Raw genomic sequence first — 60,948 nt, 5'->3', positions numbered from 1 at the left:
TTTGTGAGGTGAGTTGAATCCTAAACAACATCGCATTAAACATAATAAACAGAAGTAAATGGCGAAGACAGCTGCATGAATGCATTATGAATGGTTAATTCATCACATAAAAAAAAATCATAATTCCTCTATCGTTCCGCGAGCTATAGAAATGTATGCTATTCTCGTTTTACTACAGTAGTATTTGACTAAAATAAACCCTAGGTTTAAAATATTACTATTTAAATGACTATTTTTGATTTGGTATGGTATGGACCAGACGTAACATAGCCTGAATCGGTTCTATAAAATGAATCGATCAACCGAATCGACTCGTTAAATGAATCCTCTCAGCGCTAGAGAGATACATCAGGGTGTGTGATCACAGCAGAAGCGGAATTATTGTATTAAACAGCCATCGTTTCAGTGTCATAACCATAGAGACACTGCAGCCTCGACTGACTTTCATAAAGGCATAATGTATTTTCAATAAAACGAGGAGAATCATGTTCGTCAACGCGGCGTTAGTCGTTATTTCTTTATTGATGGGATTTCACGTCACAGGTGAGGCTAAAAACAATATAGATATCGATGTTTGTTTTAATTCTTGCTGTAATAAATCCATAATTTGCTACTGTAAGAGTGAATTCGGCGTTTATTTGGCAAATGAATATGGTGTTTGTGTTTAATAATATGGGTAATTGGATCATTTGAAGGCTAGAAGGAGTAAATAAAACCAATTTCATGTCATGGAAATAGTGAAATATGCGAACCTTTATTAGACAGGGAAATGTTTATCTAGTCAACAGTTCTAGTCAATGCTAAAATGAATAAGAATATCACCTAGGCACAGTCATTTCTAAAGCTCAGATCAGGTACAGAAGCAGATAACGCAGATATTCATTACTTTTTTCTTTTTTTTACTGTAGCCGTGTCATGTCATACAATATTTCTTTTGATGTTGCATGATACAATATATTACAAAACAGGCTTAAATTACTGCACTTTTTAGCACTTAAACAAAATCATTCTTGTTTATTCTTGGATAATTTGCAATAATAATTTATTAAGGCTGACTTGAGTGTTGAGTTTTCTTTCTTGTATTATACTGTTCTAGTAGATAGATAGATAGATAGATAGATAGATAGATAGATAGATAGAGTTTGGAAGAACATGCTGATTAGTAAATTATTAAAAACTTTACATTTTGTAGTGAATTATACCAAAAGGAAAAATAAATAAATAAAATGCATTTACTGTCATCTTCGGGTTCATCAACACTCTTAAAGATATTTATAATATATATTAAAAGTACTTCATAGAACCATAGATGCCAATAATGAACCTTCATTTTTAAGAGTGAATGCCATTTATTTTAATTGTATTCTCAGGTTTTCTTGGCTCCAAGTTTCATTTGTATTGGACATCAAAATCGTTTCCTTTACGATCACTAGATATTTTACATTCTTACATCCAGTCAGTCAGATTTCATTACAATGTTGAGTTATTGAAGTTATTCACTTGTGTTTTCATGTGCATATTTACAAAACAAGACCTGTTTTGAAATTGGTTTAATACAGTATTCCAGTCATTATAGTAACAGCTATGACGTGAAACTCTTGTTTCAGGGGGCATCTCTGAGGACAGAGAAGTTTATCAGAGACCGCATCGACGCATAGCTAATGGATTGACTGGCCCCGTGCATCAGCACACGGGTGTCCTCAGCCAGAGAAAGGCTTTGGGAGTTCATGGGGAATTGCTTCAGACTCAGTCCCGTGGTCGGTTGGCCAAGCTGATGCCTGCAGTGTTTCTCGAATCCCATTTCCAAAGAGCTCCACAGAGGCAGTCAGACCTCAACTTCCTGCAAAACATCGACCGTGTGGAGAACAAGCCTGTGTCTGCCCACCACACGGTCACAATGGTGAGACCCTACTCGCATTGAGATTTTTTAGTTACTTTTAAATGTTTAAAAAAATGTATCGGTGTCGAATTAAAGGGATAGTTCACCCGAAAATTTAAATTCTGTCATCTTTTGCTCATCCTCATGTCATTCCAAACCCGTAAGACTTTCGTTCATCTTCAGAACTCAAATGAAGATCTTTTTGAGGAAGTCTGAGAGTTTTCTGTCCCTTCATTGACAATACCCAACTACCACTTTGTCACCTTAAAAAGTTCATAAAGAGATCGTAAAACCAATCCATATGAATTGAGCGGTCTAGTCCAAATTTTCTGAAGAGACACGATCGCTTTATATGATGAACAGATTAAATGTAGGTTTTTATTCACATGTAAACATTGATCAGCAAAACATAAACAGAAGCTCAAACCTGCTTGACGCACGAGAACAAACCTCTTGCTGAAGCTCAAACTGCTGAGAATGAACCTCATTGGTTCTCGCACACGTCAAGCGAATATGCTTCAGCTTCCGTTCATCACAGCTGATGTGTGAGTTAATTAATTTATATGTGAATAAAAGCCTAAATTCAATCTGTTCTTCATTGATCTTTTCGACTTCTATGAAGAGTCAATGTGGTAGTTGCGTAGCTGTGGGGGGGACAGAAAGCTTTAAGAGTTCATCAATGCTCGGGCAGTTCCTACATACATCGACAGGTAAAAAAAAGGCGCCATTTGAGGCGTTATAGTGTCTTCCTGACAACTACAGACAGATTGGAAGAATAAGTGCTAACAGACTCGATTTCAAAGCCGCAATCCCCTGTTCTAGTGCAAATATAAATGTATAAACGCAGAATGGTGCACACTAGCAGCGAGTGTTAAGGCCGTTTCACAAGGGACGCAGCAGTTGAGAGTGTAGTTCATTTCCACAGAGAATTGCATTCCTGTTTCTCCATTGGTTTTCTCTGTAAACAGACATGTTTGACCGTCGCGCTGCTTTTGCAGCATCTCATAACACATGTGGCGCTCAAGTTAAAAGAAGTTAAACTTTTAAAAAACACACCTCTAGAAAAATAGTTTTAGCAGCAGATATGGCAAGTTGAGACATCTGTGCCTTTTGTTCATACGGACATCTGACTGCTAAGTAGGGATTGTGTTTTCAGCAATAGTGCGCACCCTTACTTTGCTGAGAAAAGAAGGTCAGGGAAATAAGTATCCTACCTTTTGTGCATTTGCAAGTGTGTTTTTTTCTACTTGTTACTTTGCACTTTTTTTTAAAGAAAATGTTTATTTACTATTTATTAAAGTTTTTAATTTTATTTAGGATAATATATTTTTGACCCTTAAATTTCATGATCTAAAGAATGAAAAGGTTGTCATTTGAAAGTGTGTTGGCCTACTTGCATTATTATGCCGTTATATTAGGATTATATATTCAGTGGCATAAAATGGTCTTAAAATGACAATAATATCGTTTATCGCAATTTATTTCTGGGACGATATATCGCCAAAAAAAAGTAGTTATCGTGACAGGCCTAGTGATTAATGACAGAATTGTAATTTTTGGATGAACTAACCCTTTCATTTGAAAAGAGTGAGATGAGATAATTGAAATGTTTGCCGCATATTTATTTTAAAGACGTACACACATCTGCACATGCCTTTTATATAGTGTGTTTGGTGGTCTCTCAATCAGCTTTCTCTGTTTGAATGAGAGTCGGTTTATTTTCCCCCCTTAAGATTTAATTTGAAGTAAAAAAAAAAGAAAAGCATTTGGTATCAATATTTTTGATTTGCAATTTGCAAGTGTTCATCCTTAATTCCGAACATAGACCTGCGTGTCTTAATCACTGAAACAAGCATGTTACTGACTGGATCAAAACAAGTTGCCAGATGTGGCTAGGCAAGGTGCCAGGTGTTGCTAGGGTGTTCTGAGTGTTTGCTAGGGGGTTATTGTGGGATGCGTTTGATGTACAATGACAATGCACAGTGAATTCTGCTTAAGTACCATAGTGCAATATAGCCTGGGAAAACCCAGACCACTCTCAGTTGTAACTGAGTTAGGGTCTGGCAAAGCTCCATAGACAATTCATTTCCACAGGGGCGTCACCAACGGACGTCGGATAGATCTAAAACCAATCAGAGCGACGAATGTCATGACGTATGCAGAGCGACGGAGGAACATCTCGAGACTCTCAGCAATTCTCTGTTTGTGTTTAATGAAAATGACAATTTTAAATCGCTTGAAACAGACGCGATAGCTGATTCGAACGAGTGAAGTTGTGATGTTCCACGGCGGCATCCATCTCTGTAATGTACAAAATCTGCGTCACCATCTCTGCTCTGTCGTCATCGTGTAAAGCCCGCCCCAACGTTTCTGATTGGTGTCGCGATTTCGACGGATTGGAAATGGGTTTCAATGGCCTCTTTGCCAGACCCACTTGCAGAGCAAATCTAAATTTGCCAGAAGTGGTCTAGGTTTTCCCAGGCTAAGTGCAATACATTTGGAGATATTAACTAGCTAGTCAAAACTTCCCATTCGACTTTTTTCTCTAAACTGTAGTGACTTTGTAACATCCATTGTTTGAACCATGTTGGTTCAAAAATATAGAATCGTCTTTAATGACGTCGTCATGAAGGAGTAACTTCTGCCCCGTCACACCGGCTCCCCCTTGGTCAGTCCACTTACGCCACGGACATACAGGCGATCCGCTACGTCCCATTACCCCTATGGCTGCAGCGGGCTCCTTTCTCCCTTCAGTATCGCCTCTGTCCTCGGTCTCACCGCCGTCACCTCAGTCCTCCATCTGGCTCCACCTACGACGCTCGTCGCCACGACATCGTCTGGGTCACCAGCACCAGCGATGTCGCTCAGCACCATCGACTCTCCGCCTGCAGCGTCAGATCCTGGGCCCTCGTCTCCGTTGGTCGTCCACCAGATGTCGGCAGCCACCTTCTACATCTAGGGCTCCTCCCGCATTCGTCTCCGCCGTGGGCTGTCGTCTCTGGGGAGCTCTGGGTCTCGTCGTCCCACCATCACCAGCCCTTCACCACATCCTGCCTCCATCCCTTCCCTTCAGCCTCCCTGCATCTCCTCGTCCTCCTCCAAAGCCCCCTCCGGCCCTCCCTCTGTTCTGCCACGGTGCGAGGTCACGCCTTGCCACAGGGAGGCGACATGTCACCATTATCATCATGGACTTTTAGTTTGTTTTCATTCTAATCATGTGTTCCTTTGTTCAGTTTTCCCGCTTCTCATTTGTGTTCATTGGTGTCAGCTGTGTCCTATTAATTATCCTCGTTTGTGTTCGCTTTATATGTTGATCCCTCACATTCATTCTCTGTTCGGTCTGTGTTGCATTTTGTGTGTGTTGCCCTTCCTGTCTGTTTATGCGGTCTATTATATCGTCATCTTCGTCTACCTTCCTGCAACCACCCTTGACAGTAAATAACATTTATTGTTGTAAATAACAAACTTGTCATCTGATGTCTACTTTACTATATTTGTTCTCCATTGTTTTGCTTTGTGTAAAGATGTTTGATTCAATCACGGACACTTGCATCGTACTCCCGTGTTTCATTGGGTGCTAGAGCACATTCACACATGCACAAAAACAATACTTTCATTCTCTCGACAAACTACGGGTACGTTTACTCGACAGCGATATGCTTAAAATGGAGAAGTTTTTCCTTTGAGTCGTCCACGTACACACGACAACATTGTCAAAACTATCCCCATTCACACGGATCCACGAAAACGACTAAAAATGCTGTATTCTGCTGCCAGGCCATTAGATGGCGATGAAACGCTATAGATTGAAAACGTATTACGCATGAGCATGACATCATCGTCATCAGAGATTCGCTTTTTGTGGTTTACATGGAGTTTTCAAAAACTTGGACTTTGCAACCCGTTTTTTAAAGTTTGCGCTTTCAGGCACACAAAACGCCTTTGTCGTGTAAATGAATGGCCATAAAAAGTTTTACGTTTTTAGTTGAAAACGGTGTCGTGTAAATAGCCTCTATATTGGCCACAACCATTTCATATTTAAAACAGTAATATCCTATACTAAACCTAAACTAATCTTGACAAACTATATATCATTTGAAAGCTTGCAATCTCTAGTTTACATGTTTGGTGACTGATTTTCAAAATAAATTACAGAGGAGCCGTAATTTATCAATTTGCAACAAGAATATTTTCATACTCCTTAAGGCGTGTGCAGACCTTTATTTTGAAATAGTGATGACCATGAAAAATCATGAAAGAATGGTAGAAACCTCAGTTTGTTTTCATGCCAAGAGTTCAAAAGATATCATCCATTCAATTCGTTTAGAAAAAAAGGTCTAAACAATTTTTAAATATAAAGAAAAAAATAAAAGATTTACCATTTGTGATGTGGCAGCGAGCTATAATGCACATACGGTTTCTTTTTGTGTTTCTTAGAGGTTGAATTCATTTCAAAATCTGCCAAACTTTTGCCAAACCATCCTATACTTCTGAATAGGATGTCTACTTCATAAATTGTATGAAAATTGTAAAAATAATGGTTCAGATCACTCAAACAACATATGGAAATGGAGGCGCCCTTTGGGCAGTAATGTCAACTAGTGGAAAAGTTTGGTACTGCGCCCAAACAAAATCTCACTGAAAGCTTATTTTTTTAGATATCCACCTAAAACATCAAATTTGACTATTTTACTAATTTGTCACCATCAGTGTTGGGGAAACGCATTACAAGTGATATGTGTTACATAGCATATTACTTTTATCAAGTAACTCTACTCAACTCAACTTTTATTTATAAAGCACTTTCAAAACCATTAAAATGGACCAAAGTGCTGTCCATAAGTATTAGACAACTCTAAAATTACACAGAAATTACAATAATTCTAAAATAAACAAAAAGACATCAACACATGACACTAAAAATCAAGCAAATAATCACTCACAGTTCTTAGACCCAATCAGACGTCAAAAGCTTGATGAAATAAATGAGTCTTTAAGTCCTTTTTAAAAGTATTCATGCTTGACAAGGATTTCAAAGATAGCGGCAACTCGTTCCAAAGTGCAGGAACCGCAACAGAAAAGGTGCGATCTCCACTACGCCTCAAGCGAGATCGTGGAACGGTTAAGAGCATGTTCTGAGACGAACGTAGATGACGTTGAGGCTGATATGGGATTAACGTGTCCTTTATACTCAGGAGCTTGATCATGTAATGCTTTAAAAACAAACATTAACACCTTGTATTGTATTCTAAATTTAACAGGTAGCCAATGAAGGGTTATCAATACCGGTGTTATGTGATCTCGTTTTCTGGTATTTGTTAAACATCTCGCTGCAGCATTTTGGACGTACTGAAGACGAGTAACCAGTGATTCACTTATGCCTAGATAAAGAGCATTACAATAGTCTAACCGGGTTGAAATAAAGGCATGCAGAACAATCTCCGAATCCTTGTATAAAAGGATGGGTTTCAGTTTAGCCAATTTTCTCAACTGAAAAAAAGATGATTTCACAACGCTGTTAACTTGACGATCAAAGCGCATTTCAGAATCGAAAAATACTCAGAGGTTCTTCACATAACTATCAATATTCTTGGACGATACTCCACAATTTCCAGCCAGACTATTCCCAAGCTGTTAGTTCCTTTGTCTTATCTTCATTTAATTGTAAAAAATGATTAGCTAGCCATCCCTTTACCTCAGTCAAGCACTTACAAAAATGAGTGAAAGATGAACAGCCATCACACTCCAAAGGAAAGTACAATTGTAAATCATCAGCATATAAGTGATAATTAATATTATGCTCTTTTAAGATGGACACAAGGGGTAACATGTATAATGAAAACAGAGTCGGACCAAGGATTGATCCCTGAGGAACCCCCCATGAAATAGTTGCGGATGTGGAGACATGATTTCCAATTTTAACAGAGCATGTCCTGTCGTGCAAATAAGAGGAAAACCACTTAAGAGCCACGCCACTGATCCATACATAATCTCTGAGGCGTTCTATTAAAATTGTGTGGTCTAGAGTATCGAAGGCTGCACTTAAATCTAACATTATTAAGGCAACATTTTTCATAAGTCAATACTTAATAAAATATAATTTGTCACCTTTAATAATGCTGATTCTGTGCTATGTTTGGTCCTAAATCCAGACTGAAAAATATCCATTATGTTATTTTCCATCAAAAAATCTGTAAGTTGATTATGGACAACTTTCTCTAAGATCTTGTTCATAAAAGGCAATTTCGAAATAGGTCTAAAAGTTTTAAAATCCTGTGGATGCAAACTCATTTTCTTTAAAGGTGCATTAAGCAACTTTTCATGTTAATAATACCCGTTTTCTAACCCACACATGCTTAAAAAATTGCCTGATGGGCTGAATGAGCCCTTCTCTGATCACTGAGATTGTCTCTATAATCCTGTAAAGTAAAATAAATAAGAAGGATTCGGGCCGGAATTTTAGACTGGGCGTGACGGCACGCTCACATAGATGTCTGGCAGGTTTGTGTATTCACCGGCATTCTCCGTAGAAGATGGATTGAAAGAGACCTGCTTGTAGTTCATTTCAAACACTAACGCAAACTCCACGTAAGATAAAAAAAGGAAAACTTTTGTCTAGTAGTGCGTGCACATCTCTGGCTGCAGTTTCGCTTGCCGCCAGAGGTGGCATAGTTCTGCAAAAACTCAGAATATTTCGCTATGCACCTTTAAGACTGGCTCAATAACAGCATGCTTAAACTCTGATGGTACAGTTCCATGAAATAAACTACTATTGATAATCAATAGTATACTGGGACCAATAATGTCTACAACCTCTTTAAACAATTGCGACGGGAGAACGTCATTAAGTGAGGTAGTCGGTTTTAAGTGCAGTATTATCTATCCCAACTGAGCTAATGTTATCGATTTAAATTTACTTAAACAATTACATGGATTAATTCTATGGACTATAACATTGCCTACAGGTATAATATTAGATAGAATGAGAGCAACTTTATCAATAAAATGTTTTTAAAAACTCTCACACAGATCCTTAGACTGGGTAGGGAAAACATTTAAAGACGGATTCAGTACCTTATCTATGGTTGAAAATAATACCTTCGGGTTATTTGCATTATGTGATATAATTCACGCAAAATATGAAGATCTAGCGGCTCTAACAGCATTTTGGTAATTTGATAGAGACTCTCCAAGAATATCATAAGATACTTGCAATTTATCTTTTAGCCACTTACGCTCTGCGTGCCGACACACCCGCCTCACTCCGCGTTACATCATTTACCCACGGTTCTTTTAGTAAAGTGACTAGGCTACTAGTAAAGTAACACATTACTTTTAGATTCACAATTAAATATCTGAGTTGCTTTTTCCAAATAAGTAACGTAATTTACTTTGTTTTCCCATCTATTGTCTGACACCTCTCCTGTCCCCATGATGAGAGAAATCAGGAGTAAGTGCAGAGGCGTTGTGTGTGTGCTGGGTAAACATGATGGCTATTGGAGATCTAGACTAAATGTGAGCATGCATGTACTCATCTCACTTGCACAGATTCAGTGTCAATCCTCAAAATGAATAAATACAGTCAAATGCAAACTCAGAATATTACGCAAACCTGCAATAATGAAATATGTTAAATTACACAAATACACGTTATTTATTTAATCTCACTTTATTAACCAATGTCTTCATGACTGACCTTTGATGATCTAATTCAACCCTGAAAAAATAAGCAAAAATGACTTGAGATAAACATACATTTTTTTTTGTTATTATTGCTGAAGTAAGAGTGTTGAACTTTCTTCTTCCGTGTCAGCTGGACAGCTGAACGGTTTGTACAGGCGTGAATTTGCATTTACTTCAGCCTGAGGCTTATTCATTTCATGAATGTGAGCTTGCAGGGGCAGATTAAAGTGGACTTAAATGATTGGAGAAAAATCTGTTGTTTTCACTGCAAGATCCAGTTATTAAGATATTTTGATTAAACATTAAAATAAAAACATATTCAAAGGTGAAATTTCACAATAGGATCTACAATATGCATTTAGAAAATATTTTAATTTCATGTTGACTTTAAAGAAACAACACACCTCTCCTCAGTGATTTGCATGATAAGGTGTTTTATTTTATATGGTAGTTTATATAAGAGTAACATTAATAGATATACTTGCCGTAGCAACACCTCTCATAAAGATGAATAAGTTTGACATTGAGTTTGGCGCTGAACATTTGGCAACTGTCTATACGTACCAGATGAAATGATGTGTTTATGCGAGCATTACAGTGAGGAGGATGTGTTTTATGGTGGAGTGAGATGAACTCTTTCACCCTCAGAGCCAATTACACTAATGCACCTGATGCGAGACCTCTGGAAGCTTCCCCACTCCCACGAGGTGTCCAAAAAAATCAATCACACCTCGCATATATCACCACTTCAGCGCACAGCACTGCCTGTGAGAGTCACACATTTATATATTTATTTGCTTTAATGCCGGCGGAGCTTAATATGGGATGTGCTCAGTACACAAAAGGTCATTGCAATTTGCCTGTCAAAATGAATGCAGGTTTGAGAACTACTTCAGTGTGGGTGGTAATTAAAGTCAACATGAAATCAACATCGACCCTGCTTATGTCATGATTGCCCTGTTTTCTGTGCTCGTCATGTGGACTTTTAGTTTCTCCACATTAGTCCCTCATGGTTTGTACCTGTGTCCTAGCCTTTGTACATGGTATAACTCTTGTCCGAAATCGCCCCCTGTACACTTATATAGTGCACTATTTGAGAAGACAGCCATTTTTAGTGGCGTCCAAAAAAGATTGAGTTCACTTAAAAAGATTGAGTTCCCATAATGGACATCTGCAGAACTTTTTATTCACTCCCTCAGTGGACTATATTAGTGGAGTTATGTAGGGAATAGTAAATGAGGGTATAGAGGGTTTCGGATACAGCTGTTGCATTTCCTATAAGGAGGTTTGATTCCAGGGGTTTCAGGGTTCACTCCAACTCCCACCGTAGGAATTAATGGAATCGACTCCACGACTACATTTGCTTTAAATCAAAACAGGGTCAAGAATAAAAATACAAGATTGTAGTTGTAATAAAACACTAAATGTATTATTTTTTCTAACATGAGGAATTGCACTGTTTTTATTAAAGAAAACACACATTACACTGGTTGCAAACGAATCATGTGGCGTGACAAAAGCAAATAGAACCCATTAGTTCTGATTCCCCCACAGGAGCTGCACCTGTAAGTTCTGTTTTTGTGATGTTTGAGTTGGGGTTGCGCGAAAAGGGTTGTTTGAAAATATGCTTTATTTTTGTAATTCCACTAGTGTCGCAAAAACTACATACTTCACCTTTAACAAAACAAAGAAGGTAATCCGCACGTGAGTAAACAACTTGGCAACTCTACAAACTTAACAAAGACGATTACCAACAACTCAAGGTAGAAACACAGGGCAATATATACAAGAGAAAATGAGCAACTAAATAAGGCACAGGTGAAGAACATAATCAGTAACCATAGAAACAATCAGTAACTAAGGCCTGGGACACACTAGACGATTTTAAAATCTTAACCAATTTTAATGACAGTTTCAACCGATTTTTAGAATTATAATCCTCTGAACGCACACACTAGAAGATTCAGCCGGACCGCGAGACCACACACTTGTTGCTTGTAGGAACGATTTCACCGTGAGACGAGATCCCATGGAGACTCGCGAGATCCAACGTGATTTAAGAAGAAAAACAAATGGAGGACAATCGACGTCGCCATCCGTTCTCTTTTACAGTTGTAGAAAAAAAAGTTGGGTGATCTTATTTCTCAATACTCCACTTTCGTGGCATGTTTGTGGCTGCCAAATTTCAGTTATAGAAGCATGCAACATCCGGTAGGTGTTGCATGTTTCAACCACTGTTGATAGAGACATTTTAAATGAATTTAAATATAATTTTAAAAAATCAATTGATGTCACACAATGCAGTATTTCTCCTGTACCTTCACACTACAGCTTTTTTATGCTTTATATTCTCATAATCAGACATATTTTGATTGTATAGTTTACATGTAGAATGGGAGGTATATTTTAATCATATATTTATATTGTTATTATTGTTACACTCATTATATGTAAAATTATTTATATATTTTTATATATTTAATCTTTAAAGTGTTTTATGCCTAAAACAGTGATAATTAAATAACATATAATTTATTTAATTTTCAATGACCATTTTACTCACACTCTCTCACCCTTATTAATAACCAATCTGATTGTTTACATTGAATGCTAATTTTATTTTGATAGTTGTTCTGCTGTTACGAATAAAAAGCATCTATTCTACTGCCTACCGTGAAGTTACTTATCATCCAGTAGGCGTTATTGACATACAAATGTGGTCATGTGTTGATGTTCATCTCTGAGATCTGAAAGCTGCAGAAGTTGTCACCGCTCAGTTTCAATGAAAGCTCTTTTTAACTGAGGAGGAAGTTTTGACTTTCATTTCATTAGTTTTCACTGTGCAATAATCCTTTCTCAAAAGATCAAGGAAATTGTTATTTCTTATTATATGAGGCCTCAAGTGTTGCAAACGTTTAATCTTTCATTGCATCACACAGGGTTGTCCCTGTTCTTCTGCCTCTCTCAGTTCTCATTGTGGTTTGGGAGAGAGTCAATGAAAGATTTGTCTTAAAAGTTATTTCCTGATCTTTGATGTCAGTGTTCCTCTGTCAGGAAGATCTGAGGCTATAGCTTCTGTTCCCACCAGCAGAGGGCACAATCCCCAATCACTCCAGGCCCATATTTCCTGATTATTTCCTAGTTTATAATGTTGATACAAAGCTCTAGTCAAGTCAAGTCATCTTCATTTATATAGCGCTTTTAACAATGTAGATTGTTTCAAAGCTGCTTTACAGAGATAAACGTATAATTTAAGGTAACAGATTGTTTTGGCTTTATAGCGGTTCTTGAATAATGTTATCTCTATCAACAAATAAAATAAAAACATAATTCTTTTTCGAAAATATGACCATTATCTAAAATCTTCATGTTATTAACTGTATAATGGATATAGGATAACTTCATTTAGTACTATATATTTTTGCATGGGATTTTAAACCGTTCTGTTGATTCTAAATATATTATAAAGGATATTGTTCATACACCATTCTTCATGTTTTTAGGAGGAAAATGATGACATAGAACTGTATGTGTCATCTGTTGGAGTATCGGAACCAATGGCCCATGAGGAAATGATCCAGTTGCTCAACATCAACACCCTTCACCACAGCTCTGGGCCGCTTGCAACCACTGAGGCGTCCACTGAGGTTTGTGGCCTAACTGCCTAACTACAACTCTTGGTATAGTTATAGTATGTTAAAGGATTAGTTAACTTTCAAAAAATGTTTTGCTGATAATTTACTCACCCCGATGTCATCCAAGATGTCCATGTCTTTCTTTCTTCAGTCGAAAAGAAATTTAGGTTTTTGAGGAAAACATTTCAGAATTTTTCTGAAAATAAAAATGTATATACTAACAACAATTGTTTGTCTTGTGCTAGTCTGCAACGCGCCACGTATTACGTCATCACGTTGGAAAGGTCACGAATAATAATAATTACAATAAATTCAAATAAAGATGTCGGACGATTTTGAAGTTGGAGGAGAAAATGAGATGGAGTTTTTCGCCCTTCCCTACTTTTTTGAACCGGAGTACACAGACAAATAACTTAGATAGATGACGTGAACGTGAACTTTCCAACGTGATTACGTAATGCGTGGTGCGTCGCAGACCAGCACAAGACGAACAATTGTGGTTAAAAAGTGTATAAATTGTAATTTTTTAAAATAAAATGACTGATCGTTTCGCTAGATAAGACCCTTATTTCTCAACTGGGATCGTGTAGAGACTTTGAAGCTGCATTGAGATGGACATTTGAACCTTCTTTTGAACATTGGGATAGATGGTTGCCATTGAAGTCCATTCTGTGTAGAAAAAGCCTGGAATGTTTTCCTCAAAAACCTTAATTTATTTTCGACTGGAGAAAGAAAGACATGGATATCTTGGATGACCTCGGGGTGAGTAAATTATCAGCAAACATTTTTTTGATAGTGAACTAATCCTTTAATGGATATGACAATGTTAAATTAATGAATTTTGTCTTGGTGGACTAAATCTACAAATGCTGCTTCAGAGCAAGTATGGATTGTGAGTTGCTGTGAGCATATATGTTATATACAGAGGTGTGAGTGAGTGAGTGAGTGAGTGAGTGAGTGAGTGAGTGAGTGACTGTGTGCGTGCGTGCGTGTGTGTGTGTGTGTGTGTGTGATTATTTTTAGTTCAACATGCTTTTACTCCTTTATCATCATGTACTGACATACTAAGTGATGTTTGAAATCAGAGACTCGTGTGCAGCAGTGTTTCTGACCTCTTGTGATCGGATGATAAATATTTATTTATTTATTTATTTTTACCGTATGGGATCTTTTCAAATATATATTTAAATGTTTAACTAAAATATGTTTCAAAATATATTTACATATGTTTTTGGCCATTATTTTATATTTTTGAAAACATATTTGAAAATATAAATACATATTTTAAAAGCATTTAAAAATACATTTTGCCCTATGTATTTTAATCTAAGAAAATACAGTCACATGTCACATTTAAAGAAAAATTTCTCAGGGTACATCTGTAACCATGGTTCCCTGAGAAGGGGAATGAGATTGGGGAACCCTCTATGGGGAACCGGTGTTGACAGCGTGACCGGTGTCTGAAGCACGTGTCTAAACACGACAATAACATTGGCCGGTGACAGCCTATGACATCACTGTCATAGGTGTGAATTTAAAAGGGTACATTTAGTACACATCAACAACTTCTTTGTCTGAAGGAGATGTGGGCAGCCATACCCGAAACATGGCAACAAGAAGCAGTGTCTTGTTCCCCTTCACAGGGAATCATGGTTACATCCCTAACCTGAGGCGTTCCCTATCGAATTTAAACTCTCACTACACTATGAGGACGCTATGAGGAAGAAATACCCACTCCAACCTGCTGAAAGAATGAAGAGGGAATGTGAGAGCTAACATAAAGTCAATGACTTCTTAGTTAGACATGGAGCTAGGTGACTCTCTTCCCTAGGGCCAAAAATCCTGGCTATACATACTTCATGGGCAGAGCTCAGGGCCTGGTATTCTGGCCATTCAGGGGACACTATACCCCTGACGAATGGAGGTCTCAGGAAAACCACTCTCAAAACGAGAGGAGACCTAGCACCACTCTAAAACAATATCATCAAAGAGGCTAGCAGAGAGCCAATGACCTGATATAGTATCTGAGGGGAGCTCTAAGAACAGAAGCCTCAGCAGGACGACTATCTTAAGCGAGAGGAGGCCTGCTACGTTCTACACTAAGGATTGCTTACCAAGGAGGCTCAAAAAAGAGCCTGACAACTCCATACTGCTATCCAAGCTGAGCTCTGGGCAGTGGAGGCCTCAGCAGGATGACTCTCTAGAATGAGATGAAGCCTAGCAACTCCCACTCAGACGACAGTTGAACAAGGAGGCTTAAAAAAGAGCCTACAACCTAGTCCACTGACTAAACAGAGCTCTGAGAAAGGAGGCTTCAGCATGACGACCCTCTATTACTTAACTACGCTCTACGATAAAGACCACCTCACCAAGGATTCTCACAGGGAGTTGTACGACTTAGTCTTATTTTTTATGCGGAGCTGTAGGGAGTGAACGTCTCAGCATGACGACTCTCTAAATCAAGAGGAAACCTAACAACGCTTCCCTAATGGTGGTTTCGCCAAGGAGGCTCACAGAAAGCCATTCAACCTGGCGTGACCACCCAGAAGGAGCTCTAAAATGAGAAGAGGCCTAACTACGTTCTAAGCTTACAACTGCTTAACAAGGAGGCTCAACAAGAGCTCTACAAGTTGATACTGCTATCCAAGCGGAGCTCTGGGGAGCGGAGGTCTCAGCAGGACGGCTCTCTCTTTACTCCACCAAAGACAGTTCCACCAAGGAGGCTCACAGAGAGCCATACCACTCAATGTCACTGTCTATAGCAGAATGATACTGAAGTCAGAACAAGCTCATTACAGGGAGCAGAGGACCTTGCCCGTAACTGGGAAGGTTCTACTCCATGCTCATCCTAAATGACCAATGGGAGCTAACAGCTACAACCATTGTAAAACCTGTCATATGATTTGGTCTCTAGACTCCAGCACTCTCAGCCGTACAACAGGAAAGGTTCACCCAAGACGAACAGACCACTTTCTGTTGGGGTCCAGAGACCAGAAGAGCTCCGGGCCTTCCTTGGTTGGCAGATCACAAGGAAGTATAAGGGGGCAAGGCAAAGTGCTAGCCGCACCATTATAAATGCTCAACTGAGACTCCAGCATTAAACCGAGCTCTCAACTATTAAGTATTCCACTTACACTCGACCAGAAAGACATTGCCATCAAGGGGGGCCTACTGAGTGCTAGCTGCGATCACTGAGAAACAAATGTCTTTGTTGGATTTCAAAACTCCAGACACTCCCAAAGGTGCCTTTCGACAAAAAAGGGTCCTCGAACTGGGGCAAAAAGAAAACTTCCTGTTGGGTTCTTGAGGTCGAAAGAGCTCATCCCAGGGACTGGAGAACCTGACTCAGGGGGAGGGTTCTGCACTGCAGTCAAACCCGAGGAAAATGGGCTCTCTAGACTCCAACACTCTTAAAGGTGCCTAATTACCAGCTTCCGGAGGGCTTCCAGAGATACCCAGCGGAAGGAGCAGATCTAATATTAACACCTGCCTGAAATCTCTCCACATCTAATTCCTCAGAATGTAGAGCAGCTACGGAAGCATAAAATAGGAGCAACGACAGTGAAGGACGAGAGAGGACCAGGCCTGGACTTTTCGTTGTGTTTGGTTTATGTATGTGCAGGAGTTGTCTATGAGATGTTTAGTTTCTTTAGTTTCGTTTTGTGTTTATTTCTATATTAAGGTTTTTGAAACGTTTGCCCGATCCTTCTTCCCATAACAGCATGCCTTGCTACAGTGCATGTTCAAAAAATGATGGTAATACCATGGCATCATAACCAAAATATATGGTAATATAATAATTTTATTATTACACCTTCTGACAAAATTCAAATGTTTTAAAAATGTTTTGGAAATATGTTTTTGTATTAAATTGTAATTAAAATCCACTGAGGCGACTTGCAATGAGTGTTACATGTCAGTTTGTTTCTGGACTTCTCTGATCTTCATTGTGTTCAGTTTCCCGCCACTCCTGTATCCATCACCACCATTCTCATTAGTTCATTTAGTTCAGCTGTGTCTTGTTAATTATCTCATTAGTTCTCTTTGATTTCCACTTGTATATATACTAGGGCTGGCTATTGACACAAATTTCACAATTCGATTAGATTTTGATTCAATATTGATTATTTTGGATATCAGGTACAATACATGCCAAATTTTCTCAAGGAAAACAAATCTCTTAACTAATGCTGTAAAGTTTGTAAACTATGGGAGTCAGTTGTAGCCCACTAGGCTTCATTAGCCTATTATTGAAGGTAAAAATTAACTGATTTAATTTTTTTAATAATAATAAAGTTACATGAAATATAAACATTTAAATGGGTGCTGTCATAAAAACTTTTTTTTTTTTTTTTTACTTGGCTGACTAACGAGTTCATGGTCGGTTTTTCGGAGGTCAATGTGAAGTTACATGACTTTGTTTACAAGCTGTTTACTGACGTCTTTCCACAGTTGAAACACTGATTGAGCGATTCCATGTGACATGATACAGATTTCGATGAGTTTCAGATGCTCATGTTTATTTCGCGCTGTAACTGGTATTATTAAGGAAGAAGAGAAGCTAATTTATGTTTTTGAATTTCGTAAGAAAATGGACGTAATTTGAAATCTGAGACTTTGTTTCATATCAATAGTAACAAAGCACAAAGATTATTGCGATTTATTGGATGGGATGTGTGCTAAAATGTTCCATTCATTCATCAACTGAAAACAGGATGACTAATCGATTCATGGGATTTAAGAATCGATATCGGTTCGTAAAAATGAGAATCGCTTTTTAAATATATTTTTTAGGAATCAATATTTTTTACCCAGCCCTAATATGTACCCTGTGTTGTCCCTCTGTCATTGTCGGTTCTCGTCAACGCTTGGTTGTGTTTCTCCTGCGTGATTCCTTGTTCCAGTGTATTTGATAATTAAAGTCTTCCTTCCAACGTTCCTTCCTAGTCGTGAGTTTTTTTAACACTACCATCCGTGAGAACCCATGTGCAGATTTATTCAAATAATCAAAATAAAAAATAGACAGACTTGAACTTGAACACATCAGCAACAGTTATTGTGAATAAAGCTAAACAAAGGAAAAATGAAACATGAGACTAATTATTGACAAGAAACTCCTGAGCATGAGCATGATCAAGACAATGAACCAATGACAAAACATAACTGAACACATGACAAGAGCAACCAACCAGCACAAGACACATACGACTAGGGAAGCACTAGGGATGACATGATCACATTAGGAGCAAGTGAAACACATGACTAACAGGAAACATGACTATAAAAATAGGTGTGTTTGACTTAAAGCAGCGCTGTGCAGGACCGATCCGTGTATGGCTCTAAAGGGTATGTCTGTGGTTCTCATTACCCTGCTTGTTCAGTCCTTGAGAGCCTGGCTAGAGCTTCCCAACCTGTCCTTCCCAACCTCTGAGTCGCGAGAACTACCAGGCTCGGCTATGCGATTCAGTTCGCACGATCTCCTCCCCGCTTCCGGGGAGTCCGCTACACTATGGCCGGTGGCAATGCCCCTGTCATGCGTGCGGAGGTCACCACCCTACTGGCGAAGGGTGTGACCGAGATTGTCCCTCCAACCAGTTCACGCTGGTGAGCTGACGAGCTCTCACGGCTTCAGCCTCAGCCTCTTCCTGGAGAATGGAAACTCCATCCCAAGTCGGTTCAGCTGATTTGGGAATCGCGCCCTCCATGCTTACGTAGACAGAACGCAGTGTTTCAGGACCTCAGACCAGCTCTTTGTCTGTTATGGTGAAGCTGAAGGGAAAGGCTCTCTCCAAGCAAAGGTTGTCTCACTGGATAGTGGTCGCCATTGCTTTGGCATACCAGCAGCAAGGTCAACCGTGTCGAGGTGTCCATGAGCAAGACACGTAATACCAGCTGCTCACAACGAGCTGGATGGCACCTTGCATGGCTGACACCGCCGTCGGTGTATGAATGGGTGAATGTGAGGCAACATGTAAAGCGCTTTGGTGGCCATTGGGTCTGTGAAAGCGCTATATAAATGCAGTCCATTTACCATTTACCATATGTGTATTCTGTAAGGCAGGCACTAATAGCATATTTCCTCTGAGATATGCTTCCCAGTGTACCTTGGTATTCCTGTGTTAAATATGAGTCCTTCGTCCATGCTAGTCTCACGACAGGGAGCTCAGACTTACGCAGGGCACTGGAAGACAGCTGAGGTGGCGTGATTAGACTGGGAACCCCATTCGTCGTCACAACGTAACTCGTAGTGACTACGAAAGGGAACGTCTCGGTTACGTATGTAACCCTCGTTCCCTGAGTAGGGAATGGAGACGTTACGTCTCCCTGCCACTTCCGCTGTACCACTGGCACGATCTGAGTTCAGTCTCGGCTCCTAAGTGAAGAAACATATCTGCATGTTGCCAGCGTTCTTCCTTATAAACAAGGTAAGGCGGAGTTACGCTATGCAAATCACTCGTTTTATTTCTCGAAGATGAGAGGCTTTCTAAGCGAAACCCCATTCGTGGTCATGACGTAACATCTCCGTTCCCTGCTCCCTACCAAGATGTTACTTTCCCTGGTAATTAGTTACTTTTGTAATGATGTAACTCAGATACTAACTTTTTGTGAGAAGTTAGTAGTAACTATAACTAATTACTTTTTTAAAGTAACTTACCCAACACTGCTAATATGTACATGAACAAGAACAAAACCTAAACGAATGTATTTATATATATATATAAATAAAATACAATAACAGGGTAATCTTTGACACCAATGTTATTTAAAGATATTTTTATTAGCATCAAAGTACCTAAGTAAGTGCAAGGTTTCATTTACAGTTTCAAATTTAATTTGTACTACATATTTTGTAGACCTTTAATATACAAGTTCACTTCACCTCTGGGAAAGCATGTTTTTAATGCGTCATATAGCACATCATATTTGATGTTGATGATGTTTTGTAATACATTATTGTCTTAATATAATATAAAATAATATAAATTATTTATTATAATATAATTATTGTACTGATTTTTCACTATTATTTGCAGTATGACAAGTGCATTTTTAAACAGTTGTTTCATATAAACTCTCCACTAATATGAGATTATTATTAATGACAACAAGAAAGATTAATGTTTAAAATATTTTTTTTATGTTGTATATATATGTCACCTCTCAGGACCCTGATGTCAGGTGCATATGTGTTGCAGGACATTTCATCCAGTCTGTGTGTGTGTGTGTGTGTGTGTGTGTGTGTGTGTGTGTGTGGGCAGGTTTAGGGGTGGAGTCAGCCTCTGTCTAGCTCAATGTCAATGTCTTCCTTAAGATCGCACTTGTTGATCCTTATATCACTTTCACTCCACCACAGTATAAATGCATCTTAGGGCTCTCAAAACTAATGTCCGATGTAGCATGCATTGACTTTGTTGGTTCTGGACACTTTTGATATTTTTTTGTGTCTGTTTTTGAACAGAAGAATGTGTTCAAAAACCACCATGAGAAGAACAGCATCTGGGGTAAAGACGGATTCTACGTGCTGGTTATCTGTCTCACAATATTCATCATCATCTTCAGCTGTTTAATGGTACGTATCTCTCACAGTCTTCTGCCATTCAGCTGATTTGAAAAGGATATGATGCTATGTGTGAAGATTAATGAAATGCTCTTTATTATCTCAGGAAACCTAGTTTTATTGATTTAAAAAATAAAACTTTGTCTCAGAAGTTTCTCCTAACATTCATTCATAGACATAGAAAGAGTTTCAAATAAGATAATAACACTTGATGAAATGACAACTCGATGAGAAATGTTGAAGTTCGTGTTGAGACTAAAATACATGTGAGATTGATGGGATCTTTCTCAGGAGAAACATCTGAGAAGCAGGAAACCTACGTAAAAGTCTCCATTTGCTCTCCATTCAATCTCAGTGCTGTCTTGGAGAAACAAATGAGATATCAAAGAGTTCTCATTTGTGATTTTTTTTAAATATTGAATTATGAATTTGAATATTGAATTTAAATATTGAATTGAGTTTATTCACTTGGAACAGTTCAAATACTTCCTGTTTCATGCTTGTCTCTGCAAACCCCCTCGTGAAGTAAACACCAACGGCTATTAACATTAAAACGGAGATCATTCGAGTCTGCACACACTGAAGGCACTCTTTGGGTTTTGATATACGGTGAGTAATAGTGAAAAAGACCTGAACAGAAGCAGAGACACAGGATATGATACAGAAAAGAGTCATTGCAAAACGGATGTATTGTGGCAGAGGAAGTCGCATGGTTTCCTCTGGTGGTTCAGCACTTTAAAAGGATCAGCACTGCCATCTTGGTCACACCTGACTCCGCCCTCTGATTGGTCGACGTTTGCTCTTAACGTTTTAAGTCTGTCTTAACTCTGGCGATGACATCATAGCACGTCCTCAGAGCACCCGCGCTCTCTTGCGCTGACGGACTGAAGAGCTTAAGGAATAATTACCACGTTAAGCTGTGAGCCGATCTCAATGACAGGGTCTGCTGAAGCCTTATTAGCATTGTGATTCTGCAAATTCTAGGACAGGAGGAGTTTTCAAACTCTTTATGATGATCCTTTTGCGGGTGGCACCCCTTTCAAATTTATATTTTTACTTGTATTGTGAAAGATCAAAGAATTATAATAACGGTAAAACACTCTAAAAAATGCTGGGTTGTTTTAACCCAATTATGGACTAACCCAACCGTTGGGTTAACATTTTTAATTAAAAAATTTAACCCAACTGCTGGGTTTGTCCATATTTGACGCAAATTTGGGTTGAAACAACCCAGCATTTTTTAGAGTGAACATTATCTGGAAAATATATATATATTTTTTTTTTATTCTACCCACCATTAGCTTACTGTTAGTTGTGAAAAGAAACATAACATCTTTGTGAAAAGAAACATAAAACTATGGCTATGTTCAGATAATAAAACTGTTTAATTTCAGGATTTCCGACTAGTTTGTAGAAAGCAGTATGAAAAAGGTAATAATATAACATTTTGGTAAATTGTGACCAGGTTTATTATCGCTAACTAAAACCAAAACCATTAAAAACATTTCTGTTAACTGAAATAAAGCTGAAACAAAGTTAAAATAAAAAGATTTGTTGAAAAACTTAAAGAGAAATTATAAATGTGAACGTGGCATTTAAACTGAAATAAGTTGAAGTTGAAGCAGTTGAAAACTAAAACTGAAATAAAAAATAAATTGAACCTAAATAGTACTAATATTTTTAAATATATATATATAATAAAATGACTAATGCACATAATGTAATTACTAAAAGTAACATAAAAAAGTAAAATATAGCTAATTCAAAATATGAATGAAACTATAATGAAATTAAAAATTAAAACAACACTAATTGTAACATATTATATATCATTTATCTGCATTGAACCTTATTTATAATTTATTTTTTAAATATTTTTAATTTGTCATTTGTAATTTTTTTTTTTTTTTTTTACACATTTCCCCCCATGTATACACGTACAACATGCTTTTCTATGTTGGAGAAGGCATGTAGTACCTTGTTTTTGATTACTGAGTAACACCTTATAATAGTGTTCATTAATAATTCATTCATAAATATTATCACATGGCTCTCTAGAATACTTGATTCTGATTGGTCAAGTTAGACATTTCCAACTATTTAAATGTACATTAACAAAGAATCTGCATTAAACAACAGTATCTATTCAAATTAAACTTTTTTACACTTGATTAAACTTGTTGACGTGTGTGTGAATGGTAAACGCTGTGAGAGTGTGCGTTGTGAAAGCTGCTTTTTGCCCCTGTAGAGCAGCCGGATCCGTTTGCAAGTTTCATTAGACAATTTAAAAACCACATTAGTGTCCGGGAAAACGAACAGAAATAAAAGTGCTGTTTGTACAAAGGTAAAGTTCATTTGATAGAAGTCAGCACTGAAACCATACCACACAGCTCATTGTGATGATGAGATAGAGACCTCTGGTGGAAAACATGGGAATTACTGTATACAAATGTGAACACATTTAAAACATACTCATATTTGAATAATTACTGATCTAGAGGCATTGCTAAAATAGATATATTTTTTACAATTAGATACATACTTTAAAAAACCATGAGAAAGACGATGACTTTAAATTAAATGATGACCCTCGAAGCAATATTGTAATTGATTTAATCATGGATGCATGTGTTTTAATGTGATGCAGACTTTAATGAAGATTATAATAGCTCACAGGTTTTGTGACCACGGAGAGTCAGGACCTTGGTTTAACGTCTCATCCAAAGGACAGCGCTCTTTGACAGTATAGTGTCCCCGTCACTATACTGGGGCTTTAGGACCCACACAGGCCACAGGGTGAGCGCCCCCTGCTGGCCTCACTAACACCTCTTTCGAAGCAACCTGGTTTTCCCATAAGGTCTCCCATCCAGGTACTGACCAGGCTCAGCCCTGCTTAGTTTCAGTGGACAACCAGTCTTGGGCTACAGGGTGATATGGCTGCTGGCTTTAGATTGAATGTAGAAAATAAAAACTTATCTGAAATGAAGATACATTACAAACTGATTGACGTCATTGCAAATGTCTAGAACTGCTTTCTACATCACAAACTGGTGGGAAATGGTTGGATGTAAAGTTTTGTGGAAACTGGGACGTCTACCAATAAAATAAAATAAACTCATATCTTCTCCTGACCCATTATGTTAAGTTTAATTTGAGAAATATCGTGCAAAAGTTCATTTTAATATTTTAATTTTTCGAGTTTCACCTGTAGGTGTTTGCAAACCTGACTCCGTAAAAACATCTTCTGTACTTCTGCAAAAGTTGCACATTTATGCAATTCAACAAGTTTGTCCTGCATCTTCACGTGTGAACATTGAGCATTTGGGTAATACTTTATTTTGATGGTCCCTTTTGAACACTGTTGACTATAAGTAACTTTGCAACTACATGTCTACTTATTTTAACCCTACCAGTCTACTAATACTCTACTAACACTAGTTAGTAGACATGTAGGTGCAAAGTTACTTATAGTCAACAGACTGTTAAAGAGACCATCAAAATAAAGTGAAACTTGCATTTGTACTACAGTAACTGGGATTTGATCTTAACTCTACTCCCATGTTCTATATTATTCTATGAATGAGTGTGTAGAGTTTTTCGATGAGTTCACCAATCTGCGATTTTTAAACAGAATTAAATTCTGCTGTAAAGCAGCTCTAAAAAGACAAAAAGTTTTTTTTTTTTACCTTTATTTATATAGCGCTTTCAACAATATATATTGTTTCAAAGCAGCTTTACAGTGATAATAGGAAATGACAGTAACAGAGATTGTTTGGGCTTTACAGCAGCTCTAGAATAAAGTTATTGTCCAGCTAAAGTTAGTTTTGATTGATTCACTTCTTTCGCAACGATAATTAGTTATTAACTTAGGGGCCGCTAACACAACACCGTTCTAACAGAAAACCCTAAATGCGATCCGGCCGCATTTGCACAAAACAGTGCCTGGTGGCTCGAGAAAGCAAACTATGACATAGGTTCCAAGGTACAAGCTTTGAAAAATGTATAATACCGAATGTTTTATCGCTTCCGCGTAGCCACGTGAACCGGACTTATCTCGACAACGTTTTATCTGTAGCGAGGTAAAGGGAAGGGAAGGAGGCCTTCACAGGGGAGAGACTAGTTGACACTTCAGGACTGCGTTGTCGTCATGTCCAGGCGCAGGTCCTTCATCAGATCTGTACATGGCCTGGATCCAGCGGACTGCGGTAAACCTCGGGATAGACAGAGACTAATATTAGCATAGACGCCATCCTTCTTATGACGTACCAACTTATGATGTACCAGTTCAGTTCATATATAAAGCAGCTCTGGAGAAAACAGTGATGTCATCACCCAGCTCAGTTCAGTTCTCATCCAATGCAGTCAGATCAATAATAAGGAATATTAAGTGTCCCCAACTACGCAAGCCAGAGGCGACAGTGGCAAGGATCCCAAACTCAGATATGGAGAAAAAAAACCTCTGGCCAGACGAATGAACATGGTGTGATTATGATTCCAGGCTGCATCACAAACCAGATTGTGGATTGATTTCATTCAGAGTATTTCATAGAGTCTGAAGATACATCACGCCGGCATATGGAGGGAGAAAGACTTGAGGCTGGTCATAGGGTCTGTGCAGAGTCTGGTTCTCGTTGTTTTTAGTGAGGATCTGTGCCGATGGCTGTCTAGTCAAGAAGGTCTTTACATGAGGTCTGTCTTTAGGGCTCGTCTAGTTTTCACGTTCTCCACTGACATTCAGGGTTGTTGTGGTCGTCAAGGTGCAGGTTTCCCGTCTGATCTGGATATGGTGTACTACGGTAACCTCGGGATAAGAATGAGACAGATTAATATTAGCATAAGCCTAATATTACGATGTAGCATACATCTGATGTCATGGGAAGTGTTCATGGTTCTGGTTGACCTAATTTATGCAGCCTAACAATCCTTTAACGCACGTGAATTATATAAATGTGACATTGTGTTATGTGTATGCCAGGTTAAAGAGATGGGTTTTTAATCTAGATATAAACTGACAAGAGTGTGTCTGTCTCCCAAAGAAGGCTAGTAAGACTAGTTCCAGAGTTTGGGCACTAAATAGGAAAAGGATCTACCGCCCAGACGATTTTGATATTCTTGGTACTGGCCAGAATTTTGTGATTGCAGTGGACGTGAAGGATTATATGCGATAGTATATGTTGTACAGATTTTTTTGCTGAAAAATCATTACTACAGTAATAATCATTAACGGGAATGACAAAAATAATTTACTTTCTTTAGTGTTTTTTTGTGAGATTTAACCTATAACTATCTGCAAGTGAATTTTATATTTTCTGAATATTTTCTTTCCTCAGGTGCTTTACCGAATAAAGGAGAAGGAATTCTTGGATCAGCAGCTTAAAGACCCATCCCCATCCACCCGGGACGTCCAGCTGGCACCCATCCCTGTTCATGGTGCTCAGCCTCCTTTGACCCTCAAGAACAGCATGGTCCAGGCCAACCAGACGTCCAAACCCAGTGCCACCCATTTTACCAGCAGTACAAGCCCCCCGTCCTGTAACATCAACATCAATCAAACTCTTTCCAGCGTGACGACGTCAGAGCCGCAGTGCCCACCCAGCCACTCCGTGGCTGAACTCAAACCCAGTGTGTCCTCCACACACTCACCCTTTAGGATGAAGCCTGTTGGCGGCCTGCAGGAGCGGTAAGACTTATTTTGTGCATGAAAGTGCATTAATAAAATCAAAAGTTATAATGTGCACCCTCATGTCGTTTCAAACCCACATGCTGTTATTTTTCTGTAAACACAAAAAGAAGAACTTCAGAAGAATTTGGGGAAAAAATGTCTTTCTTTTGTTGAGTTCTATTTTTCTAGTGTTTTACTAAATATAAAAGTTCAATGGCAACAATGTCTAATTACAAATGGCATACAAATAAAGCATTTATTCTTTTAGACAGTAAATTAATAGTGCAATGGGTATTATTCATGTGATGTGCCCCATGGTCTTGACATCTGGACTTTTTCTAATACTACGTTCACACTGTGGCCCAAATCTGATTGTTCTTTTGTGCATGCAGGTCAGTTCAGGACTTTAATTAGTTCACACTCAAATCTGATAGTGGCCACATTTAAAAGATAATGTGAACAGCCAAAAAAAAAAAAAAAAAAAAAACATCTGAGAAATAAATAAAGTAAAACATTCAAGTATTTATAGGTATTTATTCAGCTATATTCAACGATGTATCAACATTTAACTAAAACCAGAACGTAAAAATTAAAACCGCCCTTGTGAAAACCCAGTCTTTCGAAATATTAATCATTTTAAATATGAAATATGAATTATAACGAGTACACTGTTGAACTACTATTTTGTGAGATGATGCTTTAGTTAATCATTATCCATGTTATATACATGTTTTAGTGCTTGTTACGGAGTACACAACACGACTTAAACATGCTGACTCACACCTAACTTAGTTCAGATTAATTCCTGTAGATGTAACATGTTAAAATTGTGTATGTGTCTTATTCATTTCAAATGTATATGAGTGAGTACTAAATGAGTGAGTGAGCTAAATACTGTAAAGCACTTCATTTTACCACTGTGCAGCTCTCGCAGCTCAAGTACCCAACATTATGACTTTCTTTCTAGATTTTTCTTTCTTTATCGTAAAAAAACCCAACAAAAATTAAACAACCAAATAAACATCAAACTGTTAGTGCATTGTGCAATGTCTGAGGTGTTATTTTTCGTCATATTTTTGCCAACAATATGTTTTAATTTAAACCGTTTAATTGTCATGATAATTAACTTTTTAAATCTTGTCTTTATTATCGTTGACAAAATAAAACCTTTGTTACAACATTTTTGTTTGTTAATAATGTTGTTGACGCGATGCTCACAGTAAAGAGAGGACCACTTGTACTGTGATATTTGTAAAGGGTTAAACTGTATTATTAGAAAGCAACTGGAATCAACATCTAAGATAAGTGAACACTATTTCACTCCATATCTCTATGCATATTGCTTGGTCTGCTATTAATTCCTAAATGAGCAACCATAACAAGTTTTAAACTAAGCGTCATGTTTAACAGTCTTGCAGTGGTTAAAATCAACGTGATATCTATCATAGCTCTTTGGAGCAGCAGTCTATGTTTCCTGTCTATGTTTATCCATATGTGCGGATATATGGTAGTATAAGACCAAATTATATGTTATAAGACCAAATACGTTTTTTCCTCAAATATTATTTTTATGTCCCTCGCAGACGAGGATCTAATGTCTCTCTAGTGCTGGATATGAGTTCTTTGGGATCGGTGGAGCCTATAAGTTGTGGGGTCGTGACTCCACGAGAGCGCGTGACTCAGGAATACCTGCAGTCTGCCGGTCGAGTCCTCTCGCGGCAACAGCTTCGTGACATCACATTGAACACCCAGAGACTGCATGCGGAATTTGTCGTAAGTGACACACCAGTGCACCACTAATACATACTTTTAGCATTAATGGGGTTCAACTTGACTTTTATGTGTCATGGGAATTACACACAGTTGAGGTTCAGTTAAGGTGTGTTTCCTTGATGTTGGCACAGGGTTGCTCCACAAAAGATGACGACAAGGAAAATAGTGTACAAATAAGGTTATTTACTTTAATAAAACAAAGGTATAAATCCAAAAAGGTATAGTGTAACAGTGTGTCATATACACAAACAACGCCAGACAAACAACTGAGGCGATAGTAGCGGGAGAAACCAAGGTGGTGATGATGGTGGAAGGAGCCAGAAGCAAGAGGAGCGAGGTGGTGAACCAGAGCACAGCAAGGATGAAAGCCCACAGCGGAGTCGACGGAGGGAGGATCCATGGTGGAGACTTGGTCACAGTCACAGACTGGACCGGGCGACACCGGCCAGAGTGCCTGAGGAATAAAGGGAGGCCGATGACCAAGGCGGAGCTTGAGCGAAGGCGGAACCAGATGGAGCCGAAGGGGTGGAGAGACGTAGTGGATGGCTTTGAAAGCCAGATGTCACCCCAGGCAGGGTGACGTCTGACCAATCGGAGCCGGAGCGATGAGGGAGCCCGGTGGAGCCGTAAGGACGATGGTATCTGGTGGAGCAGAGGGAGGAATGTGCCAAAGTCGAGCCAACAGGTTGACGAACTGAAAAGAGTGACGAGATCAGCGGCTAGAGGCAAATCCAGGGGATACACTTGTCTGAGCGACATTGGAGACCGGAAGACCCACACAACTGAGTGGTGTTAGAAGAGGAGTCAAGGGGCTGTAGGAAACTAATGGAGGTGGGGCTGACAGACTGGCTGAATCATGAAGTGGAGGCGGGAGAGGGAGGCTGGGTGGGATCAGTGACAATGACACAGAATTATCTGGATCAGTTCGTCATCGAGCCCGCTTCAAAAGTGCATCTTTATGGTGTACTCGTCCCAACTAACCTGATGGCACAGTTCCAGTAAATCATCAGGTGGTTGAGGAGATTCCCCCTTCCATGTAAAGCGCTTTGAGTACCCAGAAAAAGCGCTATATAAATGTAACAAATTATTATCCATAAAATCCTCCAGTAGCCGTCCACCTTGAAATAAGGATTGGAGTTGCTCCTCTGGGTGGATGGTGTCTGCTGAATAACCCATCTTATTTTTTATTTTATTTTTTGCAGTCTGGTGTTCTGTCACGTAGTAGTTCTCAAAGGATGACGAATATCGAGTTCAAATAATAGTGATAACTTATAGCTTACTAGTGATAACCTAATAAAACAAAACAAAGGCAATAATCCAAGAAGGTGTAACGTAACATTGTGTCCTAAACACAAACAACACCAGACAAACAACTGAAAGAACTGAGAGGGGCTTAAATAGACAAGATAACAAACTTAATACAATAATGCTAACCAAGGTGACAAACTAGTGGTTGGAAACAGAGAACAAAGGGAAACTAACTAGATAACTAAAGCAGGCAAAATAGATATTGAATACAATATGAAACCAAAACTGAGCATAACTGTGACAGATGTATGATTTAATGGATGCTTTATGTTATATCTGAATGTAATATGCTGGAATCTATTGTAAGGCTGTACACTTTGAAAGTGCTTATCTAATGGTGTTGACTATTTCCATTGTACTCAGCGGACTGTGTAACTTTTTTATCCACAGGAAATTCCCATGAACTTTGTGGATCAGAAAGAACTGGATATCCCAAATCATGGATCAAAAAATAGATACAAGACCATTTTGCCAAGTTAGTATCTGAATTTCTACATTTTGTTATGTGAGTTGAGTTGAGTCATGCCATGATATTGGTATCAACTACTGAAATTTTGGTATAGTGGCAACACTAAATGTTTACAAAATGTCCCAACTTTTCTGGAAATAGGGTTGTACTACCATTATTTTGAAATCAGCATAGCATGCACTTTAATTTTCAATAAAACATAAAATGAGTGTTTGAAGTGAAACATTGATTCGTAGGGTTTTAGACTAGAGCTGGTGAACTATTTGCAGTATGTTAATAGTAGAACGGTGGCTTGTTAATGTCTCAGGGACCCCTCATGACTATGTGGACCCCTTTAAAGTTGGCTGCTTGTAGTTAGGTCAGAAAGAACACTTTATACATTTTCTATTTTTACATCACTAGGTATTTTTTATCCCAATACAATCTGTAAAAGGTACATATTTGAGAACAGCAGTAATGTAGTGCTATTTACTAAGGCAACATACATGGCCGTAGGCAGGGTTTTATAGGCCAGCAGCCATTTCACCCTGTAGCCCAAGACTGGTTGCCCACTGAAGCTAAGCAGGGCTGAGCCTGGTCAGTACCTGGATGGGAGACCTCCTGAGAAAACAAGGTTGCTTCTGGAAGAGATGTTAGTGAGGCCAGCAGGGGGTGCTCACCCTGTGGTCTGTGTGGGTCCTAAGAGCACTGTCCTTCGGATGAGACGTTAAACCGAAGTCCTGACTCTCTGTGGTCACTAAAAATACCAGGATTTCTTTCGAAAGAGTAGGGGCGTGACCCTGGCACCATGGCCAAATTTTCCCCTTGGCCTCTGTCCATCCTAATCATCCCCATATGCTAATTGGCCACCAGTAAGCAGGTGTGTGGTGGGCGTTCTGGTGCAATATGGCTGCTGTCACATCATGCAGGTGGATGCTGCACATTGGTGGTGGTTGAGCAGATTCCCTCCTTCCATATGTGAAGCGGTTTGAGGTCCCAGAAAAAGCGCTATATAAATGTAACAACTTATTATTATAATCACAGAGATCCCAAAGGTGTTCCCAAATTTGAGATACTTAGAGGGGTGGGGGGGGGAATGCTCCCTCGAGAACATTTTGACATTTTCACAACCTTGAAAAGGTTCCTGGAGATCTACCTATGGGCAGAGTTCAGATCCAACCCTGATCCAACACATAATTAAGTGTTTATCATATCATATCATAATTATTACCAAGTGTTCCTGCAGATCTTAATTAGCTGGTTCAGTTGTGTTTGATCAGGGTTGGAGCTGAATTTTGCAGCCAAGTTTTATTGAAAGTCCATTTACCCCTTTATTTATATCATATGTTTGCTTTATAAATGTAATCATCTTGTGCACTAGTGGGCCACAGTAGTATACTGGTGAATCAATTATAATGCAACAGAAATTTTCACAAAATTCATATTTAATTTCAGATCCACATTCCAGGGTTATTCTGAAGACTAAGAACTTGAACGACCCGCTCAGCAGTTACATTAACGCCAACTACATACGAGTAAGTTTTCAGTGACACATTCACAATTTTTTCAATAGCCTATGCCAAAGAGCCTCTTAATGTTCTTCTTGAGGTCACTTCACTTAAATCTACTACCATCAGAAATTGTAAAGTGAAACATTATAAACAAGAAAATTGTATTTGATGCCAAGGCATCAAAGAGTCTTGTTGCTCTAACTTGGCTCTGATGATGCTTTATACTTAGTTCACCTCCATTATGTCACTATATATGTTTAAGTTCAGCACTTTTTTTATCCAGGGCTATCTTGGAGATGAGAGGACCTTCATTGCCACTCAGGGTCCAATGATCAACACGGTGAATGACTTCTGGCAAATGGCCTGGCAAGAGGACTGCCCTGTCATTGTCATGATTACTAAATTGAAAGAGAAAAATGAAGTAATTTCAATTCAAAAGATTTATAATGCTCTTAGTATGACTAAATAAACTGTGCATGTGCAAAGAGTTTGTTTTACTGTTTCAGAAATGTGTTCTGTACTGGCCTGAGAAGAGGGGGATCTATGGGAAAGTGGAGGTCTTCGTTAATAATGTTAAGGAATGTGACCACTATATAATCCGCTCACTTATACTAAAGGTATTTGCATTATAAGTAAAAGTATAATCTAAAAGAAATACTATTGTCAGATACTCTAAACAAGGATCATACATTTTTATTCCCTCAGCATGGAGGCCAGAGTCGTAAAGTGCAGCACTACTGGTATACCTCATGGCCGGACCATAAGACCCCAGAGAGCGCTGGACCCCTGCTGCAGTTAGTTAATGATGTTGAGCAGGACAGGAGGGGCTTTACATCCTGTGGGCCGATTATTGTACACTGCAGGTACAGGATCTTATCAGCAAAACATGAAAAAGTGTCTACCGGTTGATGCACTACTGATTCACTGTATATCAAATATCATTCATGTGTTATTGTGGAAAACTACTTTTATACTACTATGATAAAACTACTATAATCCAGTGCTTGGTAAAAAAAAAGTAAAGTGCTTGAAAACCATTTAACTTACCTTTGCATTTTTGCAGTGCTGGAATTGGTCGGACAGGGTGTTTCATGGCTACAACAATTGGTTGTCGTCAGTTGGAGCTGGAGGGAGTTGTGGATGTGCTGGGAATTGTGTGCAAACTTAGGACAGACAGGTACAACTGTTTCACAAATAAAATGTGTGACTGTTTTGCAATTGAAATGTTAATGTGTTTGGTCTTGGCATACTAGATCTCCCATGCTGCTGATTATTTACATTTATGCATTTGGCAGACACTTTTATCCAAAGCGACTTCATTGCATTTCAAGTACACATTTACATTCTTATCAGTTCTTGCTTTCCCTGGGAATCGAACCCATGACCTTGGAGTTGCGAGCACCAACACTCTACTGTTTGAGCTACAGGAAAGCTGCTGCTGCAGAGCAAGTATGGACTTGCTACTGCTAATAGATACACAGACACACTGCTGTGAGCATGTGAAATGTGCTGCTGCTGTATAAATAGTAAGGGTGTCACGATTTCGATTTTAAATCGAAATCGATCGAAATTAAGTCACAATCTCGATCATCGAATTAAAAAATGGAATCGTCGATGCTGCCACGCCCCCATGTCACGTTCGGTCGGCTTCTCAAGCAGAAAAAAACGCGTGTTGAAATGCTGCGAGTCACGCACACACCGGACAAGAAGCGCCGCGTCTTTGACAACTCGAGGTATCGCACACACCGGTCGAGAAGCGCCGCGGCGCGTCTATGACAACTCGAGGTATCGTACACCGGACGCGCACTTTCATGTGGCCTGCAATATTATGTTTAAGGACATTATGGAATTATATCATGTCTATCTTATGAGGCTACTGTACAACGTTGCTTAGTCTGCACTTTATCTCAGAGAGCGTCCGTTAACTGAATGTATCCTGAAAATCCGATAACATCAGCCATTTTCATTCAACCAGCTGATTTCTGTAAATGTCAATGAATGTTAAACATGTATATTGCAGCAAAGTCATAACGACGATTTGAGACAAATAAATGTATATAAAATGTATTCATTTATAATAAATGTAGGCTAATATAAAACTATGTGAATGGCGCTCTCTGGTGCGGCAGGATTAATTTTGAACAAGGTCCTGAGCCGTTGCTGGCGCCGCGGACAGACGGCGAATGGCGCCGCCGGTGTGTGTGTGTGTGTGTGTGTTTGTGTGTGTACACTCAGAGAATAAAGTGTTATAATTTTAAAGACGTGGCTCTGCGCGACGCATAGATTTATCTGTTAAACTGTTTGTTTGTTTGTTTGTTTTGTTGTGAACTTGAATGTCATCTTCTGTGAAGAAGACTGCAGTTACAAAAGAGAAACTAGATGGCAGGTTATTTTGCTTAAGTTTCCAATTGACTGAAGATATAAGTATTGTTACATTATGTTCTTAATAAATGTTTAAAATTTGACAATGTAGTGTGGTACATTGCGAACAAAGGTCAGATATTATGCATAAAAGTTTGGTCCAAAAATGGCATAGCAACCTGTGCTTTAAAAAAAAAAAGAAGTAAAAACCGAGAATCGAATCGAACTGTGACCTTAGAATCGAAAATATAATCGAATCGAGGATTTGGAGAATCGTGACACCCCTAATAAATAGACATACATAAATCCCGTAGCAGATCTAGGCAGGTGGAGCTGGAGGAGGTGAAGGGTTAGAGAGAAAGCCTACAGGCTGGTATTTTGGTTGCACATTAAACTGTATCTTGCTTTTAAGTCCACGTAAACCGTCACATTATGGAAAGACTGAGAACATTACTTAACACATCCAATATTACTATAAATGCAGTATAATAAATGGTAAGAGCAAGAATTTCCAGTATTTTCACTGTGAATAGAGGGAAAACTGTCATGAACAACAAACGATCCGGTGGGCACCCGGGCGGAGGCGTTACCCTATGTAAGGCAGCGCAGACCTTCGATTCAATCTCCCAAGTTACCATTGAAACCACAAATCTCTGTGGCAGGATGGGCTCGGGAGAATGCAGGCTTTCAGATTGGTCAAAAACACGGGACAATGTGTCGGGTTTGGTGTTTTTGGAACCCGAACGATAGGAAATGGAAAAATCTAAATGACAGGAAAAAAAGAGCTCAACTGGCCTGCCTAGAGTTGCCTAGATCTGATGTACTCGAGGTTCTTATGATTGGTCTAGACGATGAAAGGTACCCCCGAACCTTCCAACCAATGATTCCACTCCTCCAAGGCGAGCTTGACTGCCAGCAACTCTCTATTACCAATGTCGTAATTGCGTTCGGTGGGTGATAAAATACGGATGCACCTGCCATTCACAGAAGAGTGCTTGGAGAGAACTGTGCCAACCCCCAAGCTCTGATGAGTTGACCTCCACCACAAACGAGATGGTCCTCATTGCAGATCCAGATCCAACTCCTCCCACCTTACATATACCTAAACCTACCCATCTACACCCCCTTATCCCTAAACCCACCCCTAAAACTACCAATCTCCACCCCTTAGATCTGGATCCAACTCCGCCCCCTGGATCTCATGTACTGCAGTGAGGTGCTACTGCCACAAACTGATGAGAGGAATCAGGGGCAACAAGAATAGAGCTGGAACAAGGCAGCTCTCGAGTTTGGAGAATGCGGTCTCAGCTGCGCTCGACCACCTGAACGTCGTGGTAGATGTCAAGGTGATCAGAGGGGCAGTTGACTGGCTGTAATTGCAAATAAAATGCTGGTAAAAATTGGCAAAGTCCAGATAAAAGCAATCTTCCACTAACCCCCTCCGCATTACGGAGGTCCAACTTTGTGAAAAAGGAAGCCCCTGCAATTTCTCGAAGGCCAAAGACATCAACGGGAAATTATCTGTATTATTTACCCTGATGCTGTTCAGTCCTCGATAATCAATACAAGGATTCAGGTAACCATAGAATAGAAGCAGCTCGAGACTTACTGAACACTTCCTTCAGGTCAAGTACTCACTGGGCACATTAGACAGGTCTGCATCTTCATCCTGCAACAAGACACAGAAGAACACGCAAACACCCAAGCAAGAAGCATGACAATATTCGCTCTATGACAAGACAGTATTCAGAATTTTATTTTTTAGGGTTATGTAACATGAGCCAGGGATGACCAAGGACAACTGAGAGAGAGTCTGTTAAAATAACATGAACTTCCTCATTGTGGTTGCCTGAGGTGATGAGACTCATCGGCTTAGTGGTATGAGTAATGGATTGGAGAGACTGACCCTTAAGGGTGCTAACGGAAGTGGAAGTGGCAGTAGAATGTCAACGCTTCTCAGTCAGTTCCGAAGCAGTTCTCTGTTCCTGACATCTGGGCTTTTTCTGAAAGACCATAATGTTGGTCTTTGTGAGGTTGACTGCCTGGGCCCAGTTCTAGCAGTAGTTCTCCAGCAGGTCCAGGTGCTGCTGTAGTCCCTGTGCAGTGGGAGACAGCAGCACCAGGTCGTCTGCATACAGCAAGAGCTTTTGTCTTGTAGAGTGAGTCCAGGGCCTTGAACAGCGTTGGACTCTTCTGGGTACAGAATTCTGTATGTTTGTTGCCAATTCATATTGCACATTTGTTGTTCGAATACATTGATTTTTTTAATGTCAAATCAAATGCTTTTTTGAAATCGACAAAGCATGCAAATATTCTTTCCGTTTTTGGTCTGTTTTACGTGTTTTACGATTAGGGCGTGTTAGGGTGTAAATTTGGTCAGTAGTTCTGTGATTTGGAATGAAGCCAATCTGACTAGGACTCAGGACATCTTTGTTTCTGTAAGATTACCACAAGATAGAATTTTTGAAAAACATACAATTATGTTTAATATCAAATCTTTGGTATCACTCTTTGGAAAAACAAATGCCATAAAAAAACGACCTTTTCTTGCAGTAGCAAAAACAAATATATGGCATTTATCAGTATAACAATGTACCTGACAAAACAAGATTTTCATAAAATTGAGACTCGCCTCTAATCGAGTGGTGTTTTTTTCCGCAGGGGTGGTATGATCCAGACTGAGGAACAATATGAATTTGTGCATCATGCCTTGAGTCTTTATGAAAGCCGCCTTCCTGCAGAGCCTGGACAATGAATTTTAACTCCTAGAGGAGCTTCAGTTTTCATACCAAGAGATCTGCTATTGCCATGAAATTTCTAAATCAAGAGAGAAGGGCCAGATCGTGTTTGTGAAGAAGGATTTTGTGCATGTCAAGGCAAGGGTTACACACACCTGATGTTGTCTGGAAGCCGGTGTTGTCGGCAAATGTATTAGTTGTCATAACTTTTCGATAGCCTCTGTCATGCTTTTCAAGGCTGTCAAATGTTTTTTGCCACTAGTGTTAAAGTGTATCAGTGTCATTGTACAAGATATTGTTCCACTAAATAATGCTTTTTTAAACACAATATACACAGCGTAAAGACTATATCAGTTTTCCTTAATTTTTTCCTGATCATAGGTTTTAAAACACCGTGGGCATTTTAAAATTACTTAATTGTCTTTATGCTGCAGAATAAATGAGGTATTATTGTTCTGTGTATGATCATGTCTCATCAGAATACATATTCATTTTTGTACCTATTTGTTAGTTTAGTTGAATTTTTTAATGAATTTGTTTATTGAGCATATTCTTATGATGATGCAGAACACAATTCTGAAATATTCTGACTGTTTCCTGTGTTGCTGCTGCTGAATATACAGCTGCGAGTTCAAAGTCTGAAATGAGGGAGATAGACTGGATGCCTCGACATTTGCGTTGTCATCGCTGTAATGCACACAACAACAGCAAAACAGTAAATGGCTTTTATGAGCGGGTTCTTTTAAATAACAAACAAATATGGAATTCATGATTTTTCGGTTTACAGACAATCTATCAATCGGTCTAGAGACTTACTTAATCTGTCACCGATCCTTGCGGAACCAAAATTATTAAGTGGATTCAAATGTAATATAAAAAAAATCCTTATTATTACGAAAAAATAATCATAATAAAAATAACAAAATGCATAAATATATAAAGAAATAACAAAAACAAAAGCAAATACTTTTGAGGTAATTATGTAATTATATAATGTAGCTAAAATATAGGAGATTGTATTTGTATCTAGTGGTAATATTATTCTAGTGTCTTATTAAATATTAATGTTTTAATATTTTCCCCCAAATGCATACATTTGTTGTGTATTTTAGGGTTCATGTATCCCGGGACCACATGGGTTTCGCTGCTAATACTGCAATTGTTTATGGCTTTAGAAATTAAATATGTTGTATGAGAGTGAATATTTCTAAGACATTTATTTTCTATTGTATTTATTATTATAAAAATTATTGTTATTATTACCTGATACTTTTATAAACTATGGTTATTGTCATTGTGCACTGTTACGCAATATATTTTCCACTATGTGGGCTTAATGTTAGGCAGTCAGTGACTTTTTCCTATTTATCCTTAATGATGATGAATGTGAATACTCTCAATAATAAACAATCCATCATAACCACAATTACGGTATTATAATCTGCACATATGGATGCCTCAGACAGTGAGGGTAGCAGTATAAGCAACCCAAACTGATGATCTGTGCTGTTTTTATATGATACTTGTGGTAGAATTAATTAGTCTCGTATAATGGGATGTATATTATAAATGCATAACTTGGTCCCGATAATCCTTTAGAAGTTATTTGTTAGTGCTATACTACTATACTTTTCACTTATAGTGTGTGTTTGGTCCTATAACAATGTTAAACCCTCACCTAAAGCCATAATATCTCATGTTTACATTTTTGGCACTGCAAGTTATGTTTTATATATGTTCAAATATGCTTATTCTGTTATTAAAACCTGTCATGTGAAGAAGTGTTTTTGTAAATAAATAAGTGAAACTGCCAAGTCAGAAAGCATACAGAAACTATGATTCTGACTTTATGGTCATTACTGCCAATAAATTTACCCTGATAATATCATGTCTGGAGTTTTTTTTCTTTTTTCTAAGTCTCTTTTTTCAATGTTCATTTCATTCCATTGTGTTCAGTTCATTTTCCTTAGCTGCCTAGGTTTTTAATGCTTTTATGAAGAAAAAGTTGATACTTTTGAGTGTGTAGCAGAAGAGAAGGCAATTATGAGGCTTGAAGCTTACGTGGCTATTTTGAACCAATAATCTGAACAAAAAGCAGTTGAAGTCTCTCCCCTGTGAAGGCCTCCTTCCCTTTACCTTTTACCTCTATACAGATAAAACGTTATCGGGATAATTAATTCCGGTTCGAGTGGCTACGCAGACGCGACAAAAAATTAGGAATTATACATTTTTAAGGCATAACAAGTAATTTGTTGAGGGTTGATTTGTGAAGGACTACACGCCTGCGCACATATAGGTGCTGGTTATATATAACCAATCAATTAGAATATCGTCAAAAAGTGGATTTATTTCAAGAATTCAACAGGTGAAACTAATATATTACATAGACTCATTACATGCAAAGTGAGATATTTCAAGCCTTTATTTGTTATAGTTTTGATGATTATGGCTTACAGCTTATGAAACCCACAAAATCAAAATCCCAGAAAATTTGAATATTACATGAAATCACACAGTAATTATTACACAGTAATACCATGGTCATTGAACCAGGTTTTGGTTATTTTGGCAGTGTGTGCAGGTGCAAATCCTGCTGGAAAATTAAGGAAGCATGAAGTGCTCTGAAAATGTCCTGGTAGACGGCTGCGTTGACTCTGGATTTAATAAAGTCCTCTTTTCTGATGAGAGCAAATTTTGCATCTCATTTGGAAATCGCGGTCCCAGAGTCTGGAGGAAGAGAGGAGAGGCACAGAATCCACGTGTCACGGTGTCTGGTTGTGTTTCCCCGGGTGTCCACTAGATGTCCTTCTTTCCCCCGGAGTCATGCACTAGAACTCCATTCACCACAATTCTGTCTGTGTAATCGCACCCAGGTGTCTGTTGTTTGTAATCACCAGCTGTCTCTCGTTTTCCCTTTGTCATTCATGTATTTAATGCCCTGTTTGTCTCTTGTTCTGTGTGTATCAATGTTCTACGTCACACCGCGTTTGTTTCCCGAGTTTCTCCTGTACCTTGTCTGTTTGTTATTTTGTCATCTGCTCTTTTGGATATTGACCCTTGCCTGCCTAGACCACGTTTTTGGATTATCCTTTTATAAAATAAAGCCTCGTTTACTGCATCTTGGATCTAGTCTGCTTTCTTCCTCAGCGGTTCGTGACAGATTGATACACCAGAAATGGATCCAGCAGGATGAGGTGTCGCGTCCTCTCTCCCCATTACTCAAAAGGAGAGGAGGGAGAGACTGCAGAAGCTGTTGGCCTTGAAACAGAATGGCCAAAAGATAAGTGGGTTTGCTCAGACTTTTTTAGAATATTCACGTAATTTAAACTACGACGATGCAACCCTGAAAGACTTTTTGAATCGATGTTTGGACGACCCATTGCCCCGGTGGGAGATGAAGGGGCTGGAGATATTGAACTTTCAGAGATTCACGATGTATCTCCACTTTCGTGTGCAATGGGATACACCAGCCTCACCTGCACCATCGCTGCCCAGCTCAGAGAAAGCTTCATCGCTGCCCAGCTCAGAGAAAGCTTCATCGCTGCCCAGCTCAGAGAAAGCTTCATCGCTGCCCAGCTCAGAGAAAGCTTCATCGCTGCCCAGCTCAGAGAAAGCTTCATCGCTGCCCAGCTCAGAGAAAGCTTCATCGCTGCCCAGCCCAGAGAAATCTCCATCACTGCCCAGCCCAGAGCGTGCATCCCCGCTGTCCAGCACAGACACCGCTCAAACCCCAGAGCCCAGCTCAGAGTCTGCACCTCACCGCCGTAGGCGACGGAGGAAGAGGAAGACCCCCGATTCCCCCAATGTCCTGGAGGCCGCTGCTGCAGAGGAGGAAGCTGTCCCTGGGGCCGCTGCTGCTGCCACTGCGGGGGAGGTTGTTCTAGAGACCGTCCACGGTCTGCTCGCCCTGCCTGTTCCGCCCACGCTGCTCGCCCTGCCGGCCCCGCCCGAGCTGCTCGCCCTGCCGGCCCCGCCCGAGCTGCTCGCCCTGCCGGCCCCGATCCAGCATCACGTCATGCCCGCCGAGCCTGTTCCTGAGCCGGGGCCCGTGTCTGTTCCTGAGCCGGTGCCCGTGTCTGTTCCTGAGCCGGTGCCCGTGTCTGTTCCTGAGCCGGTGCCCGTGTCTGTTCCTGAGCCGGTGCCCGTGTCTGTTCCAGTTCCTGAGCCGGTGGCATCTGTTCCAGTTCCTGAGCCGGTGGCATCTGTTCCAGTTCCTGAGCCGGTGGCATCTGTTCCAGTTCCTGAGCCGGTGGCGTCTGTTCCAGTTCCTGAGCCGGTGGCGTCTGTTGCAGTTCCTGAGCCGGTGGCGTCTGTTGCAGTTCCTGAGCCGGTGGCGTCTGTTGCAGTTCCTGAGCCGGTGGCGTCTGTTGCAGTTCCTGAGCCGGTGGCGTCTGTTGCAGTTCCTGAGCCGGTGGCGTCTGTTGCAGTTCCTGAGCCGGTGGCGTCTGTTGCAGTTCCTGAGCCGGTGGCGTCTGTTCCAGTTCCTGAGCCGGTGGTGTCTGTGACTGTTCCTGAGCCAGGGTCTGTGACTGTTCCTGAGCCAGGGTCTGTCTCTGTTCCGCCCTGGTCTTCACCGCCATGGCCGCCCGAGTGGTCGGCTTCACCCTGGTCGCCTCCTCCATGGCCGCCCGAGTGGTCGTCTTCACCCTGGTCTTCACCGCCGTGGCCGCCCGAGTGGTCGGCTTCACCCTGGTCTTCACCGCCGTGGCCATCCGAGGGGTCTTCACCGCCGTGGCCGCCTGAGGGGTCTTCACCGCCCTGGCCACCCGATGGACTGTCTGCTTCGCCCTGGCCGCACGATGGATTGTCTGTTTCGCCCTGGCCGTCGCTTAAGCCGTTCCCCCTTGTTCCTGTTCCCCTCCATGGACCTGGCCCCCCATCCCACCCCCTGATCCTCCACCTTTCCTCCTCCCGCCTGGACTCTTGTTTTGTTTGTTTCTTGTGGTCTTGGAGCGTCTGGTAGCCGCTCCGTAGAGGGGAGGGGAGGTCATGTCACGGTGTCTGGTTGTGTTTCCCCGGGTGTCCACTAGATGTCCTTCTTTCCCCCGGAGTCATGCACTAGAACTCCATTCACCACAATTCTGTCTGTGTAATCGCACCCAGGTGTCTGTTGTTTGTAATCACCAGCTGTCTCTCGTTTTCCCTTTGTCATTCATGTATTTAATGCCCTGTTTGTCTCTTGTTCTGTGTGTATCAATGTTCTACGTCACACCGCGTTTGTTTCCCGAGTTTCTCCTGTACCTTGTCTGTTTGTTATTTTGTCATCTGCTCTTTTGGATATTGACCCTTGCCTGCCTGGACCACGTTTTTGGATTATCCTTTTATAAAATAAAGCCTCGTTTACTGCATCTTGGACCCAGTCTGCTTTCTTCCTCAGCGGTTCGTGACACCACGTTGCTTGAAGTCCAGTGTAAAGTTTCCACAGTCAGTGATGGTTTGGGGTGCCATGTCATCTGCTGGTGTTGGTCCACTGTGTTTTCTGAGGTCCAAGGTCAACGCAGCCGTCTACCAGGAAGTTTTAGAGCACTTCATGCTTCCTGCTGCTGACCAACTTCATGGAGATGCAGATTTCATTTTCCAACAGGACTTGGCACCTGCACACAATGCCAAAGCTACCAGTACCTGGTTTAAGGACCATGGTATCCCTATTCTTAATTGGCCAGCAAACTCGCCGGACCTTAACCATATAGGAAATCTATGGGGTATTGTGAAGAGGAAGATGTGATACGCCAGACCCAACAATGCAGAAGAGCTGAAGGCCACTATCAGAGCAACCTGGGCTCTCATAACACCTGAGCAGTGCCACAGACTGACCGACTCCACGCCACAGACTGATCGACTCCATGCCACGCCGCATTGCTGCAGTAATTCAGGCAAAAGGAGCCGCAACTAAGTATTGAGTGCTGGACATGCTCATACTTTTCATGTTCATACTTTTCAGTTGGCCAGCATTTCTAAAAATCCTTTTTTTGTATTGGTCTTAAGTAATATTCTAATTTTCTGAGACACTGAATTTGGGATTTTCATTAGTTGTCAGTTATAATCATCAAAATGAAAAGAAATAAAAATTAGAAATATATCAGTCTGTGTGTAATGAATAAATATAATATACAAGTTTCACTTTTTGAATGGAATTACTGAATTAAATCAACTTTTTCATGATATTCGAATTATATGACCAGCACCTGTATATATATTCAAACGCACATACCTATTGACCGAACACGTGATGCGTATGTGCGCGCCGTCGTTTTGGAGGTTTGCGCAGAAAAAACGGATAATCGTTTGCACCTTCGAACCTATTTTAGGGAGTGCGTTCTCAAGACTTTGAGCGGATGTGCGGCCGGAGCGCGTTAAGGGTTTTCTGTTAGAACGGTGTCGTGTTAGCGGCCCCTAAGTTAATGACTAATGATCTTCGCAACTTCACTGTTATGCTAATTTCTATTATCACTGTAAAGCTGCTTTGAAACAATCCATACTGTTAAAAGGGCTATATAAATGAAGGAGACTTGACTTGAAGGATTCATTTGTTTATCTGACTCCAATATAATGAATCTGACTCCATTCAAGTTGTTGTTATTCTTAAACCTCTTATTCTTTAAAGGTAAAAGTCTTTCTCAGAACTGATAGCAAAGTGTAGGAACGTTTAGATAGGAAAGTTAGTCACTTTAGCTTTCAACATTATCAGTGGTAAAATGAAAGATTCTCAAAGCCTTTAAAGCTGGAAAAGTGGTGTGCAAGAGTGGCAAGGTAAAAGCCTTTCTCCAAGATCAAAAGTTACCTTTCCTTCTTATACCCTGAGTAAAGCATTGTTAAACATTAGTGAGGACTGTTAGGACAGTGACTGTTAGGCAATGAGTGATGAATTGTGCAGCATACTGTAAAGAGGAAGAAGGCCATTGTCCCATGTTTAATTCACATATATATCTTTTTATGTAATATGCAATTACCCTGCCTCATTGGCTGACGTATTTAGCTAATATATTATGTATAATGCTTTATTTATTTATTTGTTTATAATACAATGAATACAAAATTTGTATGATGTTTCATAGTATTTACTCAGTAGTACTGTGAGTGTTGCACAGTTATATGTGTGTGCAAATGCAGAAGCTGCTGTACAGAGTTCAATTTGAGCTCAAAGAGATAAGGATGAAACCGCTCTACATATCACTCTACAGATGACTTATTTATGCTCAAAGTAGAGAAGAAAACATTTATTAGAGAAACTTTCTAACCATTATGTGTTGCATGTGGCTGTGGATGAAAAAGCAGACAAGAGGAGAAGAGCTTGCCAAATGTGGAGGAGAACACATAACACAGTTATTTTTTAAAGAGGGGCATTCCCAGTCTGGTTGACCTCATTTAGGGAGGTCACTAATCTATCTTTAAATATCCAAAATGACGACACTGAGATCAGATGCAGCTTCATGACCACCTGAAGACCTTCTCTGGTACCATACTTCTCTGACACCAGACATTGCCTTGATTGAATTTGTTATAATAATTCAATATTATAATGTTCTAATCAGCAGAATAAAATGCTCATCGTACTGACTACACACAAAACAAGATATACCTATCTTAGAAATATAATATAGTAATGTTGTTACTAACTATATTTGATCTTTGTGACCAATTGAATGATCTATTTTATTCAGTCAGTAATGTATTCAATACTAAATATCAACATTTATAATTCCATAAGATGCCATTCTTCTTATGATGTAACAAGTACATCGGGTGTTATAGGAAGTGTTCCCTGTTCCGGCTGACTTCATTTATGCAGCCTAAGGCCGTGTGTCCACCAAAGCGTTTTTTCACGCGGCCAACGTGTTTTTTCAATTGTCTCAATGGGAACGCCGCATTTTTAGAACGCCAGGAGAGTAACGAGGTGCTGAGCGAGTATTTAACGTTCAAGCGCTGAGCGCTCTGCGTTTTTTACAGGTCGCCGAGAGTTGAAGAATGTTCAACTTTGGGTAAAACGCCGCGCTCATCACTGTCACTTTTTAGCCAACCGTCCAATCATAGTGGAGGAGGGGCGGGACTACACCGACCAACTGTCACAACATTCTGTACAACGACATACAGCAGAGCTAACAAAAATGGATGAAAAAATAATATTGCTGGTCTCCGAGCATACGTGTCTATACCAGATGACATCCCCGGATTACTACAGTGTGAATTTAAAAAACAGTGCTTGGAGGAACATTTCATCGGCGATGGGTCTATCAGGTAAGCGGCAGTCAGCTAAACAGCTGATCGGTGGGGGGCGGGATGTAGCTAGCAAATCGTCAAAGCTAACGTTAACTTTTATATAGCCTATACCTTTCTATAACGCCCAGTAATCTGAATACTTTAATAGTTTTAAGCTGTTTCACAAAATTTCTAATCTTTTTGTTCATACAAATTTCAGTAGAAAAATGTCGTAAAAATTGGAAATACCTGAGAGAGAGAAAGACGTCAGGTTCAGGGACATCAGGAGGTAGTCGGAGGTGAAAATATATGTTCATCCTCAACTTCCTGGAGCCATACATTGCAGACAGGGACACCTCTAGCAATTTGAATACATCTTGTGGTGAGGAGATCAGTATTGTGGCTCTCCTTGAGTCTATTTGGTAACACCAGTGGAGGTAGTGTAGCATGTTACGTGAACCTCAATGTTAAAGTGCTGCTACATCTGTTTTAATTGTGTAATAAGTGCTGCTATATCTGTACAAATAATTTGTAGGATTGACATGTTTGTTCTACAGTTAAATCTACATTTTGAAATGCAACCTCACCTCTACACCACCGATCGATCGTGCATTGCATTCGTGATCTCTCTACTTTCCGGACGCGCTCTCCAGTGGGCTCAATCGCTATGGCAAGCCGATGTTCCCGTTACTAAGTCATAGTCTGCATTTCTAATGCACTTCAAAGACGTCTTCGGTCAAACCACCTCCACTCTATCCGTTCATGATCAACTTTTTCACCTTCAACAAGGTAACCAATCGGTGAGTTCCTACTCCTAGCAATTCTGTACACTCGCCGTGGCAAGTGGATGGAATGAAATAGCTCTCCTCACAGCCTATCGTCAAGGCCTAGATACGGAGATTCGACAACTAATGGTTATTCATGATGATAATATGGGATTAAAGAACTTCATCCAGAAATCCATCCGAGTTTCCCAACGAATCTCTGCTTGCTCTATATTCCAACCCGCTTTGAATCCTCCGCCTTTGGTACCATCTGCCGCCCTTCCAACACCAGAACCCATGCAGGTAGATGCGTACCATCTTACACTGGCGGAGCGTCAAATCATGGGTCAAATCAAAGGAGATGGTCAAATCATCTGTGTTTGTACTGTGGGAGAGAAGGACACATCATCTCCACCTGTCCCGTTCGACCTCCACACCCAGCGGTGAGTACCATCCAACTTTCTTCCAGAATCTCTGACCCGTACCACAGTGTATCTTGTAACATCCAGTTCATTTGTTCCAGCACAAGCTCTCATCGATTCCGGCTCAGCGTGCAACTTTATCTCCCACAAACTTCTACAAAGGCTCAATGTCAAGAGTAAATACTGTCCCCAGAACCTAGAGATTCACACCATCCTGGGCAAGCCACTGGATCGTGGTCGCATCAGTCACTTCTCCGCCACCATGACCTGCTACCTGGAGCGACTCTACCCAAGGGTCGAGTCTATCCCCTGTCCATCCCTGAACAGAAGGCCATGGAGAAATACATCAAAGAGGCACTCCAACAGGATTTCATCCGTCCGTCAACGTCCCCTGCTGCTTCAAGTTTCTTTTTCGTGGCTAAGAAGGATGGAGGTTTGCGGCCCTGCATTGATTACCGGACTCACAGACCATAAAGTACAGTTATCCCCTTCCTCTGGTCCCCTCAGCCTTGAAACAGCTACGTGTTTTTTTCCAAATTGGACCTTAGAAGCGCCTACAACTTGATTCGCATTCGCAAGGGTGACGAGTGGAAGACGGCCTTTGTGACACCCTCCGGGCACTATGAATACCGGGTCATGCCCTATGGCCTGTCCAATGCTCCTTCGGTCTTCCAAGGGTACATGAATGAGATATTTCGAGATTTCCTTCATCGATTTGTCATTGTCTATATCGACTGATATTCTCCCAGAATCGAACAGAGCACCATCATCACGTAAAGCAGGTCTTCCAACGCCTCAGAGAACAACATCTCTACTTGAAGTTAGAGAAATGTGAGTTCCACACCTCCACAGTCCACTTTCTCAGTTATATCATAAACCAACGAGGCATCCAGATGGACCAGAGGAAGGTGGAAGCCATCCGGACCGGGCCTCAACCCATCGCCATCAAAGAATGTGTACCTGGAGAGAACGAGAAAATATCAGAATATCACCAGATACACAAAGACAAATTGGTTGATCATGTCTCTCAGCACGTCATTGATGAGAGCCTGGAAGACGGCTGGGGCATTAGCATTACTAAGGCCGAAGGGAAGGACCCTGTAGGTTTAACCCTCTGGGCCCTAAGGGTATTTTGGGGCCCTGAAGAAGTTTTGACATGCCCTGACATTTGTTTTTTTTTTCAGTTGCTTAAAAATATATTGAAGGGGGCGCTGTTGAGCAATGGAGGAGTGAGACGTGTTTTACATAGCTCTGGTAACTTTTCTTTTATTAATACACTAAACATCTGTATATCCGCCTAAAAGTGCTTTGGAATGACATAAGAAAACATAAGCCAGTTGGAAACTAAACATAAAAGGAGAGAACGATGTCAAAAAAGGAAAAATCCAAAAAGAACGACCAACAAGAATCAGGCCTTGATCAACCCTCAGGCTCAGCTGAGGTGGTGGAGCCTGATTACCTGAGGAGGCGGACCCACCAAACCGGGCCGTGCTGGCTGCTATTGCTGCACTACGAAATGAAATTACCCAGATTAAAGATGACATATGCGCCACTATTGACGACTGTATACAGACGGTGTACACCGTGCTGAGAGGCGAATTGGCAACTAATACAGAAGAACTGCAGACTTCCATTACGGCCCTGGAGAAAACCGCGTCCTCGCATGCTAACACTATATTGGAGAGATAGAGAAGACCGCCTCACACCAATCGGGCGATGTCGCTGCACTCCAACGTCAAGTCACCCGCCTGAGCTCTGAGGTAGAAAAACTAACTGAGAAATGCGAAGACCTAGAAGGGCGCTCGAGGAGACACAATATCCGGGTCATCGGAGTCCCTGAGGGGACCGAGGGACCCAGGCCGAGAGACTTTATCGCCGGGTTGCTGCAAGAGGTGCTGTCCCTGGATGAGAAGCCTCTCATTGATAGAGCGCACCGGACCCTCCGAAGACGGCCCGAACCTCATGAGCCACCTAGACCTTTTGTACTGAGGCTGCACTACTTCCATACGCTCGAGGACATCCTACGCAAGGCTGCAACGGCGAAACAGCTCTACCACGGTGGTAAAAGGATCCAAATCTTTCCGGATTACCCGCCTGCCATGGCTAAAAAGAGGGCATTATTCAACCGCACCAGGGAGCTGCTACGGGGCAGACCTGGGGTCAGGTATGGCCTCCTCTATCCTGCTAGACTCCTGATAACCCATAACGGTACACAGATCTCGTTTATGGATGCCAAAAAGGCGGAGGAATATGCCGAACGCCTCTCGACGACGGACTCGACTGAAGTGAGACAAAAAGACACTTAAACTGATGCGGAGAATCATGTTATTCAGAGAGGTGGTTATGTAACGTTACTGGTGCACTAGTTAGCTTTTACGAATGGCGGTAGCACAGCGATAGCTGTTACCTGTCCACGTGAGTTACACACTCATGCACACACGCACAGCTGGTGCCTCACAATCTGACTGTAAAACCGCCATTCTCATTAGAATAATAACTGGGAAATGTTATGTCCTGCCTCATACAGATCGAGGTTTGCACTGTTACTTTTGTCTCTTTTTTTTTCTCTCTGATATTTTATCTAGAGCCCTACAGTTATTCAACTAATTTAGTTCTTTAAAGTCTGAAAATGGCTCACTGTTATTGAAAGATATCGCGTTACTGTCTCCATTGGAGTTGCAAAAAGTTTTTGGTCATACATGTTTAAATGTAATATTTTTTCAAATTTGATTACAGTTTTCCTTCATAGCTATAGATATTGAGTATGGGTATATGTATGGGCGTGTGGGCCTGTGTATATGTTTAATATTCGTGTGTTAAAGTGCGCACGCGTAGTTCTCTGTGTGTTTATGCACGCGCACGCCCATTGATACTACATTATGTTACTATAGCACTCCAATAATTTATTTATTTTAATTTTATTTTTTCTCACTAAACTACGTAAATTTTGTATAAGTTGCCATGCTATGGGATCACAGATAGGAGTTAGCATCAGGCCACCAAGTTATTGGTTTATCTGTACTTCCTTAAGAAGGCTCGTGCCATATTCACTTCGAATTGGCTAGAGTAGTTTTGTTTTCATTCGTTTCTATGGGGACGGGGCTGACCTTGATAACGTTTATGGGGTGGACTGGGGTAGAGGGGTGGGGAGGGATAGGAAGACCATTTACTCAAATCATACACATTGACAACTATACTGCTACGGACACTGTACTGATCACATATTTACGATGTATGATAGTTTAAACAATCACAACAGAGGGATGAAGGGTCTCACATTTTTCAGTTGGAATGTGCGTGGAGTAAATAACCCAGTCAAGAGAGGTAAAGTTTTGACCCACCTAAAGTCACTGACCTCAGACATTATGTTCCTACAGGAAACTCACTTGAAGAGTAGCTCGCATGGCAGGTTAAAAGCGAAGTGGATAGGGGAAGTTTACCACTCAAACTTTTCATCCAAAGCAAGAGGTGCAGCCATTCTACTGAGAAAAGGTGTGCCCTTTCTACAGAAAAAAACAATCACTGACAAAGAGGGCCGCTATGTTATAGTGATTGGTGAAATTCACAACATTTCCCTCACTCTAATAAATATATATGCTCCGAACATAGATAACCCCGTATTCTTTCAGAAGGTTTTTTCACTGATACCAGACATCTCACAAACACACTTGATTATAGGGGGCGACTTTAATACTGTCCTTGACACATATCTTGATAGGTCCTCCACGAGGAGACTCCAAAGAAACGCCTCTAGTGAATTTTTAAATACGTTCATTAATAACACGAATATACTGGATATATGGAGAGCGATGAACCCTTCAGGTAGAGACTACTCATTTTATTCACCTGTACACAACTCCTACAGTAGAATAGACTACTTTCTGGTGGACGCCAGACTCGTACCATCCACATTGAATGCTAAATATCACAGCATTGTAATTTCAGATCACAGCCCACTCACCTTTTCGGTGTGTTTAGAGCATGTAGATAAGCCACACGCCTCTTGGAAATTTAACTCACATTTACTCACTGAAAATAAATTTTGCGAATATTTAAAAGACCAGATTTCTTTATACTTTGAAATGAACGACAACCCTGATACCTCTCCCTCCATCCTCTGGGAAGCATTCAAAGCTTACATAAGAGGCTGTATCATATCGTTTGAAGCTTCTAGGCGAAAAGTAAACAAAACCAAATTAAAAGAGTTAGAAGATCAAATTAAATTACTTGACATAGAAAATGCACATTCCCCCTCTATTATATTGCACAGGAAAATAGCAACCCTTAAGTATGAATATAACAAAATTATCTCGTCAAAACTAAGTAAAGCGTTCCTCTATACTAGGCAAAAATATTTTGAATTTGGTGATAAACCGCACAAACTACTAGCTAGACAACTCAGAAAAATTGAAAGCGACAGAACGATACACAAGATAAAAGCCCACAATAATACAGTACTTACAAAGCCTAAAGATATCAATGACAGGTTTCTTGAATTTTATACTGATTTGTATACCTCAAAGACCACTTCAGACTCTGTAACTATTAATGCATTTTTAGACAAATGTGAGCTTCCCAGACTGAGCGAGGAAGATTGTGATTCTTTGAATTCTGACCTCACAATTGTAGAAGTTCGGAGCGCCATTGCCTCCCTAAAGAGTAATAAGACACCCGGTCCTGATGGACTTCCAGGGGAATTATACAAAACATTCAGTGAAAAGCTATCCCCTTACCTGTTGAAATTATATGATCATGCCCAGATACAGGGTAATTTACCCCCCCCCCCCCACCTTAACTGAGGCTGTGATCACATTAATTCACAAAAAAGGGAAGGACTCACAGGAAGTAGGCGCTTATCGCCCTATTTCCCCCCTTAATGTCGATGGGAAATTATTTGCCAAGATGCTGGCTAACAGGCTGAATCCTCTATTGGGAAAGCTAGTTCATATGGACCAGACGGGTTGCATACCAAATAGGAGTGCTAATTTCAATCTTAGACGTCTTTTTAATATTATATATACAAAGAGAGGTCCACCTACTGATCTTGTCATACTTGCACTTGACGGCGAGAAGGCATTTGACCAGATTGAGTGGTGTTACTTATTTGAAGTTCTTAATAGGTTCAATTTCGGAAATAAGTTCCTGTCACTAATTAAACTAATTTACAAGAATCCCACGGCTCAAATCTTAACAAACCGGACAATATCCTCCCCGTTTAGCTTACATAGAGGGACAAGACAGGGATGTCCACTATCCCCTTTAATTTTTGCACTGGCTATTGAACCTCTAGCCCAATGTATCAGAATGGAACCACAGATTTATGGATACTCGACCAAAGACACAAATAATAAGATATCATTATACGCAGATGACATCCTTTTAACGCGGCCTCAAATTACCATCCCAAATCTTCTTGACAAAATCAACCTTTTTGGGACATTTTCGGGTTATCAGATCAATTGGACTAAAAGTGTTTTAATGCCGGTCCATATGAGTGACTTAACACACCTAGATCACTTTCCATTTGCAGTCTCTCCAGAGAAATTTACCTATTTGGGGATAGAAGTGACAAAGCAGTACTCATCTCTATTCCAGGCAAACTTCCCCCCTCTAATAAAGCGTTTACAGACTAGAATATCATTCTGGGACACGCTTCCAATCTCTTTAATTGGGAGAATTAATGCTATAAAGATGATTTTCCTCCCACAATTGTTATACCTATTGCAAAACATTTCAATATTTCTAAAAAAAAAATTTTTTAAAGACCTAGATTCTCTAATAGTTCCGTTTCTGTGGGGACACAAGGTTCACAGAATAAGTAAAAAACATCTCTGTAGGCCAAAGCCAAATGGGGGATTAGCACTCCCAGACTTTTTGCTATATTACTGGGCCTCAGCGTTTAGGATGTTTACCTTTTGGTTGGACACATCAATACCAATGTCTGATTGGCTAATGCTGGAGCGGGAGGACTGCCACCCATATTCTATGGCCGCGGTCCTTCTAGCCCCCGCCGCGGTTAATAAGTCCCTGTATAATAGCAATCCCATCATACATAGCATGATCTGCATCTGGAAACAAATCAAGACCACCTTCAATCTTAAACCAATCTCTCTTCTGTTACCCATCACTCGAAATCCCACATTTGCCCCCTCCAGTCTGGATGGAGCCTTTTCTACATGGAGTGAGAAGGGTGTCCAATGTGTTGGTGACTTATACGTGGGAAGCGTCTTTGCTTCATTCACACAACTACAGAGGAAGTATGAGCTGGGGAATAATAACTTTTTTCGTTACCTACAAGTTAGGGACTACGTTCAGAAATACTCAAGAGAATTTGAGACTGAATCACAATCTAAAATAGATGACTGTCTGAAATTGTCTCTTAACGAAAGTAAACTGATATCCCGCATCTACAACAATCTCTTATTAATAAGCTCCCCATCGACTGAAAATTATAAGCGTAAATGGGAAGAGGAACTTGGTGAATCTATTCCAGACGATTTATGGGAAGAAAGTCTCGAAAATATAAATAATTGTTCAGATAACGCAAGACATTGCCTTGTCCAATTTAAAATTATACATAGGCTTCATTACTCAAAGGAGAAACTACATAATATATACCCAGAGGTGTCTCCTATGTGTGATAAGTGCCACTCTTCCGTAGCATCACTTCTCCATAGTTTTGCCCTATGCCCAAGGATTCAATTGTTCTGGATTGATATATGCAACATTATGTCTGAGGTCATAAATACTTCAATAAAACCTGAGCCCATGTTCATTGTTTTTGGAATATCGGAGACCTTCAGGAAACTGAGTGTGTCACAACAGCGTTTTCTCTCTTATTGTTTCATAATAGCAAAGAGATTAATCCTCATCCTATGGAAGAGCAAAACCGTACCTACCTCTAAGATGTGGTTAGAGGATTTAACTAACACACTCCATTTAGAAAGGATAAGATATACGCTGAGAGACAGGCTCAACTTATTCAGTAAAACATGGAAACCCTTCATATCATACTTAAAAACTACAAATCCAGTACAACAGTCTGCACCCTGGCACCCGATATATGACATTTGTAATGGTTTTAGAGGGAAGGTCTTTATGAGGTAGGGTGGGTGGGGTGAGATACATGGGATGGGGTTAGACGGGCGGATAGGGGGTTGGGACAGTGTGGGGGATCGTGGTCAGCCTGATGGTGTTCTTGCCATCGTTTTTTGTATTGCGTTTAATTGACCTTTCGCAGAAGCCACGCCCCTTAGTTATTGTTACTACGCCCGTCAAACAATTGAGAACCATCAATGGCTGGGTTGAGATCCATACATTAAGTGATTGGTTTTGGAGTAATGCAGCAGACATATCCTCCAGTGCACGACAGAAATATAGACAGAATAGCGCACGGGAGCACATGCGCGCTATTTCAGTCACAACACTGCAATCAGAGGCATGGACGCGGGAACTAGGGGTGCTGCAGGTGCTGCAGCACCCCCTGTTGGCAAACTGTGATGACAATAAAATGATAGCTTATAAATATTTCTGGTTGTTGTTTCTGTTCCACGACATTTTGTATGTCACGTTTGGTGTGTGGGATGAAGAGATGGATCATTTTAGTTATTATTTAATTAAAAATTATTTAATTTATCTTCAGTGTGTAGTATTAGCCAATCAGATGTGCCTTGACGCGCCTAAGCAGCACGCACACTCTCGGCCCACACACAAGTTGCGCAACTACTACGAGCAGGACAAGCTACTGTAGTTCCCGCCGGCGAACTTCCCGGTACCTTTGGTGTATCATCGTAAGGTAGAGACACGGTGTCTTACATCTCTGCGTCTTTTTCCTGCCGCCATGTAGGCCCAGATTTATATAAAGGATCGTTAAGCGTTTAAGAATGTCCCTCGGATAAGATAGATTTGCATAGTCTGTTACTTTGTGGCACTTAGGCCTTTTTTGGCCGTTATGCGGTTTATGAACACTTAATCTACTTGTGGTTGTTTTAAAATAAACATTCCTGCGCGACAGAAATCCATGTCCGCGCGCGTCTGTGCACACCGAAACGCTAATGAGCTATGAAAACATGACGAAACTAAAGTTTGTACATAATACAAATAAACGTATTTTTATTCATTATTTGCTTCTATTGTATTCCAATTTTTTGGCCTTCAAACACCTTAAAATGCACATATGTAGGTCCGAGAAATCCAAAATTTCTCGGGGGAGCATGCCACCGAACCCCCCTAAGCTGCCTAACGACCCACCCTGTTTTATAAACAAACGCCCCTGCCTGCAGAACTGTATAGCACGGGGAATAAACTGTACTGTCTTTGATTGTGTGTCAGTATCCCCACCCCGCCGCCAGCACCCCGTCGAAAATGACTTCCCGCGCGCCTGATCAGAGGACGCGCTGAAACCATCAACTCTCGATTCTGTTCTCTTCATTCATAACTCAAACTACTGAGAAGGATATATTTGTGAGAATAGTTGTGCAACTGCGCGAACTTTGTTTTGAAGTTTAATGTTTGAGTTCCAGAGGAATTTGTGACTGTGTACCTGTTCAACCACATCAAAGTTTCGTAATTAGTAAGTCCGTGCTCTTTCTCTTTTTTTCTCTTGTTTGCTGACTGATGAGGGGGCCGCAGTGCCGTAGTGAAACGGTGTTTGTACATGTAGCCTATTTTTTTATAATAGTTGAAAGCAATCATAAAATACAGCAAGTTTTAAGCTCGTGCAGACCTCACTGCCATAGGCGCATCGTTTCACTATCTAGCTGAAATCGGAATGTTTGACGGAGGTCCTTCTCCTTAGTTACAGTTGCTGAGCTAGGATTGGACGAGAACCGTTCGAGGGCGGGGTTTTGCGAACGGTCAATTGTTTTGTTTTGATGTTGTACTACCTTAAGTTGACTGTTTACTAGATTTTTTTATTTATTATTATGTATTCATTTATGTGTGTGTATATATTATATAATATATATATATATATATATGTATATATATATATATATATATATATATATATATATATATATATTACTTTATTTTTTCCTATCTTTTATTGTATTTTTTATTTTTAACTAAATTATATTATTATCTTTTTTTTATTTTTTTTTCATTATTTAAAAAAAAGAAAAAATCTCAAAATGTACAAGTGTATTGTATGTTAAATGATATGCTTTAATAAAAAAGCGTTTGATAAAAAAAAATATATATTAATGGCTAAAGTCTGATTACACTGTATTCAAGACGAACAGGGTTACAGTAATAAGTGAGCAACAACATAAAAGCTTGTAGTTTTGAGAAAATAAAAGTTAAGTAGACCCTTTATAGTTTATAAATATGTATAAAGACTTATACTGTATGTATGGCCAAAAAAGCATTTTAAATTGTGTAAACCCGTCTAAAGGTCCAATGACGGTTTCCAATAATAAAGGGTGAAGGTTTCTGCGTGTTACAGTCTTTCCTTCGTGCAACACAACAATATTAAATAAAATACATTTTCTCATATGTTTTACCTCGTTGTTTCATTTGACTCCATAAATGAAAAAGGTTTTAATGATATCTGAACATCATTCAAAGTGAGCGAATGTTTGAATATTCTTTTTAACTCTTTAATTATATTTTAGCCGTTCATATTAGGAAACTATGTCGCTCAGAGGTCCTCACGTCTTCTGCTTAACTAGCCAACTAGCCTTTCCCTATGGAGGATCCCTTTACCACTCTACAGATAAAGCATTGTGGAAAATTTGCGTATCTACCCCGTAGTGATCAAATAAAATACAATTCTGTATCAAATTTATAGGCAGGACAAGTAGTTTGTTTAGGCTTGGTTTGTAGAGAATTACAAACATGCGCACATATATTCAAACGCACATAACTATAGAATTTATTCTTGATGTGCACGTGAGCGCCATCAGTGTTTATCACAGGTTCGCATTTAAAGTCTGTTTAGAGAGAACGGTGTTGTCTTAGCGGCCCCTAATTTAATTACAAATTATCCTTTCGACGGAAGTGAATCAATCAAAACTAACTTTAGCTGGAAAATAACAATATTCAAGAACCGCTATGAAGCCAAAACAATCTGTTACCTTAAATTATATGTTTATCTCTGTAAAGCAGCTTTGAAACAATCTACATTGTTAAACGCGCTATATAAATGAAGATGACTTGACTTGACACAGCCCTTTGGCGAAGCGCTGTTGCTTCTCTGCGGCAGATAGGCGATACCTGCCTAGTTGCATAGGTTAAGGAGAGGGTAGATGAACCAGAACATCGGGAGCCATTCCGGCAGAAACTACATCCTGGAACAATGTGGGCACGGAGGAACGAGCTCTGCGATGGAGGTCCCACCAATTGTCCAAACGAATCGCCAATTCCACAAGTTTGTCTAAACCCCATGAAACTCACATGCATAAACTCCATCCCGGTCTATCCTCCACCAGTCCCTCCGCGAACCTGGCCGCCAGGGCTTCATCGTTCCACCCACTTGATGCAGTCAGAGTACGGAACTCATAATGCAAAATCTGCCACTGGACGTTGTATGGCCCTATAAGGGGGATATGGGTTAGGACACCATGCTCCGAAATAGCTGCACATATGGTGATATTTCCTCCCCGTTGGCCAGGCAAATACAGTAGCTCTGTGACCGATGATATTCCGACCCCGCCTTCTGCATTTGGTCAGGTTGAAGCCAGCCTCATCCACGTATACAAAGTTGTGAGAGGGTTCACTTGATTCCAACTCCATTATACGCTATATCCCAGAATTTGTTTTGTGTAAATGTGTAAAACTATGCTTGACAGTTTATGAGAAAAAGTTCAACAATTTTGCATGTAATGGCTTATGCAAGGAAATAATGCCTAGATGTTTTGAGGGGTAAGACTATTTAACAGAGAACCATCTATACTATATTTTGATCAACATGACATGAGCAATTGAAAATGTGGAAAAAAGGTGACACTTGTACATTATCAATTGCAATATGTACAAAAGCAATTGCAATTTGTTCAAAGGAATAAGAAATTGCTTTAATGATGTGCACAAGTGACTAGATGATTTGGAATTTGTACAAGTAGTATCAAGAATTGCACTTTTGACCTAAGAAATGCACCAAAGCGACTGAGAAAAACTGTAATTACCTTGTTAGTAAACCAATACATCACAAAAAACTGCAGCACAGTTTGAATCTCCTCCATACTTATTATAAATGTGGCGCTCAAAACTGATTACTGTCCGTCGCAGACTGGGAGGAGCAGTTGCGCGCAGTTTACATAATCTTCCTGCTACCGCTCTGGGGCAAAAAAAAGTTATTGGGAAAAAAGTTCCTGGGACAAATTGTTCCGGGTATTTTCGGTGGAAACACAGCTTATGTATTCCTTACAGAATGAGTTACCTATGTAATTGTATTGTTGTTTGACTTACAGTAACTTTACCACAATTCTAATGCATCACTGCACAGTGACTGGAATACTACTGTAAACTGTATCATCAATACTGTAGAAAATAAACTATTCCACAGTTTATTTTGTCCAATGTTTTTCTTGTCATTTTTTGGTATCATAACATCCCATTGTGGTAAGATATTACTGTAGGCCTATCACACACACACACACACACACACACACACACACACACACACACACACACACACACACACTAAATGAATAGGTAAATGTGTAAATAAATAAATTTCTTGATCTATGCACAGTGTCCTGTCCTATAAAACATTTAATTCCATCATTGACTGACTACATACCTGTTTTCCCTGCGAAAGGTTTGGATGATGGTGGAGACTGTAGAGCAAGGCACATTAGGCTGCTCTCGGCGACCTGCCTCCACCATTGTTAAGGGCCATGGTTGATAACATGGTCTATAATTGTGGGCCGAATTTCATCCGGGACAGGATGGTGTCTTCGTGCTCCTCGGCCTCTTCCCCCTATTCCACTCTTACTCCTCCTCCTCTTCGTCTTCCTCGAGCAGGCAGTTGCCCTTGTTCATTTACTTGGCCAGGTGCCTCCATGTTCAGAAATTGTACTGGTCCTGCATGGTCAAGCTCTTTACATACATGTTTAGCAGCATTCACAGTCATGGACAGCACCTGTCAGGTAACTAAACATACTGTTTGATTGGTCATCTGAGATGTGTGAAACTCCTCTTTTGTTAGTCAAGTTCTAGTTTCACCTGACTGTCAATCGCTGTAATAAACTTATCAAATGTTCCAAGGGATTCATATATGGTATTCATGGTATTATGTTCTTGACTAATTTTGACAATTGAACAGACTATTGTGCATGTGATGACTTATACAATGAAATGACGCTGACACGTTTTGGAGCAAACAACCATTAGACTGAGAATCAACAATCAGTTTAGATCAACAAGATCTATTCACTTGGAAATTGTGCTAAATGTAGGCTACCTGTACTTAATCATTTGCAAAGATGTACTGAGACATTGAGACATGTACTTAGACATTTGCAATTTGATGAAATGAATGAGAAATTCAATTCTGTTGTGAACAATTGCCAAGTGGTTTGGAGGTTTGTCCATGTTGGTTTGAGAATGTAATTTCTGTTTCAAGAAATGAGTCAAACAAATGGAGAAAAACTGTAATAAAAATATTAGGGAATTCTAACCTTTAGTAAATCATCTTTCAAGACCTGATGTAGTGCCGTACATGTGTGCTTCACTATACCAGAAGATACAGAAGTGGCCTACAAACTTTCCAGTACCGAATTTCCAGGCCACTTCTGTATCTTCTGACTGTTCATTAGTTACTTCTTAGTTATTTTTCTTGAACCTTAATTAGTAGATAATTAGTAGTAGTTATTCAGGAAGTATGACAGAATTCATTAGTTATTGATTAACTAACTGTTACTTAACACAATCATAAAATTCTATTACATACTGATTAGTTAACACATATTCCTTAGTAGTTAACAGTAGTGAAGAAGTAGTTCATGGAGAAATACCTACTAGTTCTTCAATAATTCCTTATTAGTTGTGCAGTAAGATACAGTATTCTAATGTGTTACCAAAATAAGTCTTACCCCTAAATACGTCCCTAAATATGGCTAACCCCCTTACTTCTAAACCCTGACTTCTTTCAAAATGAACAGAATATAAACATTGAGTCAGCAGTCCGTGTGCTTCTAAACTGCCTACGAAGCGAAAGGGAAGAAACTGACACGCCGCAAAACACCACTGCTTAGTCTACTCCTACCAGCAACAGACCTGTAAGACCAGCCACAGTGCAGCAGGAGATGCAAAGGTAAGTGATCATAACAGTAGGGTTGCTTGATTTTGGCCAAATATATGACCACAATTACACATTTACTTTGGAAACATTCCAGTAATAACTCAGCCCTGTAGTAAATAAGAATAGAATGTGGCTCAAGAACAGACACTGGCACACGGTGGCAGCCATCTCAAGACGAGACACTGGCGTGGCGACGGCCATCTCGGGACGAGACACTGGCGTGGCGGCGGCCATCTCGGGACGAGACACTGGCGTGGCGGCGGCCATCTCGGGACGAGACTGGTGTGGCGGCGGCCATATCGGGCAAGGACGCACAGACTGGAGCCGATGTGTGTGCTGCACACACACACACACAAGAGCTGTGGCCACTACTATTAGCTCTGCATCCTCCAGAGCCGATTCAGGCGCAGCGGCCATCCTGTCCGAAGACACAGGCACCGCAGACATGGCGTGAACAGTCTCTGACTGGGCAGGCATGACGTGAGGAAGCTCAGGCTCGGCAGGCATGATGTGAGGAAGCTCAGGCTCGGCAGGCATGATAATAGGAAGCTCAGGGTCGGCAGGCAAGGCGTGAGGAAGCTCAGGCTCGGCAGGCATGATAAGAGGAAGCTCAGGCTCGGCAGCCATGATAAGAGGAAGCTCAGGGTCGGCAGCCAAGGCGTGAGGAAGCTCAGGCTCGGCAGGCATGATAAGAGGAAGCTCAGGCTCAGCAGGCAAGGCGTGAGGAAGCTCAGGCTCGGTAGGCATGACATGGGGAAGCTCAGGCTCGACAGGCATGATGTGAGGAAGCTCAGGCTCGGCAGGCAAGGCGTGAGGAAGCTCAGGCTCAGCAGGCATGATAAGAGGAAGCTCAGGCTCGGCAGGCAAGGCGTGAGGAAGCTCAGGCTCGACAGGCATGATGTGAGGAAGCTCAGGCTCGGCAGGCAAGGCGTGAGGAAGCTCAGGCTCGGCAGGCAAGGCGTGAGGAAGCTCAGGCTCGGCAGGCATGACGTGAAGAGACTCAGGCTCAGCAGGCATGACGTGAAGAGACTCAGGCTCGGCAGGCATGACGTGAAGAGACTCAGGCTCGACGGGTACTGTGGGGTTGCGGGTCTCCTCATCCACAAAACCCACAGTAAAAAAAGGGCATAGTCAATATATTGCTCAAGGGACCAGTTGACCTTTCCTCCAGATAGCCTTGAGCAAATGGGTTCGTTCTTAAATTCTTAAGTCATTCTTAAAAAAGGAAGAAGTGTTCGGAGTTTTGCTGGACCGGATCTTTGCCACTCTGACTAAGTCACCTTCTTCGTTGCTCTGGTTGGTTGTAGCGCTATCCTATTGCGTGCAGAGACAACCATTTATCCCGCCCCTCGGATTAAGCCGCGTCTATGAAGAGTTGCCAGACTAAACATCTTGATGTAAGTCTGGCTTGCCAGGCTAACTGAAGGCAAGTTTGAAGATAGAACCCAAGTGCAGTTTATTTACAAACAAGATTAAACATAAATGCATCATCTGAACAATGTATTGAGGTGTGGAAACTGTAGTATAAGATGAATAATTGACTCCAGTCTGTTGAATTATTAGCAAATAATGCACACCCATGCATTATTATTTTCTAATAATTCAATGGCTCGTCATCAATTATTCCTTACTTAATAAGACTAAATACTCGGTTACAGTGTACTAACAGTTTTCCACAACAGCACTCAACACTGTTTTGTAATCATTAAAAAAATGGTCCTTTAATATTTAGATGTACACTAACTAATAACTGTCTATGCTTCA

The 60,948-nt window shown here is 40.3% G+C and overlaps 1 protein-coding gene across 1 annotated transcript; it reads left to right on the top strand.

Moving 5' to 3' along the window:
• The first annotated feature begins 314 nt into the window (after nucleotides 1-314).
• ptprr (protein tyrosine phosphatase receptor type R) lies at nucleotides 315-38,437 on the top strand. The gene is made up of 13 exons (XM_079623044.1): nucleotides 315-543; nucleotides 1,608-1,900; nucleotides 13,066-13,209; nucleotides 20,657-20,767; nucleotides 26,086-26,435; nucleotides 28,001-28,190; nucleotides 29,889-29,973; nucleotides 31,402-31,481; nucleotides 31,741-31,878; nucleotides 31,964-32,074; nucleotides 32,163-32,320; nucleotides 32,521-32,634; nucleotides 36,480-38,437. The coding sequence occupies exons 1-13, from the start codon at nucleotides 486-488 to the stop codon at nucleotides 36,571-36,573; spliced, it is 1,926 nt and encodes a 641-aa protein (XP_079479170.1). The 5' UTR covers nucleotides 315-485; the 3' UTR covers nucleotides 36,574-38,437.
• Nucleotides 38,438-60,948: the final 22,511 nt, after the last annotated feature.

Source organism: Phoxinus phoxinus (assembly GCF_949152265.1).
Source record: "Phoxinus phoxinus genome assembly, chromosome: 9".
Taxonomy (NCBI): domain Eukaryota; kingdom Metazoa; phylum Chordata; class Actinopteri; order Cypriniformes; family Leuciscidae; genus Phoxinus; species Phoxinus phoxinus.
The sequence above is the reverse complement of the archived record's forward strand: the minus strand, read 5'-3'. Positions and strand labels throughout refer to the sequence as shown.

Bases quoted from the DNA above. Each gene is read 5' to 3' on its own strand.
- ptprr (XM_079623044.1), top strand. From the start codon at position 486: ATGTTCGTCAACGCGGCGTTAGTCGTTATTTCTTTATTGATGGGATTT. The intron at 26,436-28,000 runs GTAAGACTTATT...TGTCCCTCGCAG, and splicing joins GTTGGCGGCCTGCAGGAGCG to ACGAGGATCTAATGTCTCTC. The intron at 32,635-36,479 runs GTACAACTGTTT...TTTTTTCCGCAG, and splicing joins TGCAAACTTAGGACAGACAG to GGGTGGTATGATCCAGACTG.